The 70,564-nt window shown below is 43.0% G+C and overlaps 5 protein-coding genes across 5 annotated transcripts; 3 read left to right on the plus strand and 2 right to left on the minus strand.

Annotated features, from left to right (window-relative positions):
* Window positions 1–3,644: 3,644 nt before the first annotated feature.
* FSAF1 (40S small subunit processome assembly factor 1) lies at window positions 3,645–10,624 on the minus strand (the record flags this gene model as incomplete). The annotated part of the gene is given in 8 exon segments (XM_082480898.1): window positions 3,645–4,029; window positions 4,676–4,725; window positions 5,733–5,819; window positions 6,544–6,639; window positions 7,755–7,811; window positions 10,030–10,310; window positions 10,488–10,564; window positions 10,566–10,624. Coding segments are annotated over 8 exon segments (837 nt in total). The 3' UTR covers window positions 3,645–3,899.
* Window positions 10,611–30,973, plus strand: GNPAT (glyceronephosphate O-acyltransferase; the record flags this gene model as incomplete). The annotated part of the gene is made up of 16 exons (XM_082480897.1): window positions 10,611–10,865; window positions 13,995–14,183; window positions 16,605–16,781; window positions 17,691–17,820; window positions 19,067–19,194; window positions 19,654–19,729; window positions 20,320–20,471; window positions 20,562–20,692; window positions 21,367–21,590; window positions 24,106–24,351; window positions 25,066–25,145; window positions 27,649–27,789; window positions 28,704–28,803; window positions 28,897–28,990; window positions 30,191–30,252; window positions 30,544–30,973. The coding sequence occupies 16 exons, from the start codon at window positions 10,611–10,613 to the stop codon at window positions 30,585–30,587; spliced, it is 2,229 nt and encodes a 742-aa protein (XP_082337023.1). The 3' UTR covers window positions 30,588–30,973.
* Window positions 30,974–31,075: 102 nt separating this feature from the next.
* Window positions 31,076–36,962, plus strand: PDCD2 (programmed cell death 2; the record flags this gene model as incomplete). Its single annotated transcript, XM_082480653.1, has 6 exons — window positions 31,076–31,373; window positions 31,459–31,713; window positions 33,067–33,252; window positions 34,317–34,432; window positions 35,717–35,833; window positions 36,519–36,962. The coding sequence occupies 6 exons, from the start codon at window positions 31,076–31,078 to the stop codon at window positions 36,678–36,680; spliced, it is 1,134 nt and encodes a 377-aa protein (XP_082336779.1). The 3' UTR covers window positions 36,681–36,962.
* A 2,425-nt stretch (window positions 36,963–39,387) lies between these two features.
* TBP (TATA-box binding protein) lies at window positions 39,388–47,489 on the minus strand. Its single transcript, XM_082480656.1, has 7 exons — window positions 47,281–47,489; window positions 46,303–46,637; window positions 44,877–44,964; window positions 42,714–42,805; window positions 41,370–41,537; window positions 40,978–41,072; window positions 39,388–40,043 (listed from the first exon to the last, which is right to left on the minus strand). Exons 1-7 carry the CDS (start codon window positions 47,332–47,334, stop codon window positions 39,964–39,966), a joined length of 912 nt encoding a protein of 303 aa, XP_082336782.1. The 5' UTR covers window positions 47,335–47,489; the 3' UTR covers window positions 39,388–39,963.
* Window positions 47,490–50,188: 2,699 nt separating this feature from the next.
* PSMB1 (proteasome 20S subunit beta 1) lies at window positions 50,189–58,291 on the plus strand. Its single transcript, XM_082480320.1, has 6 exons — window positions 50,189–50,323; window positions 51,354–51,461; window positions 52,902–52,983; window positions 53,421–53,550; window positions 56,525–56,631; window positions 58,017–58,291. The coding sequence occupies exons 1-6, from the start codon at window positions 50,223–50,225 to the stop codon at window positions 58,200–58,202; spliced, it is 714 nt and encodes a 237-aa protein (XP_082336446.1). The 5' UTR covers window positions 50,189–50,222; the 3' UTR covers window positions 58,203–58,291.
* Window positions 58,292–70,564: the final 12,273 nt, after the last annotated feature.

A 70,564-nucleotide genomic window follows, 5' to 3' on the forward strand; every position in this document is an offset into this window, starting at 1 on the left:
GAGCAACCATCCATGCCTCGACTTCAGACATATCCTGGGATTCAGCAGCATGAAAGACCTTCCTCAGCACCACTCCGTTAGCTCTGGCCAATGTTGGTACCTGGGGACGTGTTATTTAGCTCCAACCCATCTTAAGACACTTTCAGCAATTTCCCAGTCTCCAGGAATTTTTGACATTGGAGTCAGCAGAGCCTGGAAATAACTGAGACACCAGTAGGATCCCATTGGAGAAGCCTTCGGGTAAGTGTAAAAGTCAGACTGGGCAGGCGGAAAGCTTGTCTGGGCAAGCAAGATAAAAGTTTGAGAGACAGTTTAAAATTACATATCATCTTGGAGTCGCACACCTCTGTCAAGCAGATGCCTTGTGGGGGACCAAGCAATGCTACAAAAAGCAGCACGCTCAGCCCCTGCAAAAAGGCACTCATTGAAGCTATGCGACTGTCCTAAATGTCTGTTAATAGAGCAGAATAAAGCACGATGACACACTAACAGCAATGCCGGGGTAAGAAACAGAAACCCGGCCAAAACAATCAGGAGTATGTACAGACAAGAGTGTGGAGACATCATCCATCATGGCCTTACTTTTTTTTCCCCTGCAAGAGACAACAACGTGGTGTCAACTCCTTCATTGCAAAGGGTTCAACTGGGAGGAAGGATAACCTCAATGGGTTTAGCATATGGGGAAATGGGAATAAAGCTAACTGTCACAGGAAAACACATGCAAGGGAGAGCAGATGAGAAATCCTTGCATTCTTTCTTTATCCCTCATTCCTCTACTCGACTGCAAGTAGAGGACAAAATAAGAGGGTCCCTGCTCTCCCTCACCCACCACCAATCAGTTATTCAGTCAACACCGGCTTTGGTGTATCAGCACATGCTCCCAGAGCAACACAGCTTGCTGCCTGAACGTACACTTACATACTCTGTTAATTAATAACTCGCGCCAGTCCAAAGAAACACTAGGTGCACAAAAGGCTCTCAACAATTTTGTTTGCCAAATGTCAGTTGTTATCGCTTTTGTTAACGCATCTAGTAACAAGATAGGACTGAGGGTAACGGGCTGAGCTGAGAACAGGCATTCTATCAAGATGTAGCACGGCCACCTCAAATCACCTTGGGGATTCGATACAAAAAAGCAACCTACCCCCATATAGCAGAAACCTTTCATAATGCATACACACCAATGTTAAACATGTAAAAAAAAGTGCAAAATTTTGAATAAGCTTCTATTTTATTTGTTTGCCTCAAGCTTTCACATTCCACTGTCAGCTTGGCATTTCAGTTTTCAGCTTTTTAATCTCAAGAACTGGATATTTTTCAACTCTTCTTTAACAGAGATTACAAGCTTGAGACCAGGACTGCAAAAATTAGACACTCCTTTCCAACTAAGTTTCACTCCTTAATAGCTTTTGGGAGCTGTGGAGGTGGAAAGTGAACCCTTTAAATTGCCAATGCTGATTAAGGACATAAACTCCCACAACACGTTATACCCAAAACCAGCTGAACAAAACTTTGTCTAGAAGCAAGCACTGAATAACCGAGCTCAAGGATTAACCAAGAATTAAAAAATACAGGTTATCCCACAACATCCAAAGCCCATCTGTTGCCTCAACAAGTCTTGATGCTCTGTACCCAATCCTGCTTAGTGATTACACCTTCACACGCAATCATGATTTGACATTTCTCTAAGTCTACATATTCAGGATTAATTCCGGTTTGAATCTGCAACCAATACTGAATAAGAAATCAAATTACGCAATTATGAAATATGATAATAGTATGTAGCAACCCAACTCTGCACACCTCTCTCCTTCCCGCATGGCACCAGAAACACTCCCTTCCGCTTCTTACCCAGCTCTCGTTCCCTCGGGGCTCTCTCCCTCCTCTTCGTTCTCTTTGAGCTGGCAGGGCACTTCTCCAGGACCTGAAAGTAGGGTGGAAGGGATGGGGGAAGAAGCATGTGAGAAAGCATCCCTTTCCGTGGTATGGCTCTCTCTACCCCAGAATACTTTCTTATCCTGAGAAGGGGCAACCTCCTGCTTGCTCAGGACTAGAAACCACCTTGTTCAGGCTCCGAGGTGGCAGCCAGAGAGCGCGCTTCCCCAGCCAGCAGGGGTATGCTGAATTTCACCAATACACCTAGAAGAGGTTTCTCCAGTAAGGGCTGTTTTCCTTCTCGTATAAACCTGCTTCGCTGCCACAGCTGTTCAAACAAGCTCCAGAGAACCTTACATCTAAAGAACACAGTGTAAACTTTTTCCTCTGTTGTTTAACAGTTAACCTTATGTTATGGTTTGAGAAACCCACAACAATTTACTGTCCTTTAGACAATTATTTTATCACCTGATGACCTTTCCTCATCCGGGAAAGGGAATCGGGGAAAAAATAAGGAAACCCGAGGGTTGAAATATAAGCAGATTTAATATAATAAGACTGGATAATCAACATTAATAACACTAAAGAACCAATATTGATCCCGATACCAATATAAAATATACAGGATTATACTCAGCCCATTATACCAGTAGGAAGCTGTGCACTCCCAGCAGTGGACAGCAAATGTGGGACATTGCGAGTGCTATGGCTTCGGGAAGAAAGGGAGGCCTCAAGAGTCCGGCACCAGGGCAAGAAGTTCTCAGGATTGCAGCCATCGTAGAAGACAAACACCTCAGTAACCTTTCTAGTTTATATTGAATTGATGTTCATGGTATGAAACAGTCCTGTTGGCCAGCTTGGGTCAAGTGCCCGGGTCTCGCTTCTCCTCATCCCTGCACCTGGAGAGCTTGAAAACACTGAGACTTTGAGACCCACATACCATAGCTGGCTAGAAATTAAATATTTTCACAAATTCAGACACTAGAGTGTTCTAAAAGTGCAGTTTTCCCAAGCATTAGAAGAGCAATTAGTCCTGTGTCGCTCAACGAGGACACCTTATTTTTGCCCCTCCCTAAAATATTCAAGTTCCTTTAGCTCGAGGTAGAACAGAGATGGCATTTTGGAAGGTTGCTAACAATTGCTGTTTCTAATGGAAACACAAACTTAAAAAAAAAAAAATATTGAGGACAAAACCATTCTTTCAGAAACACCAAATTGCTGAAATCCAAATAGCACTAAAACTTCAGTGTTGACAAAGATTTCATAGAAAAGCCTTACAAGACATGGGAACACCAATCAAAAGAAACACAAGTTAACCATGAACAACCAGTGGCTATTGCACATCTTATGCCTCATTTGGCTCAGGTCTCAAGTCTTAAATGTTTTCGGGTTTATTGTTGTTATTTTTTTAAAAAAAAACAACCAACCCACCATTTGAAAAGGTGCTTATTTGGAGATCTCTGCAGAGATACACAGGTTATATCTTACATGGGACAAAACTTTGGAACGAACATGAGATTTTCTGAAGTTGATAATTTTGAAACCTTAAGAGTTTTTTCTGGCAGCTCCACTATCAACTCATATAGATACAGAAACAGATGGATATCCGATAAGAGAATACCTACTTCAAGTTCACAGCAAGTAAGGTATTGCTTTTTCCACACTCCCTCCAAATGAAAGCAAAGAGCTATATATTTTAATCTATTAATTAATGGATTAAATTAATATTTTACTTCTAGACAATAAGATGATTCGAGGAATTGAAACGCTTTCTTTAGCACGTATTGACTAATAAAAAATAGCCTGTGTAACCTTCTTAATAAAATGTGTTATTTTTATTTATAAAATGGTAAATTCTCATATTCTTCCCAAGGCAGAATGGAAGATAGAAAATCCTGCAACAACAAATAAGGTAAAAAAAAGTTAGGACATAGCGGGGAGGGAGAGAGGCTCCACAAGTCTGTGCTAGTGGCAACGTGAATTCTATCTTATGCGCATTGTCCATTTCACTCTGTATCAGAAGTTCATTTGATAACTTTAGATGATTTAATTTTCTTTATGTCATAGCTTTGCAGTATCAAGGTCCCATCTCTGAATTTTCCAACTTGTCCTGCAGGCCAAATGCTAGGCACCGATTTCTTCCTTTTGGCCTTCCTGAAATAGGAAGGGACAAAAAAAGAATTAAGACAAACACCAGAAACTCACAAAAATGCTCAATATGGTGAAAAATGTCACCTATTTATGCAATCAGTATTTGGTATTATGGAATATCACATGACAGCAGGTAACGACCCCAGAATATTTGTTACCTGCATAACCATTCAAAATTTGCAGCACATTACAGAATGAATTACATTAAAAAAAAAAAGTTTAAAAATAAAGACTTTCAAATAGAGAAAGAAGATAGAGTACATTTCAGTGAACCTGCTACAGTATAATTAAGAACGCTGCTTCACCTTTTAAGCCTCTGTATACCATAGCTTGTGTTTTGCAGAAATGCTTTCTTAGGGCTACGCGTGAGTGGCACATCCTGGGTCCACACACTCCAGCTGCAGTCTTAGACATGACGGGGCAGAACTGACATGTTTTCAGTTAAGCTGCGTAACTAAAGACTCAAACTGCGAGACACAGATCAAAGTCACCATTTTTTAACGATGAGTTCTTCTGCAGTTGGAGAAGTTCCTTCCACTGTGATCTGCATGACTTCTGGTATAAGACTCTGCACAGTTACACAGGGGAAATACACTGGGGGAGGCTATAAAAAAGCAAGTTAATTTTGACCATGTTAAAAACAGCTCACCTCTCCTGTTCTTTCTTCTTCTTCTTCTTCAGAGAATCACCTTTATGTTCCTGTTTTTAAAGATACATATTTTAATGGAAATGGAACAGAGCATCCTGGCTAAACAGCCATCTGCACACAAAACACAGGAGGCATTTAAAGCAGGTTGTGAGACCTTCTGACAGGCCAAGTGACGCAACGCATTATGGAGGCACTGCTAGGAGTGCCCAGAGCCCTTCCTGTCATGGAAAGTACATCCCTCTCGAGATCATCATGCTGCCCCTACCACGTGAGGAGGCACCAATCCAGCCACAGGAGGAGAGAGGATTGCCTCTTGGGCGCGTGACAGATCCTTGGGTCAAAAGATGGACTTACTACCAGGCAGGTGTGCCTAGTCAAATGACTGAGCGTACCTGTCAAATGACAGGGTTCGCCCGTGTCTGGTCATGCAGTGGATGTACTTTGAGCCACACGACAGAGGAGGATAAGTAGGTCCCCTGGGAAAAGGGGTGGCAGGAAACAGGCTGATAGAGCAATTACCCGCCCCACAGCCTGCTCCCACCTACACGCGAAAGCTCCACAGGGAAGCAGGGAACAGGCTTGGAGCCAGATGGGCCGTGCTAGAGGATGCATGCAACAGAAACCTCACCCTTGCTTTAAATAGGGAGCAAGATCCTAGATGGGATTGTGCTGATACAAAACCAGCTGAAGATCCAGCTCTCCGTGATTAGACAACATGCAACAAACTTTAATTGGAAGCCCTTTTTTTTTGTCCCCTTGCCTCTTAAGGGGAAAAAAAAAAAATCCCAAACAACTGCTGGTTTTGTGTCATCAGTCTATTGGCCTCAAAGGACGAGGCAGTGAAATCCACCACAACACAAACCTAACTCTGTGCTCTTCAGACTGCACACAACCAGCTTTTACTGATGAGATTAGTCCGGCTGGAGCCAGGAATCCATTCCACAGGGAGCAGAAGGTGTCAAGCTCAGGTACTCCTCCCACGCCCAAGGCATTATCTGTCAGGCTCTTGGGCCAGCTCTTACATGATGTCTTTATATAAAGAAAGTTTCACACAAACCTTCCCCTTATCATCATCCTTTGCTGCTTTTTTCTCTTTCATTTTCTCTTGGTAAGTCTTGTAGTTCACATGTTCCTTTTTGGGGGGCTGCAATAAAGATTGGGAGGGATACCACTGATTACTTTTTCAAGTAGGTTCAAAAAATATTCACACACTTGCATGGAAAATATTTTTCAGGTGGTGGTGGTGAAACATTAGAAATGGTTTATTTCCTTTTGTGCAAGAGGAAGGGACTTAAGAGATGTAAGGTAGGCACATTGGAACCGTATCTTTCTTGGTGGAGACAGTAGAGAGGGATGTTTATGCTCTGGATCAGTCCTACAAGGTTTCCACATACACTCTGAGCTAGAAAGACCCCCCCCCCCCCCCAAAAAAAAAAAAAAAAGAGATTTATTTTTTCCTTTTACACTACTGGTGATAAATAAAACTGAGAAGTTTTTCCTCCATGTTTAACACACCAGGAGAGCAAAGCTTTAAAAAGCAAGCCACTGCCTTCAACAATTTAGTTTTGAATAGCCTGATTAGAAATAAGTAAATGTTGTTTACTACCCCAGTCGGTCGTATTTCATCTAAACAACATATCTGATAACACAATCATACTGATTTTGCAAACATCTACAGAAAACAAACCAGACAGAACAGAAAATGTAAAAATAAGGATGAGGTGGGAGAAGGATCAGAGCAGAAGGATCAGAGCAGGAGATCTTGTGTTTTAAAGAAGTAGTGCCAATGTCCCCCCCCAGTGTTTTTTACTGCTTTCCTGTACTGTAACTGCCGGGTGACCGCCCAGCACAAACCAAGTGACAATTACTTTGGCTCCCAGCATGATAGCACGCTCCTGTTCCCATACGCGTTGTTCCTGCTTCTTGTAGCCAGTGATTCCAAACTTGTGCACTTCCAAACGAGCCTAAAACATTACAGAGAATTGCAAGCATTTCATAATTTGTCCAACCTGCTGTAAAATAATGCTTGACAGACCACAACAAAGTAATACTCCCAAAGAAACCCTGGCTAATACCCGAAATCAGCATGCTATAAAATAAAACTAACTGAGTCTGGAGCTATACAGCAGAACAGTTAACCACTGTCCATCTCACCTCTGGACGGTGAGGACTGTCATGGGGAAAACTTTTGATTCTCTTTATTTCACATAAAACATCACATGTAATGGATTCCTTCTATATAAAAATGTATCATGTTGTGCCGCACAAAGAGCAACAACAAAATATGCTGCCCACAGCACCCAAAATTTACAGACCATCCTTGTTCCTCAGCTGCAGAGCACTTAACCAGTGAGAAACACGCATGGGCAGATGGTGAAGTGCTTTGACTACCTACATACTACCTACATAGTTAATGCTATACAAGAATACCCTGGCAAAAACAGTGGTGAATTTATAGTCCTTTTAAAGGCACTGGTTAAATCCTCACTGTTCCCAGCAGTACGGAGCTCCATGCAGCATCTCCAGTGAGAGATTTCACTGGATCACAACATGTCCCTGAGCAGAGATCAGGCTTATAAAACAACTCGCACAGATCTGTAAATGAACCAGTATCCAAGGCGGCCAATGCTAGTTATGCTCATATAAGAACATATGAGAACAAGAAGACAAATGGAAAAAAAGTAATCTGCTGTTTCAAAACCAGATGTTAATATGCTTTTTTCCACCCTCCCACACAAGATCAGAAATCCAAGATTAGCACCACGGGCCTGACAGAGCTATGCTGTACATTATGGGCACTCACATAGCTTGACAGAGCTAATATTCAGTGATCCTCCTCAAATTCTCCCCAAAAGATCACAAAGAAAGGCCACAGAGCTGTATCATGCAGTTGACAACTGCCAGCATGCTCCTCCTTTGGCATGGCACACAGCCAAAATTACCTATTAGGAAATCCTCACCTCCAAGAGATAACCTTTTCTACAAGTGTTTCTCATCGCTCCCACCATAGCTTTCCCAAGTATAAAAATACACACCTGTGCACTAAAATATTGAGATTTGCTAGGTCCCATCGACTCACTTTTTCGAAGTTAAATTCTTGTTCGTTCACATTTTTGTCTTTGTCCACTATTTTGGTCTATAAACAAAATAAAACATTTTTAATTAATAAAACAAGTAACACCAATTTAAATGCTGATTGCGATAGCTTTTTAGAAAGCAGTGAAATGTAAAATGAATTGTAGGGAAGAATATATAACTTTTCAGCAGTATCTTTTTCTAGCTTTATTACCTGGATTTATTAAAAGAGACAGTCTCAACAGCATTTTTAATATGTAGATATTATAGGGTCTTAGTGGAACAGTCTTGCACAATTTATAGGGTACCATTACATAACAGCGCATAGAGCTTTGTCCTGCATTTCCTTGCCTGGATCATCTGCTAACACTTACAAGGAGTTTCATAATTCAGAAAGATATTGATAGCTGCAATTAATTTTTATACCTTCAAGTATAAATTACATTTCATAAGAGAAAAACTGCCACATGTGAGCCACGCATCACGCATATTTCCATTTCCAAACCCATAACAAACTGCTAATGCAGGATAGGACATGAACTTTAAGTCAGTTTGTTTGAGACAGAGAGCGCAGTGGTAATAGCGCACGTACCAGCAGCCGGTGGCAACATGCAGGGCAAGCTTAATTCACAACTGCACGGACATATATTAGTGCTCAAATCCAGCTTAACTAATGCATGAGAAACAACTCCAAAGGAAACACTGTCAGCAAACAGCAGACCCCGCTTAACACTGTTTAAAGAAGCTATTTGCTCAAAATGAGATCAGCGAAAACTACATCTTTTCTACTCTGTGATGTACATGGAGACCTTCCATCAGCAGTTCTCAGTCTGTCCACGAGGACAGACAGTATCCTAGGAAGAAAAAGAAGCGCAAAGCCCCCAGGGAGAGCTCCACGCCTGCTTGCTACGGGGGTGTCTCACATGGGACACTTCAGAGCAGTAACACATCTCCCAGGGTTATTTTGGACTGTGTCTGACTCCTGATTTCTGGGAGGATGTGCTGAACCACCTCTCTAAGCGGATGCTCTGCTAGCTCCCAAGCGTGCAGATGCAGGTAGGCAGCACAGGCAGGGAAACTGCAATCTGTTCAAGAGAAGCATCCACTTGTCTGTTTGCTCTCAAGGGCACTATCCCCTCGGAGGAAGCAGGAGTACCACATATGTATTAAAACTGAACCTGAATGCTTTTAACACATTTCCTTGCACTCTCGGGATGTTAACTCACATCAACTCTGCATGTACCAGAGCAAAACCCAAACTTTTCTCAACTCTGCAAAAGCTTTTCTATAAAATTGTCCATTTCAACCACAAACAAACCTGGTCATTTTCAGAGCATTTTACTAACAAGCCTAACTCCAATCTTTTCTGGCAGAAAAAGTTAAGTTGTAAAAAGCATGAGAAAACAATTATCTATGGCAATTTTTGGAGTAAAACATGCTGGAAAAAGCACAAAAGTTTATGGATTCAACCAACTGCTTGGTCAGCCTCTTGAACTTCCCAATTCCAAGCAGTCAAAGATACTGGTAAGTCTCCCTGAATTCAAGACAGCCGTGCGTTGGCCCATCAGAGCTTATTTTAGAATTGGGCTTCTGATCGTTACAGCCATAAACACAACTCACAAAAAACAAGCAGAGAAGGTATAAAACCTGGAGACCAATCAGTGAGCAAGGAACCCTCTGCTCAGTGTAGAAGGCAGCCCTGCTTCCAGCCAAGCCTATCCAGGACTCTCTGTTGAAGCAACTCAGCTTTTTGGTAGCACAAGAGATTTTAGCACCCACAAAACAAACCAGAAGACTGAGATCTAATGCTGTCATGCCTTCCCCCATCCACCACACAACGCTGGTCCTCCAAGATGCACGTCAGTGATGCCAGAGGAGAGAAGGAAGGTTAGGCACCTCGCATCCACCCCTACGCACAGGAATAGAGCGGCGCATGAAACGCTGGGGCAGAGAAGTAGCCAAGAGGCTTTGCTTTCCATTTCAGTCACTTCTTGCTGCATCAGCAGCCATATCTGCAGACCAACTTATTTTGTTGGGATACAACTATTTCAAATACAGGATATTTATCCAGACATCATCTGAAATTGGGGGTGGGGGGTGTCTTCAAATCCTGCCTGCCCCTGCCAGCAGCCCGGGCTGGATACCATCGAGCTGAGCACACAGATGGGACTTACAGGCTTCTCAATTAGCAAGAAGGATGAAACTAGGCGCAGGAGGGGGGTAATGAGAGCAGGCGGCAGCACACCCCCCCCCCCCCCCCCAAACCCGCCCGGCCCTACCTGGGCACCGCCGGTGGGTGCTGCCGCGGGGCTGGGCCGCCCCTTCCTCTTCCTTCCGCGGAACACCACAACCTCCACGGCCGGCGGGGCGGCTGGGGGCGGCGGGGCGGCGGTGGCGGCGCCCAGCTCGGCACGCAGCTCCCCGAAGAAGTCGCGGGCTCCGCGCCGCCCGCCTGCCGCCCCACCAGCGCTGCTCGCCGCCGGCTGCGGTTCCCGGCTCGCCGCCGCTCCTGAGCTCGCCTCATTGTCCCCCGCGGCGCGCCGAGCGCCGGGCTCCTCACCTGCGGGCCGCAACACATGCCCCGGGTCAGCTGTGCGCGGCCGCCATCTCTCCGCTTCAGAGTGAACACGCCCGCTCCCCTCCTCCTCCCCCCCCCCGGGAAGGCCGCGGTGCCTTCGGTCGCGGCACATTCCCCACCGCCGGTAGCCCACGGCACGGTACAACCCCACTCACCCACCCAGGTCGTAGAGGGCGCCGAGCACCGCCTCCAACCGGCGACACGGCTCCCGCGACCCCATGGCTGCCGCGGGGCGGCGGGCGGAAGGACGTTTGGTCACGGGCGGCTCCCGTCGCCCCCAAGATGGCGCCGCCCATGGCGCGGTCCCCCCGCCCTCCCCCGCGCCCGCCGCAGCGCGCCGGGCAGCCGAGCCGGGGCGGCGCGGGGCCATGGGCGCCGCGGGAGGCGGCGGCGGCGGGCGTGAGGCCACCGCGACGGGGTAGGGCGGGCGAGCGGGGCGCGGGGCGGCGCGGCGGAGCTCGCAGGACCATGGCGGCAACGGCGGCGGCAGCGGCGGCCGCGCCCGGGCGGGCGCGGCGAGGGGCGCCCATGTACTCGGTAGGTGGCGGCGGGGCTGGGGGGGGGGTGACAACGGGGCGCGGTGCCGCGGGGGAAGGGGGCTGCCCGCCTCACCCCCGCGCCGCGTCGCGTGCCGTTCACTCTGAAGCGGAGTGACGGCGCTGGGCGCAACTCTGTCGGCCTCCGGGTTAGGGCCCGGGGGAAGCGGGAGGCTGCGATCTGCGGGGCTCGGGAGGGGGCGAGGCCTCTCCCGGGCCCGGAGGGACCCGGGAGAGGCCTCGCCCCCTCCCGAGCCCCAGCGGGGGCAGGTCGGGGGAGTGGCTGCAGGGGGTTTTCCCGGCTTACACGGTGGAAATGACTTGATTGACCTTGTTTTGGGTCGTGTCCCCCCTCCTTCCCCCCCTTCCCCCCGCAGCTCCTATGCCAGCCTCAGACAAGGAGATTTGGGTGCGGGGTGCTGACCCCCCCCCCCCCCCCCCCGCTTGCATTCAGAGGAGGAGGAAGGAGAGAGAGGGGAAAAGCAGCTCCCGGTTTCGGCAGAGATTCCCAAACTTCTGTGTCTCCTTGGCTGTATGCTGGTATCCCCAAGCGCATCATGAGCACCCTCGTTTTATTGCTTTCAAAGGTTACATGGAAGCAGAGGAGTTCCAGGCTCCTGCTGTTTCGCTTTTGTACTTCCCCAGCGTCGTGGTAACAGTGCGCATCGCCGGATTTTCCGATGTCAGGGCTTCCAACAGCGTATTTTCTAACCATGCTCTCTACCAGTCGGCAAGGGGAGCTGGAACAACAGCTTGGCTGTCATGTGTAAAAGCAGCAGTATTCTTCTTTAGTGGTTGGTGAAGTGTGTGTTTTGGCTGTCTCAGCGCTACTTCAGGACAGGGCGTGAAAATACCGATTGCCATGGAGAGAAATCAGTTGCACATCAAATCTGGAAACATCGAATGAGGAGCGGTGGCAGAGAAGTGACTTTTCAGTTGGCGGTGGCCTTTGCAAAACTCCGCTCACCAGAGCCGTGTTGGCGAACGGCTGTAGCAGTGCGGTGACTTGCTGATGTGGCTGATGAGACCCGCGCTGAGTGCCGGGTTTCTTTGTCTGGGTTTCGTGCAGTTGCACATTGCAGGATTTAAACTTTGGTAATTGACATAAAATGTCGCTTAGGCTTTCTGAGCAATGGCTTGTCACAAACCGATCTAAGTAGGTGTATACTTACAGCCAGCTAGTGTTTTCTGGTGCTATTCTGAGCTGTCTTTTTGCTATTACAGAGCATAAGATATTTTATTTTCTGTTTTATTTTTAATCAAGTGGGTTGATATAAGGTGTCAGATGTCTAACACAAATTATTTCCAGTCTTCTTAAGAGTTCTTAGCTCACTTGGCTCTTGGAAAGCACCAACTAGTTGAAAGCTGTGGAAGAAGAAAGATTGGAAACTGTAATGCTAAACCATACAGGAAAAAAACCCCTAAAAGTTACAAGTGAATGCGGGCCTGGGTCTAATACCTTGTATAGGATTGTCTTAAAAGTCCCTGGAGAGCTTGTTCTGCAGTTACTGTGGGACAATTCTCTGAACTACAGCGGTGGAAAGAAAAGTTAGATGATCTGCCAAATGCTACTGCAGTAGAAGGACGGTATCCAAATTTGACTGTACAGTGTGGGGAAAAGAGTATGAGAAGGTTAAACTTTATAGTAGGATTTGTGTTCTTTGATAAAATGAAATTGGCTTTCGATACAGTTGAGGCTTTGAAGGATTTTTTTGTGGTTCCTAAGTGGAGATATTCCCGATTGGAGGGTTTATTTTTGTTTTATTTTGCCAAATCATCTTGTTTTGATGAATGGGCAGGAACTAAATGTTTGCTCTCTACTTACGTTAAATGTCAACTGCTTTGATAGTGTTGCTGCCGCGGCTGTGGTCAGCTGGCAGTGAAACCTGACTCTCTCTCCCAAGGCTGAAAACCCCAGACGCCGCTCTGGGCATTTTGCTTATCTGTTCCTGGTGTTCTCCCGTGTGTTTGCTGGCCAGGCTTTCCTCTCGACACCACAAAAGGTCACTGAAAGAGCCTGTGCAACAACATGGTTTTTCCTTCATTATCAGACTGGTTCTGCAGAGGTCGTATATAGGGAGAGGAGGCAAAATGAATGAAAGGGATGCCTGTGCTACCCTTCAAGTGGTGCTGTAGAGGAAGACATAAGCATTTGTATTTTTAGTATCTTCTTCTAATATATATGCTTGATCACAACCAGTACTTTTATATTTGTGTTTCACAGAGGCTTGCTCCGGTTGCCATGCTTATCTGGTGGCTATTTGAAGTTTAGAGAAATGCTGTTTCAGTTTGGAAAGATTGATGGGTCATTCATACAAACTGTGGTGTTATAGGAGATAATAGGAGACATCTCTGTCCAGCACAGGGGGTGCCTACCGACTCAAGGGGAAGGGTTTTGTCACTGAGATTTCTGCAGCGGGATGGATCCACAATTAGTTCTTCATGAGCCATTTGTTTTCCTGCCTGGCAGTGGTGTTGGTTACTCAGAGGCTGTGCTCTCTTTTTACCTGCTTGTGCACCATATTGCATTGTGATCTTCACGTGGCTGATAATGGGTTGGTTTGTTTGTTTGTTCCTGCCTAGCAGTGTTTTATGTACCTTATGTCCAAGCTTGGCACAAATGACCAAGGTCCTAGATGCAACTTAAAGTAGCAGGGATTATTTTTTGTGTTGATGACTGTGTTTTTATAATGTCATTCATGGCATTGTCTTCATGCAGCTGTGAGACTTGGAATCAAAGGTGTTTTAGTTAATACCTATTAATTGTGGAGAGCCTGGAGGCAAGGCACTTCAGCTTAAAAGCCCAGGTGTTCTCTCAACTTCTTCCTCTTGGGCAGAATTAAGTAACATGTGGCATAGGGTGATTTGGGGATCTTTGCAGTTGGAAAGGGTTAGGGTTTTTTGTTGTTTTGTTTTTTTTTTCTTTTTGGTTTCTTTCTGCAGCGTTGTTCCAAGCAGATAATATTTGTTCCTGCAGTCAGAGTGTGGAATGCAGACACTATAGAAAGCTAAAAAGAAACCCCAAACGCTGCAAAAGTATTGCTTGCTATTACTACAGTACTGTAGCCAAGCAGACCACACTGAATGGCTCGAGACAGTGTCTCATTCTTTATTTGTATGTTCCCAGCAGAAAGAGCTCACATCAAAGAAGAGAGATGAGTTTGAAGATATCTTGGAGGAAAGACGATTGTCCAGCGACTTGAGATACGCGATGAAATGTTATACTCCTGTGATCTACAAAGGACTTTCACCTTGCAAGCCAAACTCTATTAAAAGTGCAGTTCTCCAGTCAGAGCAAGTTCAATATGTTATCAAGCAGGTGAGTCTGGACAGTGAACTGTAAGATGAGGTAGACTGAACACAGCCAAGCTTTGTGTGGCAGCAGGGGAAAAAGAGGATTATTGCTGACCGTGTCAAACCCGATAGCTGTATTTTGAAAGGCGGTCCAATAAATCAGTAACTTGAGAGCCGTACTCTTTTGGCAAGAAAAGCAAATACTGATTTACCATGGAGTTGCCACTAAAGCTGTTAGATAGCTCATTCATGAAATAGTGTTTTGACTTTGCATATACGACACTTCATCATCTAACTTATCCAATGTGCTTGACTTTTTTTTCCTCCTCCTCCTCCTCCACAGAGCAGCATTGTGAAAGACACAAGCACTCTCCTTAGTAAACATTTTTGTTCTTTGAGGATGTCTTGTAGGAATTTTATGGGCTAGTGATATATTTATGAATCAGTCATAAATGCTACTTTCCCTAAAATGGGAGTTAAATTTCACAGAGAATTCTTTGAATTAGAAACACTGTCTAAGATGTAACCATATTTTTGGTTTACGATGAAGGGCAGCTACTGCCTTGTAATGAATAAAATATTTTATAGTCAATCTGGCTCATATTTTTCATTGTGTTGAAATGAGTGAAATAAGAATGTGTGTTAGTTAGCAGAGCAACTATTTTCAGTATTCATGAAAAAGAATTCCAGGCCAGTAGAAGTATATAAGATGTTTTGGTTAGTCCCAAGTGAATGGCTACCATAACATTTTTCTGTTTATTTTTTTTAATGGTCAATGTTACCTATGATATATCAAAACCTGTTATGATGTGACAAACTAAACCACGTCCTACAAAGTAGTCCTGTTGCCATCATGAATTGCTAAGTAGTATAAAGTAAAAAAAAAATAATAAAAGAATCTACTGAAAGAAAATATTTCACAGAGGATTTGACAGAAAGGCATTTGTGTGATGCTTTCTTCTGAAGTGCTGTTTTTTTGATGGATATTTTCCTGGCTAGTGTCAAGTGGTTGAAGGGGGTTAACAGACCTACCATTGCAACTGAGCTTTGAACTAGAGATTACTGAAAGTATCTAACGGAGGCTACCTTGGGCAGTATGCCCAACTGTCTACAATTAGTGTGCCTCCTGTCTGGGGAGAGTTTACTCAGCTTTGCACAGGCATACTAGAATTTGTTCTTGTGACAAATTGCCAAGGTTACTAATGTTCAGTATATGAAATTAAGTGCATTTGTTTGTTTTAGCTTGCTATATGTGATATGTCTGTTTTTTTGGTTCCTGATTTTGGAGAGTAAGTGCTTAGCTCTATAGCGGATGTGCACTTAATTCACACAGGATCGACTGTGTGGTAAACCTTACTGGTGAATGAGAACAGTATCTCTTCCCGTAGCAAATAACGACAATAGTTTTTTGGCTTCCTAAGAGAGATTGATTTTTCTTAGGCTCAAATGGAAGCAGTTTTTGGCTTCTTTAAGTTGTTAAAAGATCAGTTATAGCTACATGTGGAAATATGCAGGCTGAAGGACAATGCATTTATTAAAACACAATTGAACCAGTAGATATGATAGTAAGGTGGTATATGGAGGTAGATTGGAGGAGATGGATTTTCTCATATGTCACAAAATAGAAATAATAGGTAAGCAGTGTTGGCCTCTAAACAGAGCCGTGCTGTTTTGGAGGCTTTTTCTTCTGCCATTCCTTGTCTTTGCTCCTCTGTGTTCAGTAAAAGGCATGCTCCTCTTTCCATAACAATAAAAGACTAACTTTTCAATTAAATATTTCTAGATTCAAAGTATCAAATAGGAGGGACGACCATTATTTAAGTCTGTTTTAAGAAACCTCAAAAGGGAATGTGCATAGCCACAGAAAAAAGATCATTGATATGCAAAGTTGGTAGAGACAGTGCTTTGTATGCCTTTCAGCTAGCCATTGCCAAAGTAATACATTACAAAGAAATTCAAGCATGATAGTGCTGAGGTTCTTCAGCCAAGTCTTAAAATCTAACCCAAATACACTTCAGAAATTTATGTTGTGACTCCCTCTGCAAACATAGGTTTCATTTTATTAGTCAAAGAAAATTGCACACAGCCTTCTTCAGACCAATAATATAGGAAATGTTCGAACTTGAATCTTCTCTGAAGATGCTACAGGTTAAAACATTCAGATGGTGTGTTTGAGGGAGGAGAAATTGTTGCACACCACCCCCTCCACCTTTGACATCTAAGCTCATTCTTGATTTTGAACAGCTTTAACTTGGCTTTCTCTTGTTGGCTGTCACAGAACAAATTCTGTATGATTAGATGCATGCCTATCACATAAAATAAAATCTTGCTGACTGTTGCAGTCGTTCTGCCGTAATTGTTGTGGCAGGCACATAGAATGGTATGCATGGGCAAGGAGAAGGGAACAACATCTGACTGCTGTTTTGTTTTTGTTGTTTCTCTTTAGTTAGCAAAAGAGATGGGAGAATCACCTGATATTATTCAAGAAGAAGCCACGGAAATCCTGGATGAGATGGGCCACAGTATGCAATTAGGAGCTGTCAGATTTTTTGCCTTTACTTTGAGCAAAATATTTAAACGGCTTTTCCAGAGAGTTTGTGTGAATGAAGAAGGAATGCAGAGAGTGAGTACTGGTGGGGGGGAAAAAAAGGTACAATAGGGTATAACCCTTCACTGAAAGGGTTGTCAAGCATTGGAACAGGCTTCCTGGGGAAGTGGTTGAGTCTCCATCCCTGGAGGTATTTAAAAGATGTGAAGATGTGGCGCTTAGGGACATGGTTTAGTAGTGGACTTGACAGTGGTAGGTTAACGGTTGCACTCGATGATCTTAAAGGTCTTTTCCAACCAAAACGATTCTATGATTCCATATTTTCATTCCAGTCACTTGGACAAAGACTCTAATCTTCATTCCAAGTAACAAATAGAAAAAACACCCTTTGAAAAAAGTGCACTTGTGTTTATTACTGTGTTTCTCAATAAGGGGGAAAAATACAGATGATATGTAAGTATTTTAGAGTCAGTCTGCAGGACTTTTATGTGGCTGAACGGGTTGGCTGTTCTGTAAAACTTTCATACAGCGAAGAGGGGTGAAACATTGTGCACCTCTGAGGCAGACGTTTTAAGTTTGTCCCGGTTCCCTGGGGAGCTGTTTTCCCCCTGTTTCATTGCAGGATGCTGCTGTTCTGGAGGATGCAGTGCATTCCCTGGAAGACAGCAATGTCAGTCCCTACAGCCCCTATTGGGTTTCTGTTCTACACCAAAAGGAATTTGAATTAGAGTATCACATAATGAGGTGGCCCTGGCCTTTGAGTCCGATGATGCTTCTGAACCACAGGTTGCTAGTCTGGAAACTACTGCTTCAAATTTCCTATGGTTCCGTGCTGCAAAGGGTATAGAGTATGTGGACAGTGAAACCACCCTCAGACAAATCAGCCTCTGTTTGCCTTAAGCCCTGTGAAGGTCTGTATTTGCAAATTCCAACAGTCAGTCTGTAAATATTGGAACAATATTGTGTGTGCTGTTTTTCTTGCAGTTGCAACATGCCATTCAGGAGCATCCAGTTGTACTGCTGCCCAGTCACCGAAGCTATGTAGACTTTTTGATGCTGTCCTATTTGCTATATACATATGACTTGGCTTTGCCTGTCATTGCTGCAGGAATAGGCAAGTATGTTCTTTTAACAATGTTTTCAGGATTCAGAGAATCAGTAGCAAGGGGTCTGGTAGCTGCTACTATAAGTACTTGTGTTTAACTTTTGTTCCAAATATGTCTTGTTAAAACCTCCTTGGGTGAGATGTTTAAAGCATCTGAAAGCTTCTCGTCGGTGCTGAGTCCAATCAAGGGTGATTTTTTGCATAGCAAATTCACTCAGAAGTACCCCATCTGTAGACCCAAGGCTGGGGCAAAGATAGGTATTGTGAAGAAGACTTCTATATTGCTTTTTTGGCCTGGGAACAGGCACAAACTTGCCCAAGAGCTACTGTGTATGTAGAAACTTTTGTGATGCCTTATAAAATTTTAAGTGCAGTCACAGTAGCTAGATAGGAAGTGCCAGCCACCTTGTGCTTGTTGCTGATGCAACTGATTCCCTTGAAGCATTGGCAGAACTCTGTTATGTTAAGTCCTGAGAGCAGAGCTGGCTGGCAAAGGAAATTTCACATCAGAGGTCAAGATTTTGGACATACTTAATTCTAAAGCAGATTAAGCCAGTATATTTGTGGGAAACAATTCTTGAAGACTTTAACGGTAAATATGTTCTGAGTTAATGTGCTTTTTGAAAATCCAGACTCTGGCAGCACTTAACTGAGAAACCTGATTTTGGAAGTCTTTGGTATCAACCAGGTCTTCTAAACAGGCAAACAACCACCTCAGGTCTGGTGCAGCGCTGTAATGCATGCAGGCAAGCTACCAAAGAACTGCAAACATACTACTCTACTGTAGTCTACTTTTTCAGTTAAGAGGTTAGGAAGACCAGTAGCAAATCAGCAGAAGTTTGGAGAATGTGCTTGCTAGGGAAGACAAGATTCTGATGGTCTTTGAGTTTGTGGTATCTTGCCTTTGGGTGATGCAGGTTAGATTCTGGTGAGTTCAGAAATTGATGTCTCATAGCTGCCTTGGTCAAGGTGTTGCAGCTGCTTACCTGTCGCATATTGTTCAGAATCTGCTCACATGCCGTCATAGGTATCGTTGTAATCCTTTGTTTACTTTTGGATTAGAGTCTTTTTGAGTTTTAGGATTCAAAACAGTATCTTGAGATGCTATTAGTTTAGCTTAGAGGGATTTTTTTAGTGATTAACATTTTTTGAAGAGTTTTGGGGTCAAAGTTCTTCAGAATTAGGGGCTTGCAGCTTTATTACACTACTGCATGTGTGTATTGTTTTCAGTTGGTTTTGTTTGATTGTTTTTCAGATTTCCTAGGAATGAAAATAGTTGGTGAGCTGCTACGAAGAGCAGGTGCCTTTTTTATGCGACGTTCCTTTGGTGGGAACAGACTCTACTGGGCAGTGTTTGCTGAATATGTAAAAACAATGTTAAGGGTAAATAAATTACTGAAGTCTCAAAATGCATGCTTAAGAAATACTCTGTTGGAACGATTAATGTGAAATATGCATGGTGTTTTATCTAGATGATCGAAAGTCTTCACTGTGATCTGATTAAATGCATTTTACCTCAGAATTGCTGTAGGTGAACAGCATGTATGCGCTCTCTTGTTATTATAGTTCAGCAGTAGGTGGTAAAGAAATTGCTGCTCATCACTTGCTTTGGATCATATGCCCATATCTCCTGACGCACACAATATTTTGTTAATTTAACTACGTGGTGTGGCAAATAGAATGGATGAATATAGTTAGTCTTGGAGATAATTTAAGTTAGACGTGCATGGGTTGCACTAAAAAAACTTATTTACATTTTTAAGTGCTTAAAACTATTTGTGGGCAGTAAAGAAGTGTTTTTATTTTTCTGACCAACTTTTTTTTTTTGTTTTACTTTTGAAGAGTGGCTATGCTCCAATTGAATTTTTTCTTGAAGGAACTAGAAGCCGCACCGCCAAGACTCTGACTCCAAAGTTTGGTAGGTTTGTTGAAAACTTGGACCTTTTTATAATTATTGTTGTTTTCATTAGTGGCTATGTGCTTCATAAGTTCTTCAGACAGCAAGGGATGTTAAAGTGGTGGGAAATTGGTGAGGTCTGTCAGACTACTGGAAAACACTATGGTTGGAGTTCCAAGGTGATAAAAGAACAGCAATACATGTCTCTTGCACTGTACTGCTTTCTCTTCCTTTGCCCTATGGTTTACTTAATTGCATAACTCTTCACCCTTTTCTTTCTAGAAAACAGGCATCCCCTGACCAGCAGAGAAATATTGTAAGCTAACTGTGAAAGTAGTGGGGAATCTTTAGAAGGAAGATGTTGTGCGAGCATGGAGCAGTGCTGCTGAAAAGAGCACAGATAGCTGTCCAAATGCATTGCTTACACTTACCTTCTGTTTTAAAGCTTGGGCAATGCTTTGTGCTTCTGCTTGCTTGAAGAGAGAACAGGCACAGTGCACACGCATTAGCAGTTTCTAAAACTTGACATCTTTTTCAAAGTTAAATTGCGGTTGCTTTTCCCTCCTCAAAAAAGACAAGTTATTCACTTTTCTTTTTTTTTCAATTTGCAGGTCTTCTCAGCATTGTGATGGAACCATTTTTTAAACGTGAAGTCTTTGACACGTACCTTGTTCCCATCAGCATCAGCTACGAGAGGATATTAGAAGAATCTCTCTATGCATATGAACTTCTAGGAGTCCCAAAGCCCAAAGAATCTACATCTGTATGTAAATTCCTTAAGAACAGAACATAGGTGGATGTATACACACCCTGTGGCACCAAAATTTGAGTTTTGCTCTTCCTGTTTTCCTAGGGGTTGTTAAAAGCCAGAAGAATCCTCAGTGACAATTTTGGTACTATACATATCTACGTTGGCCAACCGGTATCGCTTAGAACCTTGGCATCTGGGAGAATCAATCGATGCCCATACAATTTGGTTCCCAGGTACCACATCTTTCCATGGTGCATGAACGGGAAAAGTATTTCTTTAGTCCTCACCTATGTAAAATAATTAAGAAGTTCTCTTGTACTTTGTTTTCAATTTCTCTCACCTCTTCTCCATCTGACAATTCAGACCACTGAACCTGTTTTGTCTGAGCAGAGGCTTATCATGCTTGTAATTGGGTGTTTCTGAAACAGGTTGTTACTTGCGTAGCTTTGTACTGTGTTGAGAAGATGCCATTTTAAAATTTAATGATGATGTGTGAGCCAGGCAGAGCTTTTTCTTCTGAGAATTTGGTGTTTTTCCTCAGAGTTGTAAACTCTCTCCCTTCTGGCTTCATTACTGCAGACTGTTATGTGATCATGTGCTAGGGAGCTGTAGCTATGACTGGATTGGGTGGCTTTTGCAATTTGTTATATAAAACATAATGCTTTTGAATTTATTTTTTTTAAGATAGCAAGCGTACAGAGATCCGTGCTTCAAATACTGTCATGAAGCTACTGATGTTTTGCTCTGTACTTCTGTTCTCCATATCACATAGACAGAATCACCCTCCAGATGTCAGGTGCTGTAAAGTAGTTATGGATCTGGGAGCAATACAGAAGAAATAAGGAAGAGTGTGATTTATATTCTGGTTTTTGGAGCTCTTTACCTTGAACTCCATTATTCTTTTCAGGCACCTTCCCCAAAAGCCATCTGAGGATATCCAAGAATTTGTCAGTGACGTAGCTTATAAAATGGAGCTCCTGCAAATAGAAAACATGGTTTTGACCCCATGGGTGCTGGTTGCTGCTGTCCTGCTCCAGAATTTGCCAGCCATGGATTTTGAACTTCTACTAGAAAAGACCCTGTGGCTTAAAGGCTTAACACAGACTTTTGGAGGATTCGTTGAATGGCCTGGTATGCAGAGAAAGTTATTTCTATTCCTTTTGTTACTTATGAAGGGTAATTTATATTTCTGTGGAAGCAGTGTATGGTGACAACTTTACAGAATGTTTTCCTCAGAGTTGTAAATGGATTTTAGGATACGCTAAAAATGATGCTAAAACCTGACAGGTTATGATTTAGCCTGTATTAGATAATACTTTGAAAAACAGTTAGGTGGAAGCAGAACAGATATTTTACTGTTATATTCTGAAGTGTGCAACAAAGGGGAAATTATAAGGTAGTTGTATTAGTGTACTGAGATTTGCTTAGTGTCTATCTTTCTGCACCCTATGTAAGTCACAGGCAATTACCTGATCTGCAGCAGTTAACTTGGTGTAATGCTATGTTTATTGCTTGCTATTGACTGCAGTATAAGTTGTTACTGTCACAAAGAACTAGGGAAAACAAACGGGTGAGAGACAATCAAAATTAGAAGTTGTCTATTTATTTTTAAATTTCACTTTATCCCCAGAAACAGTGATGAATTTGGGGGAGAAGGATTCTTTGGTGGTTTTATTTATATATTTACATACACACTCTCTTTTTTATATATACAATGTGTATGTGTGTGTGTGTGTATAGGCTGCTGAAAAGTTGATTCTCCTTCCAAACTTTCTGAACAATTGTTTTAAACTTCTCTCTGTGAGCTAAGGTGACACAGGTAACTAGTTTTAGAGCCTCAGGACATAAGTGGTAAAGCTAGCAAAGAAAAATAGTTTAATGCAATACATTTACCTTTTCACTGTAGGTAGACTTAAACCATGGATCTTTGCTTTTGTAGTCATGTGTATAATCAAGGATCCCTCTCAGAACTGCAATAAAGAAATAGGAGCAGGCTACAGTTCTAACAGAACTCGGTCATCTCTGGAAGAAAACCACTTCTCCTTTCAGGGGTCTGCAGCGCAGTGAATGCAGACAAGGTCTGCTCCTGCCAGACTGGTAAAAGGAAGAATTTCATGGCAATATTTAAACATCATTTAGAATCTTACTACACAGTAAACTGAAAAACATACCGCATTTGGGTTTGCTTATTTATTTTGTTTATTTTCTTAGCAACAAAGGATGAGCTTTTGCTTTAGTAGAGTTGTGGTGTAGTCAGAAAGCAGCAAATAGGCATGGTAATGGAATAGAGGAATGACAACAACTGAGCAGATTTTGTTGGAGTGTGCTGTCCCCGCTCTAGGCATCAGTTGCATAGAAACAGGGTTTGTTGTTTAGTTTTGGATTGTCAATAATTTGAAATAATAAATATATTTTAAAGGCTAATTTGGAGACATTACCAAGTCAGCAACTATATGTACCCTGTCCATTCTTCTGTCTCCAAGCAGCTACTTGTTTCTGCCTTTGCCATGCTGGTTGGTTGTTACAGGCAGAACATCTGCTTGGCTGTTAGAAATTTTGTATTAAAAACAGGAACTGCAAAATGACTTGGTCAGACTTCTGCTTCTGCATTGAGGAACTTGGGAGCTTTATCAAAGCTAGAACAAAGTAGGCTGAAGGAGCAAGTAAGATGCGACGAGATTCTATGTGAACTCTGTTAAGAGGAAGGAACATTATTTTTTTTTCTGTCAGAGACTATATTGATTTGATATGCTTGTGGTGCTGTGAACATGTAAAGCGTATTTTAGTGTTCAATAAGAAGTTTTTATTGCCTCTTTCCTTTCTTGCCAAAGAGTTCACATTTGATGCAGGGAATGTTTTGGTGGTGTTTAAAATGAAAGTTATTCTAAAAAGGTGAGTGTATTTTCAACACTTGGGATGCTGCTCTTTATCTGAATAAAGTTTGCAGTCTGTCACACTGACAAAAAAGCTTGACCAAAGCTCACAGGTTTGTGAAACTCATGCCTGCCTTTGAAGAACTTTGTTGTTAAAAAAAACGGAACACCAAAACCACACACTTCCTTGCTTAAAGCTTTTTAAAAGATTGTCTTACAAAACAAGAGATTTGGGTTTAAGTACAGTCTGTTTTCTCTTTGAGCAGGTATATTATGTAATGATACATACATTAGGATTTCTTTAAACTTAATTTGGGATGAGGCCTTCCTTGTATATGAGGGTTGAGGAAAAACATGATGAAGACTTGTACATCTGATTCAAAACTTGGACTTGTCAGAAATGCCAAAGCAAAAGTACAGTCCCCATTTCCTTACTGATGAACGTATCCATCAAACAGATCTATCCTCTTTTATTTGGAGGCTCAGAATACTTGTTCCAGAGACAAAGGAAATATTTGTCATTGTTAGGAAGCGGGAGAATTTGAAGTGCTTTAAGTACAGAAATGTCTGAAATTTGTTCTCTCCCATCTTATACTATGCTTAGGCTGCCAATTCCTGGTATGGATTATTTTAGAACATCTCTCTAACTGAATGTTTGGTGTAATAATTGGCCTTCAGTGATAAAAGTTAATTAAATACTGGTGCATTTTAGGCTGGTTCAACAGAGTTATGTTCCCTTTTCCATCTTCGTGAGTGTTGTGTTTTCCTGCTAGATAACCTGTGTGCCAAAAAAGCAGTCACGTCTGGCCTCACCCTGCATTCCAACATTGCTTGCCTTGTTGATGGCCACGTGGTCCTAAATGACAAAGGAGTGGAAGATGGAGCTGTAGGGGAAATTGTCTTTAAGCATGCTCTGGCCATCCTCATGTGTGCCACCTACAGAAACCAACTCCTCAACGTGTTTGTGCGTCCATCTCTGGTGGCGGTTGCCTTGCAGATGACACGCAGCTTCAGAAAAGGTATGTTTGGGTAGCTCTGAGAGTCCGCTGGCTTTGCTCCTTGTGCAGTCAGCTGTGAGAGGAGCACGATGTTCCTGCGACTGCTAGTGGGAGCTATCTGAGACTGTTATACTCTGGATAAGGTCCTACAGCATAAGGTGGATGTGTTGGGAGGGGACGGAGGTATTTTGCTTGCCTTTTTTGTTTGTCTACCCTTTGATACTTCTGAAAATAGGTATGTTCTGCTGAGAGGGCAGGGCTAAGATAAGCAGGTCCCAGTTCCTAAGTGTCCTATTTTGTTGGTGTTTGGCAGACCAGCTTTTTATGTTACAAATTACACACAGCTCACGCTTGCACACAGTGCAGCCAGTTCTCAGTCTGTCTTCTCTTTGCACTACTGTTTCCTGAAGTATTTCAGTGTTTTCCAATACTTCGCTCTTAAAGAAACTTTTCAGAACACATGCCTTAGATTTGTGCAGCATCTGATTACATGGTATTTAATGCATGTTCTGAAAAGCTCTTTCCTTTCCCCTGCTCTTTCCTTTTGGTAACAATTGAATCAAGTGCTTTGAGTACTTGCTGTTCTGTTGTGGTGGTTTCTGCTGTATATGTATGCTTTTAATGTCAAGTCCAAATGTTGACATAGGTACTCTCTCTAAGGAGTAAATGGCTCTTCGCTTGCATGTTTTAAATTATGTTTCTAAACAACAGTTCTTCTACAATTTTTTTTTTCAGAGGAAGTCTATAGCTGCTTCAACTTCTTGAGAGATGTTTTTTCTGATGAGTTCATCTTCTTTCCTGGCATTTCATTGAAGGTAAAAACATCCTTTATACAAAAATACTCATAGTCAGTAACGCAGCCAACTAAAGTAGCATCTGATTTCAGGCTCTGCTGAATAAGTGCTTTATGATAAACATGTACAGTGATATCAACTTGATCTGTAAGTGGGAGGGAGAACTTAAAAGGGGGTCAGTGCGAAGGTAGTCATTTGGCTAGTTGCAAAACATTGAATCCACAAGGTTGCGTATGCAATCTTTTTTTTTTTTTTTCCATCCAGTAAAAAATGGCCCAATTCTGAACCATTAAAATGAACTGTAGCGGAAGTTTGCCTTTTTTGCATAAAGCTACCAGTCTTCCAGCACAGATACAAAAACATATGTAAAGCAGTCTTTTAAGTGAAGTGTAAATACTGTCCTTTTCCTCTGCAGTTATGAAAGAGACTTTCGGCTGTGAAGAAAAAAGTGTTAAAGTAGATTTAATTGAATTCTGTTATTACAGAGTGGGTGTGTTGTCAGCACAGAAACAAAACAGGAATTCTCATTGAGAATACACCAGGATAATTTTTCCTGAAAGCTCTTGCAGACTGTGTAGCGGAGGGGCACTGCTGCTCTTTCAGAAAGTTAAGCTATAGGTATCATACCAACTAATGATCGACCATTGTATGCCCTTGTTATCTTTGACAAATAGAGTTTGCAATTCTAAATTTATGTACCTATTGTCCTCTGGTTGATTATACTCCTCCTAGTGCAGCTGTGATCAGGTTTTTTGTGCAGCTCCATGTGTGTGGTCTGTGATGGCAGAACTACCAGAGGGCTCTGCCAACACCCAGTGTATGCCTCTGTACCCACCCCTCCTTGATGGCACAGCATGGCAGTAACTACTCTGTAGCGTTCAGAGGCTGATGTTCCTCTTATACCTTGAACTCTGAAGGTTTTGATGTTCCTGTGCATAAGTAAGCATTTTTTAATATTTTGATGGTTCATGGTGAGCCCCTTTTCGCTTTTTGTTATTAGTGTTTATCTTGTGTAGATTCAGACAATACATTGCAAGCACTATGAGGGAAGTGCTTATCGTAAAGTCTGATTTAAACTTCTGCAGCCAGAATCTTCTACAGTGTTGAGGCGATGCAGCCTGTGAAGGTTTTTGAAGTGAGAAATTTCCTAATGGCGTAACAGAGTTGCTCACATAGTCTCAGGGAAGCTTTAGTTGCATCCTATTTGCTTGAAAAGAGTTTCACCACGTTTCCCTCCCTGCCCCATACAGCCATTACTCAGACAAAGCCACTATTGTTCCTGCATACTGCCTGATTACAGGGCTCTGTATGTCTGGGTGCTCTCCTAACACAGCTGGACGCAGGCAAGCTGTGAAAACTGCGGGCAGCACTTTGCTTTCTGCAGGGCTTGCTGTGTCAGCCTGTACGCATCCCGCTGGGTTGGAGCTGGCTGTAGTCCAGCCAGCTTGAAATGCAGGTGAGCACAAGTTTATTTGTAAAAAAAAAAAAAAAAAAATAAAAAAAAAAAATTCAATGTCACGCCCAATATAAACTGGTAAGTCCACGTGTAGTTTTTATTTGAATTTAAAAATCAGTGCTAAGGCCAAATATCTGATGGTGATATTTGTGATCTTTCCTGTATTAAAAAATGTGATAAGTATAATTTTCATAAGAATATTCAAGGTTTGTGACTTTATTAAAATCTCATATATTTTTATATAGAAGAGAATTGGGCCTTTTTTTAAGGGCTGATTGGCACCTTTATGTTTAGTTTTCATTGTTAGCAATTGTTGCCTCTTGCAGCTTTTTTTAAGTACCAAAACCAAGCAGGGAATGGGAAGATGACTGGCTATGGCTGCCTTTACTGAAGTCAAATGAAAGAGTTGCTATATAATGTTAAGGGAGATCTTAGCAACCCACCCCTCTGGTCGTATGAGTGTCTGTCATGTCTGTGTCCTATCCCGGTGTGTCCTGTGTTTCATCCCTGTGTCCGTGTCCCCCTGCCCCTCTGTCGTCCCGCCCCCACACCAATATTTGCAGTAAAATGGTTTTGTCATTGACGTTTCCGTAATTTGTAACTTTTGGCCACTGTGTTGTCTCTTTTGTAGAGGGCAGGTCAGTGAAGTACATTATCATTTATAGCAAACAGTGGACATGAGAGAAAGCAAACCCTGACTTCAAATAAATAAATAAATAAATAAATAAAAACCACCCACAGAAAAACCCCTAAACCAGACAACCTGACTGTATTCTGAGAAAATCCTGAGGGAGCTTAGGCTGGCTGTTACAATAGCAGCCACAGCCGCTTTCTTTGCTCCTAGGCCTCTTGTGCATCTAGGTACTGCTGTGTTTAAGAATACGTTCCCACTGCCTTTTCATAAGGGTATTTCTGGTATATAGGAAAACTTTGGTTCGAGTCTCTTGAGAACTGAGATCAGAAATGCGAGTGGCATGCTGTTGTATGGGCTTTGGTGTTGATTTTGTGGGGAAAGGTAGCTGCACTTATCGTAGATGTTAAAATTTCAATTGTGCTTCTCTCTCCCAGGATTTTGAGGAAGGATGTTTTCTACTCACAAAATGTGATGCCATTCAAACAACTCAACAGGAAATCTACCCTACTGACAAAGGAAGTGTTATAGTATCTTTCTTGTCAGCTATGTTCAGACCTTTTGTAGAAGGTTATCAGGTATGTTGTTCTTTGGAAAATGATCTCTTTTCTCCCACGTTTTATAGGGAAACTAGGAGAGCTGTGACACTTCTGCGGTATAAATAGTGACTGTTTTCATGGCTGGGGAGTGCAAGAGTTGAGAAATAGTAGTAACAAATATCTTAAACATCACACTCCCACCAGGATCCTGATTTCAGCTTTTGGCTCAGAGTTTTCCAATTGACTAAAGCAGTAACTACCTTGCAATGTGATGGCCAATTGTGGGTTTATAAGCTTCATGGGTAGTGTGCTGCTGCCAGGCTCATTGTTCTGCCTTACGAGGAACTCATGGTTAATTTTATGTGGGCTGTCCTGCCAGGTGCGGAAATGAGTTTGCATGTCATATCTGATAACTTTTTCTTTGGAGTCATTAATTCAATCTGTATCTCTTTAAATTATTTGTTTATCCAAGTTTTTAATAAGACTAAACACTTAATGCTCCTGTAATAAGCAATGTATACAAAAATAGGAGGCTAAAATCTTTGGTATGTCAGTGTAACATTGGTGGGAATGCAGACCTTTGAACCTAGTGGAATCTGTTAATGATCTGATGTACAACTTGGGCTGAACTGTACTGATTTGCCCAGTTTTTCCCATCTGTAAAACAGGTATTGCTTTAAAAAAATATACTGGGTTTGATTGTGAGAACAGGAATATTACATTGATATCTAAGGTAGCTATTAGTAATACTGAATCTTACTTTAATATTAGGGTTCTCGTGCCTGTTGAACAGTAATAAAATTTTCAGTTGCTCTATGTAGTGATACCTTTTGAGTTCTTCTCCTACACTTTTCATAGTGCAATGATGTTGCTTCCTTGTGAGGGCATGTTTCTAATTAATAATGAATTGACAATCAAAAGAAAATAAATGCTAATTTTTTTGTAAATGTTAGTTAATTTTCAGATACCTCTCAAAGGAAACAAAAGAAGCCTTCACTGAGAAGCAATTTATACCTGCAGTCCGCAACTTTGTTTTTCAACTTCTCGAGAAGGGTGTGTACAGCCATTATGCAATTGGATTTTACAGGTATAGCCTGTCAATGTATAGTGATAAAACTTTTAATTGTGTTTCTGCTTTCTCTGTAGGGAATACACAGTGTTACGAAGCACTGTCTTCTGACATGCAGAAAAATGCCTTAGCAGCTCTTGTGCAACTAGGTGCAGTGAAGAAGAAGAAAATGTAAGTAACATTGGCTTTTTGGTGTATAGAGGTCAGTGTGTGGTCTTACTGGCAATTCTTAATGACTGACCTATTAGTACGAAGCAAACTGCAGAACCCTAACTGCCCAAGCACCAGTCAACTGAAGGTTGATTGGATTTGAAGACAGTTCCTTTCTGTACATGTTGTAGAAGCAGAATGGCACCACCCCCTCATAGTGAAAACACTCCTGTAGGACCCAGCAAAAAAATTCATTAACTCACTAGTAGGCTGCTTATGACTCCCTTTACTTTTTTGTTTTCAAATTTTCTGCCAAAGCTTTAATAAGAAAATAGAAGAGTCCTGCTTATTTTTAATAGAAGGGTTACTCTGTGTGTTACAATAAGCCTCATCAGGCAACGTAAGCAATAAGCAGGAATACTGCTAATTTTGGGGGGTTTCAGCACTGACATCTCAAAGCAATTTAACTGAAAGCTTAGTCATTGAAGTCTTTTAACGCAGTTCATATAGGCCTAAGATTAAAAAAACAGCGATTGTTATACACATACGCTGACGTGCATTTCCTGTTATCAAATTAATTTGTGTTATGGTGCTGCTTACTGTGTTTAAACGTATAACTGTGGAAGTCCCTGATACAACAAGTCTCCACATTGTCTTGAGTGTTTTGCAGAACACAGTTGGCAGCTGATGGCTCTGAGCTATTTTCTTATGCTTCTGTTCAGAAAATGAATTGGTTGAGGTTTGTAGTGCTCTTGGAAAGTGCACAAAGTACTGTTGTTGTTATGTCCCCTGCCATGTCACTGTCCTAAATAGATGTCTATAGCTAATATTCCGCTTTCATGTAAAAGGAGTAAATCAATTGAGGGCAACAGAATTTGACATCAGCTCAAGATTTGGTTGAGTTTCAGAGAGATGATAGTTTTGAAAATCACATGACTGAAAACAAAGAAACGTTCTCTCCTACAGTTCTCACTAATAAAAATCAGGGGAAGAGAGAGACATGGGGACTGTGAACGAGAGGAAGGATAAAGAAACCGTAACTGTCCTTGAGTACAATCTGCTTAGAAGTCTGCTATGTCCTTAAAATTAATGTGTATGCTGCTAGCATGGATGAAAAATATGATGTAATGATGCAAGTGTTTAATTCAGATTATTTGAATAGGAATGACTGGAATAAGAAATATTCATTGAAGAAACAAGTTTTTTTTCTTTTAACTGTAGGTCCAATGGATTAATTTACAATGTAAATCAAGAGGCTGTTAATAAAATCCTGGACATGTTTGGTAAGCATTCTCTAATTAATTTGAAGAGAGCTTCTCAAGTTATAAATTACTTTGGACAGCGCACGTAAGTTCAATGTAGTGTTTTTTTCCTTAGTAGTTCCTTAGGTTTATCCATATAAAAATCCTAATAGTATTTTTTTCACAGTGCTTTTTATGGTGTCATTGACTGCAGCTTTGAATCTCCCTTCAGGCAACCCAATGCCTAAGGAAAATAAAGAAAAAAAGTAGTTTAAATGGAGTGGTACTTACAGCGTTTTTATGGCTTTTTTTTTTCTTTTTTTTTTTGTTAAGACGCCAGGATACCTGTACAGAAGCCCGTGGCTGCACGACTCTAAGTGGTTCCTGATGCTGTGACTGGATGTGACCGACCACCACCCAGCCGGAGTGGGGACAGGAGAGGCCATGTCCCCCTCTTGCCCCAACAGCCTGCGACTGTGACAGGCCCAGAGGTGTTCTTCAGCTCTCCATTACCACTTAGAAACTGTATTTCTATCCTCACTGTGCTGTTTTGTTGTTGTTTTTTTTTTTTAAACAGATTAAACATTGTCTTTTTTTTTGTTTTTGGATAATTTAAAGAGGAGCGCACAGTAACGGCTACTTAAAAGTGCGTTTTTCTAGACTTGTGTAAAGAGGAATGTGATCGGGCTCGAATACGTCACGGACGTGAAAATGTAACGGGGAATTAAAAGACTTACTATTAAAATTAATATTTAGAAAAAGACGTTGCTGCCTGGCTACAAGCGGGGGGGGGAAAGGGTGGGCCCCGCCTCACGCTCCAACGCGGTTACGGCGCGAGGCCGACCCGGCCCCTTCCGGCGACAACATGGCGGCCGGCGTGGAGCTGGGCTTCGCGGCGGCGGTGGGACCGGCCGGCGCCTGGCGGCTGCGCAGCCCCTATTTCCCCAGCAAGGTCGGGGGGCGGCCGGCGTGGCTGGGGGAGATCGGGTTGCCGAGCTCGGCCGCTCTGCGCTGCGGCCGCTGCCAGCAGCCCCGCGCTTTCCTGCTCCAGCTGTACGCGCCCCTGCCCGAGCGCCCCGACGCTTTCCACCGCACCCTCTTCGTCTTCGCCTGCCGCGGCGCCGCCTGCTACCGCCTGGCCGGCCCGCGGGGGCCCCTCTGCGGTGAGGCGAGGCGGGGGTGGGGTGAGGAGAAGGAGGGGGGTGGGCGAGGGACGCGGCCCCGCTGACCGCCGCCTCTCGCCTGCAGTGTTCCGGAACCAGCTGCCGCGGCGGAACGACACCTACCCCGAGGAGCCGCCCCCCGAAGAGCCGCCGCCGGACCCCGCCGCCGCCGCCCTCCCCAGCCGGCTCCGCGGCGGCGCCGCTCTCTGCCGTGTCTGCGGTTGCCTGGGGCCCCGCGCCTGCGGGCGCTGCCGCCGCGCCGCCTACTGCGGGCCCGAGCACCAGGCGCTGGACTGGCGGCGGGGGCACCGGCGGTCCTGCGGGCAGCACGCCGCCGGAGGTGGGTCGGGAGCGGGGGAGACCGGGGGGAGACGCGTTGCCGGGTTGGCTGCCCTTGGCTCCGTCGCAGCTGAGGTGCGGTGGCACCCGCTTGGTGCTCGCCGAGAAACGCTGCCGTTGCAGAGGCGGCGGTCCTTTCGGCGTGCCCAGCTCGCTTGTTAGCGGGGTGAGGGCCTGCATAGGAGAGAAGAAGGAAGCTCCTGTCTTTTGCGGTGTTCTGTGTAATCCATCAGTACCATCAGTAATCCTTTCAGGTGCTTTTCTTAGGTGTTTTTTATTTCATGTGACATAAGAACGTGGGATCGTTGTTGTTCTGGAAGGCTAATAAATTTAAGGCCTCCTAATTTGGTCTCTTTCAAAGACCTCTTTCTGTCCGCCGTATATCATAAAAAGCTGAAAGGACGTAGACCAGTTTTTTCCCTTTGTAGGCTACTTTTAAGATGGCTTATTCATAAAATGTAAAGTCACATAAAATAGTGATGCCTTCACAGGATGTTGTCATGGCCAGTAGATGACAAGAGTGCTTTCCGTGAGTGTGCTATTTTAGAGATGCTTTTCTTCATCCGTCCCCTCTCTTGCTCTCTTGTCTCATTCATATGCTTGTTTGTTTGTTGGTTGTTAAAAGTGAAAAGTACAGATTATTTAAAGTATTTTTTTAGTATTTATTATTTAAAGTATTTTTTCTGTCTTCAGAAGTATCCTATTAATAATGGTGTGATGAAACTCAGTGTGTGTGATGTATCTCCCATCGTACATTGTAGGATGCTAGTCCCAAAAACTTTGACTGTAGGAAGTGGAAATAAGCAGAATGTTAAAAGTTGATTTGTGCAAATTGAGTTGTGGTCAGACATCTGAAATGTTTAATTGAAACAGTGAAAACCTGAAACACACTAGCATGTAGTTAATACCGTCATTACAGAAGGTATACTTGATCCGTTTGTGGAAACTTCGCCTACTCACAATATGCAAAGGAAAAATAAGAAAGAATGGTATGGCCTAAGGGCACCTGATGCACGCTTGACTTGTGTGTGTATGCTAGTCAGAATGAGATATGCACAGAGTTGTCAAACTGCAGGTTTTGGTTTTTAAAATGCAGGGGCTAGTGCTATTTAGTCTGTTTTCTATGTCTCGTATTTACAAAGATTCAGAGCAATGCATCACCTTTCATAGTTTTCTACTGTCTTTAATATAAATACCTCTTATATAAATCAGGTCTAGCAGCGATGGAAATTGCTCTTGCTTGTGCAATGTTTATGCCTTATTTTTGCTACGTAGTTTGCTGTGTAGCTTTTAGGGAGAAGGATGTGTAATACAAGATGACATTGTGAAACAGTATCTGTTTTCTTTTTTGTAGATGACTCGGCAGATACAATTCCAGAGCATAATGAATTCCTTTTTCCGGAATATGAAATTTTGATAGAACCTGAGGAACCAGAATTTCCTGCTGACAGCGGTGTAGGTCCCGATGATGAAGAAGGAGCTATAGATACATCAAAGGACTCAACAGAACAAGAGGAACTCAGAGCTACCAGCAGTGCAGGTAAGAAATAAGATGCTGTTTGTAATTCTTCCTAATGAAGCCCGTGTTACACCTTTAAAATATAAAATGCTGTGATTTTTAAGTGTTCGTTGTTAACTAGTGGTGACAAAAGGCTAAATCTGCAGTCATTTGTGCTTCAAGTTTTTTGTAGACGTCCCAAAATATAAATTGCTTTTAGGGGAGAGACTTATTAAGCCTCAGCCCCAGGAGCTGTTGAAGCAGATGTTGCTGCAGTGAGTGTAGGAGTTACACTGTGTACGTGTGTACTCCCCATAGGTAAGGAACAACTCCAGTGAGAAAAACGGGATCCTCAGCACCTGCTGCTGGATGCTGGTGGCATTGGGAGATTGAGTTAGATGGTCCTGGCTCAACTTGGTTCAATTTGTCTTAATTTACAGAAAATATGTAACAAATCTCCTTGTCTGTGCTAGAAGAAAATTGTTCTGAGGCTAATTTTAATTGACCTTGAATTAAGCAGTTGAAGTGCAGGTCATATCCTTCACCCCCCTCCCCCATTCACAATGTGTTTGCAGCTCACCATACCAGCTTTGCACATGCCCAGGGTAGACAGCTTGTGACAGGGGAAGGCTGTTGGCTTCCCAGCTGTGCCTTACTATGGTCTAAAACCGTCTCAAGACTGCTCAGTGCCCCATGTTCATGTGAACGTGGGAGTGTAACAGATGCACTCTTCAGTGCTAGAAACTGAAGTCAGGCATGTGCAGGGGTGGCCTTTTCCATGTCACATTCTGAAGGTTCAGCAGCCCCAGTGATCCCTGCTGGGAGCCACAGATTTTGGTAGATTAACTCCTTCCCTTTCCAGCATTCCACTATTGACACCTATGTTTAAAATGCAACAACTAAAACTAAATGGATCTGTCTGTGACTGAATCTTAATATGTCACAAAAAGAAGAAAAAAAAAGTCTTGGTGACTTATGCTGGGAATGATACTTGAGAGTAAAATGCACTTACAGGTGCAATACTGGTTTTAAATTTTGGCTGTCTTGCATTTGTCTGTAACCACAGTGTTTTTTTTGTTGTTTTTTTTTTTTTCCTCCTTGCTTAGGTGAAGCATTAGCATCCTTAGATGAAGAGACATTGGAAGCGATGGCAAAACATGAGACTGAAGAAGACAAGATCTTCCAAACATTTAAAGAGCGAGTAGCTGTCGAACCAGAGCAGGTCAGAAGATGGGGCAGCCTTAGAACTTACAGGTTCTGGCACAGCATTCTGCTGCGCCTGCAAAATATTTCACTGCCTTTTGTACCTACAGTTAGAAATGGGGATGCCTCCTCCTCCTCCACACACCTTAATCAACATACCCTAATCTTCCTTATGTGCAGAACTTGATTCATGCTGAAGTAAGAATTTAGCACTTGCTAACCTATCTTAAACACAAAATGGTAAGGATAGGAAGGCACAAGAGTGCTGAAGCTGAAGGGGGAGGACCTGCCATCCTGTGAAGTGGTTCTAACCAAAGGAAGTGGTGAACCATCGCTCTCTTCCCCAGCCTTTGGCCCTGGTGGCTTTCCTTCTCAGTGGAACCAAAACTGCAGAGAGGAGCTCTGTCACTGTCACCAGCTGCCTAGGGGGGGTGTGTTGGTTTGGGTTTTTTTAAGGCTGAAGAAATTAGTGATGACTTAAATATTTCAACTGTTTAAAACAGAAATCCCCCCCCCCCCATTTTCTGCTAACACAAGAGGATGAAAAAAGCCATGTTGTCAAACAAGAACATACTTCCTGGTTGTAGGATGGTTCAGAGGAAATCCATGAAAGTGGTGGAGGAAGAAGAAATTCTCTCCATGTTTTACCTGGTAGCTGAGGGGTTAAGGTGCACACCCAGAAAGGAGGAGACTTTTGAAAGTCTGTGCCCTCCTGTGCTTAGGGTAGGTGTGTCACCTCCCTCTCTGGCCACCACCACTGATCTGCCTAAGTGTCCTCCTGTTGATAGTGCCTGATGTGCTATATAAATATTTAGATAGTAACAGAACAACAAAGGATATAAATGTCTGAAAATACCTCCTTCTGGGATGTTAGGACAGTTCCCTTGCATTTAGATGCGGAACTGAAAACAGAAGGAGCTGGGTTGCATTCCTGACTTTTCTGTATACTTCTATGTGCTAATTATCAATCCAAGCTCTTCTTCCATCTCAAGACTATAAAATACATGACCTAGCATTTCTGGGTCCCTTAATTAGAGAAATACAAATCACTGCCGTTTATCTGTGGATCACTGAAAAAATGCTGTATGAATACTTGCATGATTGAAATAGTTAAGAAAACTTGTATAAAGAACCTCTTATTTAGAATACCGCATTTGCAACTGTTAGACTTTGCCATGGGTATTACTTAAAGGCACTGACCTTTTTCTGCACCATCTTACAGCTTTGTCTATGTCAGTAAATGCCACTTTTAGATCAAGTTGAAAAGACAGTCTTGAGAACTTAAACTTCTGCTCTATTTCAGATTATTAGATACTGCAGAGGAGGAGAAGGCCCAATCTGGGTATCAGGTGAAAATATTCCTGAAGAAAAAGATATCCCAGATTGTTCATGTGGTGCCAAAAGGATTTTTGAATTCCAGGTATGTAAATTCATCTAAAGATAATATAGGTAATGTAGCTCAGACTTAACAGGATCTAATATAGGTGTTGGCTTGTACTTAGAGCAAGGTAGTTAAAGTTGCTTCAAACTAACTATGCCAAATTGTAGAAAGCCCTTATTTACTATTGTAACTGCTTTTTCCTATAAGACTTCCACATACAGAAAACAGGTTCCCATCTGATAATTTGCACCATCCATAAAATGGTGCAGTTGTGAAAATGCAACCATCTCTTAAGTAATAGGAGTCTGGTATTGTGTATTTTTAAAAAAAAGTCTTCACTATGTGAATTGGAAATATGTGTAGCTGGCAGTATTCAGCCTTTGAATGCCAGAAGCATATGTATGGTGAATGCACTTAATGTCAGCAAAGGCAAAACAGTTATGAAGGTAATTTCAAATGGAACGAGGCTTACAAATCAGGCAATGCTTAGTCAGTAAAACTTCTATACATAAAGGAAGTGGGGCCATGCCTTTCATTCCCTGTGCATCTACTACACTGTTTCAGGAATTCCAGATTTATTTTACTTGAGCTGCTGTTTTACTTAGTAGCTATGACTGGGATTTTGGTGTAAGAGAACATAAATGAAGGCAGGACCCTTCTTTGGGGAGAGATGTGGGGAGAGGGTAGACAGCTGTGGCCTCTAAACCTTTGTTTTTCCTTGAAGATTATGCCACAGCTCCTGAACCACCTTCAGGTTGACAGCCTTGGAGAGAGCATTGACTGGGGGACACTGGTGGTGTACACTTGTGCTGACAACTGCGGTGAGGGAAATGAATATCCTGAAGAGTTCATATGGAAACAAGACTTCTCTGCAGGCTCTATTTAACTTCCGTCAAGTTCCTAAGTTGAGTCATCTAAATAGAACACTTGCTTTGTTTCAGTGCATTTCTGCACTTTGCAAACAGATAATTGAACTGAAGTCACTGATAACTGTATATTGTAACAGCAATAGGACCACTAAAAGTAGACCTTGACAGCCTCTCTCTTGTGCTGCACAGGAGCTTTTACTTCAACCTGGTAATGAAGCCAGATGCATTTGTTCAGTGAATTTAACTTCAAATCTCAGTTCTGAATGTTTAAATAAAGATGAAATATTTTTGGATTGGTGAAAGTATCTTTTGTGGGTGATGGAAGTTCAAGAACTTAAGATTGTTGTCTGTCAGGATTTTCTTTGCTACTCAAAAGTTAACATTAATTCACAGAGAAAAGCGGAGTACTGTAAGGTCAGAGGAGAGCCACAAGGATGATCCGAGGGCTGGAGCACCTCTCTTTTGAGGAGAGGCTGAAAGAGTTGCGGCTGTTCAGCCTGGAGAAGAGAAGGCTCCGAGGAGACCTTATTGCAGCCTTCCAGTACCTAAAGGGGGCCTACAGGAGAGCTGGGGAAGGACTTTTTACTAGGGCATGTAGCAAGAGGACGAGGGGGAATGGCTTTAAACTGGAAGAGGGCAGGTTCAGATTAAACATTAGGAAGAAGTTTTTCACTTTGAGGGTGGTAAGGCACTGGAACAGGTTGCCCAGAGAAGTTGGTGAGGCCCCATCCCTGGAGGTGTTTCAGGCCAGGCTGGACGGGGCTTTGAGCAACCTGGTCTAGTGGGAGGTGTCCCTGCCTATGGGAGGGGGGTTGGAACTCTGTGATCTTCAAGGTCTTTTCCAACCTAAACCATTCTATGATTCTATGATCACTTGTGTGCCATGCTCAGGAGGTGTACAGAAGTCATAGCTAAGACAAAGTTGCGTAGCCTTTCGCTGTGGAACTTAAATTCCTTTCTTTCTCAAAAGGTATATTGAATCTAACTTGGCCGCTGTTACATGTTCTGATTGAGTGGTTATTCAGGATCAAATGCACAAAAATTGTTTCATGTGACTTAAAACTATTAACTGAGTTAAACTATTTCTGCATGGGCCTGTTTGGTGCAGAAGCAGTGTAAACAAAGCCAGCCATACCTGAACGTGTTTGTCCTGTTACTGCCTGTAGCAGAAGATTTTTCAAGCTGAGTTGTACCTTCAGTCTGCCGTCTCTGGTGAGGTTTAAAAATAAGTGCCCTCTGCAGGGATTGTTCTGCTATTTGACTACCATATAGCTGAAGCAAGAGAAAAGTGAAGCCATAATGCTGAATTTACTGTGGTAGTTGCCTAACTTCTGCAAACATAGCTATAGCCACAGGAGTAAAAGATAAGGCGCTTTTTTGGTGTGTGTGTCTCAGTATAGAATTTACTTGTTACATATTCCCTTATCCTGCTCAAACCATTCATGTCTCCTTACCAGTGATGCCGAAAGTGATTTTATGAAAACCCTAGGCCCACTGTTGTGGTTTTTGGTATTAATTTAGATGTTGGAAGTATTCAAATGAGCAGGCAGGGAATGCTTTACGCATAAGCTATTTGGTCACCACAGAACTTAATTTCTAAAAGGGGAGTTTTAAGCACTGGTATACGTCATGGAACAGCAAACAGTATCTTAAGTCACTATAATACAGCTTGGCTGATTTTACTGAAAACCATCCCAGAGTTACTTAAGGCTCCAAGTTTTCCTGCAGAGTTAAGTTTTGCAGGTAAGTTGGTAATAGCTCAGGGTCCTGCAAAAACACAGGCAGTCATACAGTTATATTCAAGAGCACTCAGGAACATTCATTAGCTCACAGCACAGAGTGGTGTGGCACTGAAGGTGATGGAGTATTTGGGCATCTTGAACTTACCCTAGCAAAGTTATATTATTTAATAGCAGCTTTCTGATAAAATCCATTAAAGCACCTGGAGAAACACCAGTGAACGCCACTATGAGGGGAGTAGAGAAGACCAAGGATTATAAGGTCACTCAGGATTTGGAAACAGAGCGGTAGCAAAGCCAGCCAGAACTTCATTTTGTCTGGAATGAAACACTACCTTAATAAATAAAGAGACCAGGGTTACATTTGGGTTAGATAAAAGCTATTTGAAAGAATGTGCAAGTCATAGAAAGGAGGTTACTATTACTGGAAATTTACTGGAAGGAAAAAAAGTTTATTTTTAGTTCTCAGCCCATTAAGCTTCAAGCACAGTTTCAGAGGGAAGACTATGTACATACTGACTCTAGTCGGAAGGGCTTTGACATTTTACAGGAACACTACTATAGTGAGACTGTCATAGTTGGCAAAATACAAAAAGTAGTAATTTGAAGAAATTTTAGAAGCTAAGCAGGGATCTTTTGTTCCAATTCAATCAAGTGTAGCTATTTAAGATGCATAAGTCCCATCTGTTGAACATAAGGCAACACATACTTGAACACAAACTTCTTTAACCAGTCATCTCTTTTGCTTTAACATACTAGAAATACTCAAGCTAGATGTTGCCAAGGATATGACTGCTGGTAAGCAAACCAGAGCATTGTTAAGATTCTGCCAAAATGACAAGTCACTTACAGTAGTGCATGTGCTATTGAAAAATCCAGATTAAATTTAAAATTAAAAAAAAAAGTTTTCAATGTATTTCACTCTACCAGCTGGGTAATTTTATAATTCATTAAGACAGTTCCTGTAATTGTATAAACAGGGTTTATTGTACATGTGGAGCTGAGGGAGGAAAGAGAAGGAAGGTATATATTATATATATATATGTACAGTGAGCCATTTTCATTAATAAATTTATTCTGTCTTGCTTAATACTGGAAAGAGGGAATGTGTCTGGCACCAAAGAAATTTAAAATTGAAAAAATTTAAAAGCTCATGTTCTGAAAATTATAAAAACCGTGGTCTTATGGAAGGAAGTTAAAACATATATACATGGCAATTTAAGTGGTTTATACACTGAGTGACACAGTTGCATTTGTCTTTTAAACCAATTTATGGATTTTCTATTAAAAGAACTGGCATTAAAACTATTTAAAAGCTAGAATATAAATAAAACTTGGAGGGACTGCTCCAGGAACAGCCCAGTAAAGCAACTCACAGTAACTCAGTAGACATAATCAAGAATACAATTCCCCTTGAGCATCAGGGAAGTAGGCACTAACTGGGAAATAGTCCAAGTCCTGTTGGTGCAGTTTCACTGGAAGTCCATCTCTTGTTACTGCTGTGCCATACACAATACCTTTTAAAATATACCCCTGATTTCTCTGAAAGCTGTAGACACTGTTACGTTGTCTTTCTGAATCCCTTTAAAATAGGATAGATGTTTTCAAATGCTTCATAGATTTCTGCTCGTACTTTAGCACCTAGAAAAAGGGAGGGAATTAAGTTAGTTTGTACCTTTCACCAAATACTTAATTTTAGCTTTTAGAATGTTTATTTGAATGCGACTCTATATAAAACCTATGCATAGCCATAAATCCCTATTTTTACCATCTCTTTTTCTTTTTTTAATACACCTTTCATACAGAGCATATGTTACCAACCTTCTCACTGTTTATTCTGATAACTGGTAAAACTTTCATTAGCATTTTCATGCTTATGGTATACTTCAAATGGGATTTTTCTATACATAATTTCTGCAGGAGTCCCAACTACAAAGCACGGCCTGCAGGATGTTTCTGCAGAAAGGCCTAACTGGTGGAGTTTCTTCTGAGAGCATGAACATCTAGGGAGCAAGGTCTGCCAATGGAGACCGCTGCAGGGGCCCACCACTTGCCACACTGCAGGAACATGCTCCTTCTTTTGTCTGTGACTCTTGTGGTTTTTTTTCTCCATAGTAAGACTCAGCATGAGGGTAAAAGGCAAGGGTTCAGGTGGAGTGCCTGAGGTTGAGGAGGTCCTAGAGCTCAGGTATCTCCCCTTCTTTGGCTGCTGTATCAAAGGAGAATGGCAGCAGCCTCCAGCCAAGCTGCCAAAGAACAGTTAGCTCAGTCACACATACCCAGCACACAGAAACAGACCTTCGGACCTTGACAGAAACATTACCTGTGCTCTTACGGCTTTTTGGGCACCTGCATACTTGATTAGCATTCATGATCATTGCTTAGATGGATTTAACCAAATACATGGTTTGCTTTGTGTGTTCTCATCCCCAGAAGACTGTACTATCTGTTCTTTCTCAGTACTGCCTTCGCTAAAGGAAAGTATGTCGCAGATTACATACGTCTGGTCTCATTGTGTGTTCTCTGTAACGCAGTCTAAATCTAACATATGGAATAAGATACTGTCTTCACTTACCAGTTAAAACCACTTTTCCAGAAACAAAAATAAGCAGAACAATTCTTGGCTTGATCATTCTGTAGATTAAGCCAGGAAACAACTCTGGCTCGTAGCTGCAAGAGAAGAGAGTGACAGTGTTTAAACACGCTTGCAGACCCACGTTCCAGTCCTTCGTCTGCAGGACAGCAGCAATGGGCAGAGCAGATGTTTCTTCACTGAAACTTGGAGAGAGTAGCAGGGAAGATCACTTTGATGGGTTCAAATTAGGCAACCTCAGCTACACCCGAGGCAGAGCAGCGATGGGAACAAAGATGCAGGTTTCCCTCTGGTGCAAGGGAATAATCTAAACAAATGTAACTCTCTAAGCTAGTCAATATGCAGGAAGAATGAAACATAAGCCTTTTTTTTACCTGCTGAACTGCTGGTGTGTGAGTACCAATCCTTCTAATCTGATGGGAAATTTCACATCACAGCTGCCCACCATGTTCTGAATTTTAAAATCCAAAAATTTTGCAGGAAAACCCAGTTTCTGAACAACTCTTGCATACTTTCTTGCTGCCAGTCTGGATTGCTCCTCACTGAAGTGAGAAAAGGATATCCATATTATTTCCTCAGTTAAGTATTACTCAAAGCAAATAGCACTAAACCACAAATTTTAAGTGGCAAAAAAATGTCTGTGTTGAGGGGGAGGGAAAGATCACACAAAATTTTTACATCCAAAATTAACAACTAGCACTGGTTTTCATGCTATTTTTTGTACTAGGATTCTGAACACCATTAAAGTTGTACTCAGTGTTCATGAGGCAGGAAACAGTACATTATAACTCCATGTATTTCACACTCTTAAAATATCAACCCGAGTCCCTCTAATGAGACATGAAAACTATTTCTTAAGTTTTCAGTGTAGAACTTTGAACTATTACTGCTAGAAAAATGCATATTTCTATGAAAATTTGCACACTGCCAAAATCCTCTGCTTGATTCAGCTCAGGCATTCAAACCTAGGTTTAACACAACTGCACAGCCTTACACACTGCTGCAGAACTCAGTTTGCTTCAGTTCTGTAAACAGCTAAGGTCGTGGTTGCTCCTAGCGCAGAGTAAGACAAATTGAACTGCAAGCATCACCAGGCAGAAAAAGCAGTCCCTGTACAGCTCTATTCATTCATCTCTGCTCTTTATCTTATTCCTTCTGGATTCCTAACGGACTTCTTCAGAGCAGAATTTCTCTCCTGCCCACTGGAGTTAAGCTTTAGTTTTTGATTCTTATGCTTCAATTATGATGTTAAGAACAGATCAGACTACAGGGACCAAAGACTTGGAGCTCTTGACCTATGATGAATGAAATTATTCAACTATAAAAGCACTCTTCCTCTGCCACCACCCCACAGTTTAAGCAGTTCCAGTCCATAGTCATTGAAATTTTTTCATTATTAGAAAAAAATAGATAACTGCAAAACCAAAAAAGTGAATATAGTAACCTCTGCAAACCAGTTTATCAGACTGTATGAAAGAGCTTCAGAAACAGAACTACCATTTCCTCTTTTGTAGGGAAGTCCTTTCAGTCATGAAAGGACATTTTGTGTAGAAGCGTATATTAGTCTATTAGAAATCATCGGGAAGCAAGCTTAGTTGTACCTGTACAACTTTGTTGTATATATACAAATACTGTATACAAATAATAGCACTTCTAAAGCATCATGGTACAAGAGAAAAGACAGCCTAAATTAGTTTGCTTGTAATGCGCAAACATACCTTTTTGCTCCCGTGCACACCATTTTTCCAGAGCTGAATATAAGCGCGGTAGTACGTGGTTCTCTTATTCTCATAATAACAGCAGCAAAACGCTAAAATGTGAACATTGAGACTATTAGCGATATCTTGCTGTAATCAATACATTAAAACCAAATTTGCATAATCTAAGGAGCAATTTACACTGTACTGCAAAGAAATACTAAGTTCAAACATACGTATGTGATCACTCAAAATTTACTTGAAATGCTTAAATCATTAGTAGCTTCAAACACACTGAAAGGTAGTCAGGCAGACAGGATATTTCCCATCACGTTCCGATTTTACTAAGCTCATCTCTCATTGCTGTATATGCAACATATAAATAATGCTAACATTTGTAACAGAGCATCTTAAAAATAAATTAAAAAAAAAATTTCCTCCATGTCTTGAAATTTAATCTCTTTTAAGCAGGATGGAAGACTATCTATCTGCAAATATGTTATCACCTGTTTTGTTTCTGTGTCTTAAAAAATTGGACTGTGTTAGAATATCAGCAAACAGAACAGCTGGAGATCAAAGTTCTGTGTAAACAGAAGTCACCTCAACTACCATTGTAGAACACAGCAGCCTGCTTAGCTCTAGCTTTTTATTCTACGTACTGTAACATCTCTGCCTTCATTTCCAAATATTCATAAACTCTTTGAAGCAAGAGATACTGGAAACTGATGTAGGCATACACCCCCCCCCCCCCCCCCCCCCCCCACACACACACACAAACCCCTGTTTGCCCGTTATATTTAACTTGGACCAGCTCTCCATGCAGTCCCATAAACTGTTCTGCTGACATAACCAAGGCAGTAGCATGGGTTACCTAACAGCACATTTCTCAAACTGTGGCTTCAATAATACAACACCTTTCTTTGATAGATGAATGCACTGACTAAAAGTCAGGAGTGTGTTACATAACCCTTTTTCTCTCCACTGGGGAAATTGTTTGCTTGTAATTTTGTATTGATTTTTCTAGCCTACAAGTTTTACACAGCCACCTACCCCTACCTTAAGAGTTACCATGGCATGCTCAAATTTTTGCTGCACTAATATCTTACTCACATGCAATTATGTAACAGCATCACTGATATAAACTTACAGTAACACTTATTTATCACATATACCTGTGTATGTACTTTAATCTTTGAAAGCCAAGTTCAGGTAAACTGCAGCAAAATCCCAAATACTAAAACAAACAAAAAACTCCACACCCCAGGAAAACTGAAGCCTTTCCAAGGCAAGTCAATTCAACTACACAACATCTAAACTTTTGTTAGAAATAGCGTCCAACTACTGTGGTTGCAAAGATAACATTTTGAAGAAGAGCCACCCGAAAGAAAAATGAAGCGACACAATTTTCTTGATTCAGTGCTCCAGGTCCTCTGCTGTTGTTCAAAGTTTCCCGAGCTAAAAAAGTCCCCTGGTTTAACAGACTGCTATTTAGAAGCAGCGGGCAACTTAGAAGTCAACATGCAAAAAAATCAATTTCATCTTGCTGTTCCACCAAACCTAGCTGTCGGGAGCAAGGAGATGGCAGGAGCACTGAGAGACAACATGAAGGAGCAGAGCTCAGAGGGGAAAGCAAGACTGTAAAAAAATGAGTGACAGTACTGCAACCACAAGAATTCCAGGGGAGCAGCCAGGTGGAGGAAGCCACGGCGTATACAGAACAACTGTGGCTCTGGCAGGAGCCCAGGAGTTGAATTATTCCTTCCCTTCTCCTTGTTGGAAGACAGGGAACAAGACTTCATCATCAGACATTTCACAGTAATATGTAAAAGGAACTTTCTGAGCACTACCAACAAACACACGTATATAAGTAGTAGCAGAGGCCAGCTCCACAACAAAAATCTTGGCCAGTGTATTACACCGTTGGTTAGATTCTTCCTAAATATGCCATGTTCTTTCTGAATCTACCAAATTACAACCTAGTGTAAAACAAAGCTACATCAGTATAAAAATGCTTTTTACTAATTTGACAGAATGTTCTGAGTTTATTAAAGATTTCTTTTTTAATAACAGGATAAAACTGCATCTATAGCAGGAAGGTTTTCCATCTATTGCAGCAAACTCCACCCACAACCTGTACCTTTGACATATCTGTTATAGGATGAACTCTTAATACATTTCTCTTACCTTGGGATTATATTCAGCATTTCGGGCACGAAGCGCAATAGTTTTTAGGTCAAGTTTGCAACCAAGATTCACCGTGGACACAATATTCCTGAAGACAGTTCAGAGAAATACATTAAAAAGACAATTCATGTGTCTTCGTCATTTTTAACCAAGCTTGATTAATTTTTTTTTTTAATTTGTTCCTCCAAGTGAGTTTGAATGACATCTTTCCTCCTGACAGGAGCACTGAGCAGTGTTTTGGCTCAGGAACCTCCTTTTGTAGCGCAGTAGCTCCTAAGGCCTGATTGCTGATTCCACCTTATCTGCCAGCTATTATGAAAAGTGTCTCATGAGAAGAATATCTATTTCAGTTTGGCAGGAGAAATTATTGATGCTGAGAGCCCCCACCGCAACCAGGGAAGCTCCTGGAAACAGGAGAAAATGAAGTAGCAATAGTAGCATCTGAAATTTTAATTGGCATGCCCTTCAAGGAGGAAGAAGAGGTGCAGGACTAAGTGGTAATGACCCAAGAGGTAAACTCACTGCCAGGCAATAGGACAGCAGGTCCCTAGAAAATTTAAGAGAAGTTCCTAGATGCAAAATTTCCTTAGAAACTTGCTTTCTGGGAAAACCCTGAAATCTAAAGGTCCTCAATGGGGAAAAAAAAGAAATATGAGGAGCTACTCCTTCAGTCCAAAATTCATGTTATCAACAATTTCTCTTTGAGCCTTCCATAAAGTGCTGTAAAAGTCTCTTTAAAACTAAAGTTCAGTGAAAATACCTTCATATCTAAAACTAGAACTAGTTCTATTTTTTTTCCCTTATTACAAACTCGGCTGTAGCCATGAGCTAGAAAAGGGAACATGGACTATTAAATATAACCCAGCTCTAGCTCCTAGACTAGCAACTAGTTTCTTCCCCTCTACCCTTCTAATTCCTTTTCAGCTGTGATAGTTCCTGTATTCTGCTTTAGTATCTTACTGACAAAGTTAGGTCCACAGTGAAGTGGAGCTATTTGCTTTTCTGTGAACAAGTCACAAGTATTCAGTAAATTATGAATGAGAGTGTGTTTCCAGGTATACACATTTTGAAATACCACATTATCAACCCAGACTACTTCATAGCTAAAGCATGAACTCCCAAAATGCAGAGAGTTAATAATTACAATGGTGCTAAATGAAGATATATATAACATTCTCCAGTGGTATGCTTAAAAGATATATGGTTGACGTATCACTAAGAAACTGTTTGTATTACTAAACCATTTAGTAATGAAGCTAAGCTAAAAATAAAAGCAAAAATTACTCATATTGCTAGGGGAAACCCATAAATCATGGCCTCCCTTCCCACCAAAATGCAGTACCCAATTCCTGATGCAGCTTCGGTCCTAAGTCTTTAAAGGGCTACCTGAGAAAGGACATGCTGCACTAACACACAGAACACTCACTGCAGCTGTGGCACTATGCCAGAGCTCTCGGATGCCGGTGTTGCAGGTGTTATCGGAGTCATGGGAGTCATTGGAGAGGGGTACAGAGGTGTGGTTCCCGGTAAAGGGGCTGTGGTAAAAGTCTGTAAGTGGAAGAGCTGGGGAGTTTGACCAGATGTTCCCTGTGTCGCTTGCTGTGATGTAGATTGCTGTGCTGCTTGTTGCTGCTGCTGCTGCTGCCGCTGCTGTTCCTCTAGGATAGACAGACTGTTGGTGCTCTGGACAGGCTGTGGTGTCAGTCCTGTGCCATATGGCATCATCGGGCTAAAAATTGGAATTCCTGGAGTCATTGCACCCTACAGAAGAAAGCATGAAACAGAAATCACAGATCCTGTTGACTCCGTTTTATTTATAAGACAAACAAAGTTTTCAGGAGGAGTCTAAAAATAAATCAAAGTAAGTTTATCATATCAAACCTGAGGCACATAGCAGTAACTTGCTAAAAACAGAAAGCCCTTGGAAATGCAGTTCTTCTATAGAATAAAATATTACCTCTAGGGATCTGTCAGTTCTAGCATTGTTCATCTCCAGCCAGTGATGCTGACACACTTCTCACACTACCTTGCCAGCATGTCTTAACTTTGACCCACAATTTAACTTGCAATTGGACAAAGACTGTGCCCATCGTACCAAATGCATTCACAGCAGTGACAGTCCACTATGTATGTTAGTTTAAAGGGCAACCACCAAAATTAATTTAATATTTCCAGCTTGTCAGTCATGCTTCAACTTAAAGGAACCCCATATACCTGCATGTTTCTTATACCTCTGGATATACAAATTGATGGTTTTAAAATTCTGCTTTATATTAGTATTATTCTATAGCTAGCAGAATTTTTCTGATCTGCAAACAAAAACTTGAAGTTACACACAAGAAACAGAAAAAACTTTCACAAAGAAATTCAGATCACAATTGCATATTAAATTACTTAGTTTTACCTGGGGGGAGGCTAAGCCTTGAGCATAGGGTGGCAAGCTGTTGTTCTGATCCATGATTCCAGTTATTTCTTTGGTGAGGCGAGAAGTATTTCCTTCAATTTATTTAAATTAACTTCAAATCCTAGAGGGTTTTTAACCCTTTAAAACATTCCAGCAAAGTAGCTTTTTAAGCCAAGCTGAAAGCGTTAGGAAGACATCAGCTCCAGAGAAATGTGTGTTATAAGTCTAAAATATTAATCAAAGCCTGAAAAGAGAAAACGTATTATCTTGAGAATAATATCTAAACACAAAACCAAAAGCAAACCTATCAGCTGCTGAGTCAGATAAGAGACACCCACGTACAAATACATACAAGAATATTCACACACACATGCACAATCCATAAAAATAACCTCTTTCAGGCACGCTTTATAGAACCTCTGCAATGTGCTTCTGCTGAAGTCCCTGGCAGGTAACCTGACTCACACGAGCAGGCCTCCATCTAACCAAACCCTCCTGCACATATAACTCAAGCTGTTAATGCTCATTCTATTCCAAGCTTTGCTTTAGCTGGAAAAACACCGATTTTTTTTTTAGAATTGAATTCCACTGACTACTAACTGACAAGCTTACCAACACATTGCTTAAAAGTCTCTTTCTAGCAATTTTAAGGCTTGGGCTTCCAAAACTATTTTTTCTTCTATGGGAAAAAAAAAAGCATTGCTGGTCAAATCAGTACTAAGAAACACCCTTCCATCCATCTCCATAAAATAAAGCACTAACACATTTCAAACAGCAATGACAGGCACTTTATGAGAAAAAAAAGAAACACATGAAAGCCAATTTCACGAGCACAAGTGAAATGTATGCATGATTATTTTTTTTTTTGTAACCATACCTCTTTTGCTGTGTTGTTTATTTCCATAACACAAGTGGAGAATTTAAACATTACATCTTGATATCCAATATTTTTCCATTAAATTATAGCTTTCTTAAGTAGATACCTATTGCCCAGAAACACTCAAGGTCATTTTTAGGCCAGAGGGAGACCACCTCAAAATTTGAAGAAAGCCTATTCAGCCTTTTTTTTCAGCCTTTTTTTTTTTTTTTTTTGTTAAGGTATGAGAACATTAATATTTACACTGCAGCTGAAAAGGCATGCTTTTTCCCTCTGTGACCATAAGATAATATCTTTACCCTCACCGAAGGTATCAAACTGGATGCAACCTGGAGATGGGGATACATTAGAAGCCCAACCATTACCCCAGAAGAAACAAATTCAACTCCTGGACAGCCCAGCTGGTTAGTAAGAAGTCTAGATACCGGGTGTGCCAGAACCTGAAGTTCGGACACCACCTACGCAGAGGTCCATCTTGCAACCATCTAACCGTGGCTTGCTCCTACCTCCACTACAAACGTCGGGCAACGTTTTTGTCGGGGGAAGAGAGGCAAGAGACACCCCGGAGAAGGCCCCGACCCCCCTTTCAGGATCTCTCCCCGAACACGCCGCAGCCCTTCGCAAAGAGCCAGTTTGGGCATGAGGCAGACCGCCCCCCTCCCCGAAGGAAGGCCGGCCCCAGCAGGGCGCAGCCGCCGCCACCGCTGCGCCCCCCGCCCCCCCTCCCCCCGCCCTCACACGGGGAAGGCAGCGGCCGCCGCAGTCACGCCGCAGCCCGCGGCCATCCCGCCGCCGGCACCGGCGGCCGCCGCTCGCCCCCGAGACGCGCCGGAGCCCCACGGGTCGGAGGTGGGGGGGGCGGCCGCCACCTCCCCGCGGCTCAGGCCGGCCCAGCGGGGAGGTGCGGAGCAAACCCGGTCCCGCGCACCACCCCCGCCCTCCAGGCCCGGCCTGGCCCGCGCCATCGCGGCCCCGCTGGCGCTGGTACCCGTCGTGTTCGTCCGTGACCCTCTCCCCCTCCCACCGGCTAGCGGGGCGTGCGGCGGCCCCGGGGAGGAGGGCGGGGGGGGAGAGAGGGGGTGAAAGGTGGGCGCGGCGCGGCCGGTACCTGCCGCTCCCGGCGCCGCCCGCCGCCGCCGCACAGTGTCCGCTGGAGCCAAGCTGCGCCCCGCACCGCCGGCGCGTACTGAGGGCGTCACTTCCGCCGCGCGCCCGTACCGCCTTCCTCGCCGCCATCTTGAGTGAGGGCGAGGGGAAGGCAAGTGCTGGGGTGGCTGCGGGCCCGGCCGGTGTCTAGCCTTGCTGGGCAGGGGCCGCTGCTCCCCAGCAGTGCTCCGCGTTGGCACGCGTAGCTCCTCCGCCGGGCTGGCCGCTGGCTCCTGGCGCTGTAAGGCTGTTCCCCATTTTTGAGCTGTAGAAAGCGCCGTTGCCGCAAGAGAGTCGCCCGCCCGGCGGTGCTACCGCCGGGGGGTTCTCGCCGCTGTCCCTGCACAGCCCCTGCGGGCACCTCGGCAACAGCGGGACACGCTTCTCCGCTAGAGCATCCCGCGCGTCCCCTGCATCTCCCTGCGCCCTTGGCACCACTTCGCGCCTCTGCCCCAGCCCTTCCCGCTTGTCTGCACTCGTGCCGTGGTGCCCGGCACCGCCTCCCGGGAACCCTGTGTGCTTCCCGACCCTTACTCCTCACAGAGTTTCTCAAGGCGCTTCCCCCTTTTCCCAGAGCAGGAGCCGCCTTGCTCCCCGCCTGCTCAAACGCAAGGGGGGTCTCTGACCACCTCACCACAGCTGCTATCAACCCGCTGGCTTCCACGACTCGGAAGATGGGGCTGACAGGGGTTTGGACCGGGCAAGAGCCGGTGCTGGTGCTGGGCGCTGTGCCCGGGGCGAGGGGGGGCTGCGGGGCCAGGCACACGCAAGGCCAGCAGCCCAGGGCGGCTCCCCCCGCCTGGCGTCCTCCAGAGCAGACGAGAGGAGGCCGCCACTGCCCTCCTAGAGCGGCGGATCGCCACTTCCGGTTCCGGTGCTGCCATTTTGCCGTGAGACAGCATAGAGCTGAGACGCCGGGATGTTGTCCACTGCTGGTTTCGTGGAGTCCAGGCCTGGGATGGGCTACGAGCTCGGCGCGCCCGTGCAGGCCCGCTTCTCGCCCTACACCTTTAACGGAGGGTGAGGAGTCGGAGGCAGGGGGTGGAGCGGGCTGGGTCACCCTCGTCCCGGCGGAGGGGGCCCTGAGGAGAGCGGCGGTGGGGCTGGGTCGTCCTCGTCTTACTCTTGCCTCCCCCCGGCACTCTGTTGAGGGTTTGTCTCCCCGTGCGAGCGCCTCTTTGTAGAGAAAGGGGTGCAGCACGGGGGAGAGCTGGGCTCGGCCTTGCCCTGGGCTGAGTGTCTCGTGGGTCCTTGCAGCTCTTCGGGGGTGTTCTTGCATGTCCGTGTAGCTTCTGGCACACTCGGGCTCCCTGAAATTTTACGGGTCACAATAAGCACTTTCCATTCCCCGCAGGGTTGTTTCTTTATAGTGGCTCAGGAAACTCATGTAATGGTCATATTGCTAGCTTCTGAACCTGTAACTGGGTTGAAAGCTATCTTGTCATAACTGTTAAAGGTAGGTGATGTTCTTCAGACACTTGTTCTGAGTTGATGACAGGATCTGGTCAGGAGAGTGTTACTTAGATTTTTTTTTTATAATGCCAAACTGCTTTTTAAAGGATATCTCTTTGTTACTTAATGGTAGCACACATGTGGTGATCACAAAACTAGTTACATGGAAGTAAATAACATAGGATAACATCAGATTAAAAAAGTGATGATAATGATACTGATGCTTAGTAGTTGGCTGGAGTGTTTTTTGCATGGAGAGTCAAACTGTTTTAGAAGGGTGACTCATTAGCAGGCAACTAAAATTGCTAGTCCTTTGAGATTCTTGCATTGTATAGAAACTCTGTTTTACCAAGTTTCCGTACGTTTTTTTGTCCAAGTAGAGAATCATGGACATATATTTTCTTCATTGTGTCTAGTATCTTCTTCCTCCAATCTTGAGTCACATGTAGGGACGTGCATAGTGCGAAACATAGCAAGGAATATAAGATGCTTAACAAAACTCGAGTCTGGATGTAGAATTACTATCTAGTCTGTTCCTCTGTTGCCTAAGAAGATATTTGTGCTAAAAGTCATGATTGTGTGAATACTCTTCTTTAAGGACTGTGTTGGCGATTGCTGGAGAAGACTTTTCTATTGTTGCATCTGACACACGACTGAGTGAAGGTTATGCAATTCACTGCCGGGACAGTCCAAAATGCTACAAACTGTAAGTCCAGGTCTTGTAAGAATTGATACAGATGAAAGATCTTTTGTATTGATGAGTGTGTCACCTGCCCAGAATGATCTATCACTTTCTTTAAGCAGAATTCTCAGAAAAAAAAGGACAGTAACAAAGTCGATTTTGGAGTCACGGTGACTCTTGCTGTAATGCAGGATGTGATGTAAATACAGCCAAATTTCCTGTTGCATGCTCTTGAAGTTAGCTGATAACAGAATGCTTTTAGCATGATACAAGGCTCAATGTAAGCCTGGTGTTTTTTTGGCTGGATAATCAGAAGAACTTCTGTCTTAACTGTAGCAAAACCTAATCCTGTGGTAACTTGTTTTGCTTTGTCAGGACACCTGGTATTGGTGTGCAAGTGTGTCCACTGCTGCCAGTTCTACTGTGTCACTGTAGTCAAACGTTTGTCACTTTGAAGGGGTATTTGTTTTAGGAGGGGTAAACTTGTCAGTAGTTCCACTATTGAACTTTTTATGTTGATTTTATGCTTATCTTGATTCACCTAGATAGCATCCCCTTGGTTTAAAAATACATATCGTTTACATTCTTTCGACTGTAGCAGGTGCTTACCTAGTAGGCTGCTAGCAGCTATGTAAGCAATTTTTTGGGGGGGTTATGTTTTGTTTTTTTTTTATTTTTATTGATGACACAAGATCATATCAACTTCTGTTTCTCTTGGCTAACTCCTTACTATGCTTTTGACTCTAATGTTGTCCAAATGGAAATTACTGTGGTACATTCTGCATGCTGCACATGATGGCTTTGTGTTATTCTAGTGACAGGCTGAGAGAAGATTTCCATTTAAATTCTTTTTTGAATGACTGCTTTGTGGTAATCTGTAAGTAAGTGTAAATGTTTGTAGACTCTCACCAATTTACTAGAATTTAAATTTAAAACGTGTGTTCCTGTAGTTAATTTTCATGAAATGTTTTGAAACTGAGCAAAGAGCTAACTTTCTTCAATGCAGCCAGGCAACTTCTGTTGTGCTGGCACAGGAAAGCACCTATAGCATGAATGTTACACAGCCATTGTACAATCTTAATGCAATCCTCTGCCCACATGGGGTTGAGGATATGATGCAGCAGGCTCCCCATCTCAGAAATCCTCTAGCAAGACTGAATGGTAATAGCAAGAGTTAAAGGTGCATGAAGAAATGGAGAATTTCTTTTTGTCAGTCTTGCTGTGGAAGTCAATGGACTGAAGAAAGACATTTGTGTGCTCCTGCACTTAATAAGTCCTCTCCAACATGTAGGCTGCAGTTACCTTTTATACACAAAGTACCTGTTACTACATTTTAGACAACTGTTTCTGATACCCTTAGAGAAACTGAAAATATATTTTGTGTTCTTGTAATAATCTACTGTCTAAGAAAGTGGTATAGTTCATACTAAATCTAAAATCACAACAAAAGTTTGCATTTTACAGGACAGAACAAACGGTCATTGGATGCAGCGGTTTCCATGGTGACTGCCTTACCCTTACTAAAATTATTGAAGCAAGATTAAAGGTAGCTAACTGTCTTATTGTATTTAGAAACTTATATTCTTAGTATCACTTTTGAGACCAATAATATGATATGTTTTAAATACAATTTTTGCTGTTTTTTTTCAAGTGTTTGTATCATAACTGTATTGCTAGTGAAAGGTCAGGCAGGGGAAATTGATGCTGTGTTCTTACTAAGTGTAACATCACAAATTTAAAGAATGGAAGAGATGGAGAGGATAACATTAATTAACCTATTCTTTGCAAAATTTTGGAGAAATGGTAATTTTTGGCTTGTAAGAAGGCTTTACTTTTAGACCAGTGAGTTTTCAGTAATCATTCTACTTAATAATCTTACTTAGCGTCAGATTTTTCTGTAGTGAGGTAACAGAAAATGTAATTCTGATGGAGTGTAAAATTTAGTGTCTGACTTTCTTCTTGGACATGTGGTACCACTTACAGATGTACAAGCATTCCAATAACAAGACCATGACTACTGGGGCTATTGCAGCGATGCTGTCTACAATTCTGTATTCTCGGCGTTTCTTTCCTTACTATGTTTACAACATCATTGGTGGACTTGATGAAGAAGGTAAGACTTTAAACAATAATGAAGAAAAGAGAGGCTAAATTTCTGTAGGTGAATAGCTGTTCTTTTACATCTCAGGTGTACTGATGGAATAACAAAGTTTGCGCTCCTATTCTGGACCCTGCCTTTAGGCATTGTGGTGATTACACAGGTCAAATGCATATTATGCGTCTGACTTGTTCCCTAGTGTCTGCTACTAACTTCATCTTCCATTTCTTAAGGTATTAAAGTCTAAAAACTATGTTATAATTTTTTGATTACAACTGAAATCTGCTGACGTTGCTTACCTCTCATACTTTAGACTGGAACACTTCATAGCAGCTGTGCTGGAATTCTTAGTTGTGTCTTTAAAGGAGACGTTAGCAGTAAAATTGCATATATTTTACTCCGTCCTGTCAGTGTGAGAGAGGTTATTAAATCTGAAGGTTTACTGCAGAGACAGGTTTCTACAAAGAGATTTTTAAATGTTAACTAACCTCTAATGAAAATCATGATTTCTATGTGGAAGCTGTAGTTTAATGTACAGCCCTTTCAGGACTTCCTGGGGTCTTGTTGAATGATTTTGGTTGGGTTGCTGAAATACTGTGTTCTCTGACTTTGAGCAGGAGCTCAGAGGTGGTCTTATTTGAATAATTTCAACCATTCCCCACAGTCTGTTATTACCATTAAGTTATACTGCTTTCCCAGTCTTGCTAAGACATGTCTATGTTATGTGGAGTCTGGAAAGGGATTAATCTGCTCTGCATAATGGTAAATCTCGGATTATGAGGGGGCTGTAGCCGTTGGTAAGAATAAGAGTGCAGGTGTGCGTACATGGGCTTAATTTGGGTGCAGCAGGATTGATTCGTTCTGATTTAGTGTTTAACCGTGTGGAACTCTGCTAGCTTTCTCAGGGCTGCTCAGCTACCTGTGTGTCCTGGTTTGAGGTAAAACAGGACCAATTCTGTTCAGTAACTTTACTTTTTAGCTGGGCTTCTTCTAACTACTGAAATTAACAGCATATTGTGCAGACACTGTTTGCTCTCAGAGTGATAAGACCTATGTTTATAGTTTATGCCAAGGCATGGTATGCAGAGAGGCTCTTGTTTATACTTACTGCTATAACACCCAAGGCCAGCAAACTTTGTCCCGTTGGAGGGTGGGAAACAGAAAAGTATAGAGGGCTTACACCTGCAGGTAGGAGCAGACAGGGCAGGTGACCCAAAACTGACCAGCAGGGTATTCCATCCCATCTGCCTCACACTCAGCATAAAAGCTGAGGGATCAAAGGGTCAGCCCTCTTTCTTCAATGGCTGGTGTCCGGGAAGGACTCTGTTTGTTCCTCTGCCTTTGATCCTGATCCTGAATCCAGTTCCCGTCCATCACTGAGTCCAGTCTGGGACTTTCCCAGTGCCAGCCAGTGACATGATTGTCTTCTTGGGAACTTGATATGGTTTTGTATATATTTCATTATTTTCTTTTGATTTTGTTATTAATATTTCATTAAAGTAGTTTAGTTCCTTCTAAACTCATGAATCTATCTCTCTCCTCCCTCTCTCTTTGAAGAGAAGTAGGGGGGAGCATCTGTTGGTCACCCAGAGGGTGGTTCGGCCCAAACCACGACACATTTGTTGGCTGCCTAGTGCACTGGTGTTATGGTTTGAAGAACCCACAACAATTTATTGTCATTTAGACAATTACCCTGTCACATGATGACCCCTCCCCACCCAGGAAGGGGAATCGGGGAAAAAACAAGGAAACCCGAGGGTTGAAATATAAACAGATTTAATAGAATAAGACTAAGTAATTAGCATTAACAATACTAAAGAACCAATATTGATCCCGATACCAATATAAAATACACAGGATTATACTCAGCCAATTCCATCAGTAGGTAGCTATGTAATCGCAGCAGTGGGAGGAAGGGAAGGCCTCAGGAGTCCAGCACCAGGGCAAGAAGTTCTCAGGATCGCAGCCGTTGTAGAAGAGAGAAACACCTCAGCAAACTTTCTAATTTATATTGAATTGATGTTCATGGTATGAAACAGTCCTGTTGGCCAGCTTGGGTCAAGTGCCGGGGTCTCGCTCCTCCTCATCCCTGCACCTGGCTAGCTTGAAAACACTGAGACCTTGAAACCCACGCACCATAGCTGGCTATAAAGTAAATATTTTCACAAATTCAGACACTAGAGTGTTCTAAAAGTGCAGTTTTCCCAAGCATTAGAAGAGACCTTACTGAAAAGTAAAATTACTGAAAGAGAAATTAATCCTGTGTTACTCAAACCAGGACAACTGGACAGTTTATTAAATCAGTTGCAGCCTGTCTGAACAGAAAGGATGAGCATGGCCAAGTTCTGCGTTTGACTAGTATGTCCTCACCAAATGCTGATTCTTCAGAGGTACAGCATGTCTGCATCTCTGATGTCGACGCAAGCTAATAAGCTTTGCACAACCTGGCCTGACTCCGGAGGGAAGTGCATAAGAGGCCAGAGCATCATCCATGGTTCTGGGAAGGCAATGCAGAGGCATCCAAGCACGGTCTGTGGAGGAAGTTCAAGAACTGTAATGTTCAAGAACGACGGCTGGCTGTGTCTTTGTGCTAGCTTTAGAACCGGAGGAACTCTTTGTGCAGCACGGCGCTCGAGCGCGTTCTCCTGCTTTGATTATCCTGCATCAGCACTTTTTCTGTGGCAAGTACCGTAGAAAATGTCTGTTAGAGCATAGTTACAACCTAAATATTGAAGATAACCTTGCATATGGTATCAGGCCACAACCATAGTGACCCTACTGTACAAAGCATTGTCTGAACATACTGTGGTATTATTTGGTAAAGGTTTGCTGGGGTCTGTTGTACTTCAGAGACTGCTTATAGAGAGTTAGTTTCTGATGTAAATGCTATTGAGAATGTAAATGTAAATGCTACTGTAAATGTAAATGTATTGAGATCTTTCTGGATTGTGATTCCATCCTTTTTTTTTTTTTTTTTCCTTTCCCCTAGGGAAGGGAGCAGTATATAGCTTTGATCCAGTAGGCTCCTACCAGAGAGATTCTTTCAAAGCAGGTGGATCAGCAAGTGCCATGCTGCAGCCCTTGCTTGATAACCAGGTAAAATAGTTTTCTTTTTTTCTCTCTTTTTTTTTTTTTTTTAATGATCTCAGTAAACATTTGTGACAAATTAATATAGCTTTACTTTTGGGGAATATTACTTTTGAGAGAAATTTTAAATGTATTGCAGGTAGGACTGTTAGTCCATAAATCTATAAATTGTGTGGCTTTTCCTTCTTGGGAGAAATCAGAAAGTTTTGCTTTAGAATCTGTTCAAGTTTTAATATGCTACAAACAGTGGTCTGCCTGTTCAAAATGCAGGTAAATGTTTTAATTGGAGAATTACGTTTCCTAAGGAAGCTGATTTATCCCCCCCCCAGCTGATAACATAACCATGTCTGTTACTTAGCATGAAATAACACTAAATTAAGCTAGAATTAGTAGGTATATATAGTACATTTTATCACTTAACATGCACTTTTTTAAAAGTCTTAAGTTTTGTACAACTCAGACACCATTTTCTAAGAATATGCTTACATAAAACTGCTGGAAACTTATTCAATTAAATTTGTCTAAAAATACTTGAAGAATATTTTCATATTTAATTGAGGCTGTTAATTGTTGAGTGAGAGAAACACCAAAGCACATTTTACTCATTTTATTCTCAGATATTGGTGGTGTTATTGTTTAGTCAGTTGAGCCTGATTTCAACACAACTTTGTGCTTAAAAAGCAATAAGCACTCTTAGTTCTTACCAGCTGAGAAAGGAATAGAATCTTTCTTTTTTTAAACAACTCTAATTTCTCAGCTTTGACTTAGATTTGAACCTCATTAACTGCAGAAAATAAAATATCTTCTGCAGAAATAAAGTTGTGATAAGTTGCTTTTTATTGCTTCTGAGTTTGAGGTACAGTCCCCCTCCTTTTTCAGTTCTGATGCTTAAGTGGACACACAAGTTTATAAGCTAAAATATGGTATTTAATAGGACTGGTGTGCTCCAATATAGACTATTATTTTTTAATTCTAGGTATGTTTAGGAATATTTGCTTTTAAGAAATGTTCCTAACTACAGAATGGCTAAAGAAAAGGCTTGTGTGCAGTTCTGGTACTGCTAACCCAGGAGAAATTTCTGAAAAATTGGATCAGTTAAGAACTGAATGTTCATTGCGATCTTGTATACGCCGAATGGGTAGGAGCAGCTACGCTTGATTTAACTGGATCTGCTTCTAGTTACTTTTGTGAGAGGATCAGCACTGGCAAAATTCTGATCATGCAGCTGTAAATTGTGTGGAGGAATACCTTTGCCAGCTTTCGGTTTCTAAGCGAAACCAACCATTTCTTCTTTTTAAGTTGTGTAAATCTGTTGATTCTTGTGCAGAGACTGAAACAGCTTTCATGCTAGGGGGAACATACTTGCTTTGAAATGCATTTTCATCTTTCCTTAGATTGGCTTCAAGAACATGCAAAATGTGGAACATGTACCTCTGACCCTGGAAAAGGCTTTGCAGCTGGTTAAAGATGTCTTTATTTCTGCTGCTGAGAGAGACGTGTACACTGGGGATGCACTTAAGATTTGCATTGTCACAAAAGATGGAATTAAAGAGGAAACCGTCCAATTACGAAAAGACTAACTCAGTTCACTTATCAACATGTAATGTATGATGTACAATTTACCTGTATTAACAAGACATTTGTCTTATTAAATTTTTTTCAATAAGTTCGACTACTGTAAAGCTGAATATTTTCTATCTTTGTTGGAAGTGATAGTGCTTCTTAGAAAACTCTCTGTATTAGAGCAGTTTATGGTAAGGATGAAGCTAAGCGTTTACAGTCGATTTGGTTTGTCTCATCTTAATCTATTGATTAATCCAATTTCAATGTCAATTTAATCCCCTTTTTGCAATCCCTTACGCTATGCCATGGAGGAGTGTAAAGTTATTAAAATGTAGGTTCACAGACTTTCCTGATAATACTTTCAGTTCAGCCTTGGTTTTGTGAGAAAAGCATTTGTTGTGTTCATGCTGCCTTCTCTGCACTTCATAGCTTGCTTTTCCTATCTTCTCCTTTCTGTTTCTGACTTTGGCGTGTGACCTTCCTGTACCAATTTCTCTGTGTAAGAGGGAACAATGTTAAATGGCATCTTCCAGAGTTTAGTCCCGGACGCTGCATCTGGGCTCACCTCTGTGTTTCTGTTCAGTTAACATCCAAAATCTGAAGCAGCATCTTTTTCTGCTGATGATCGAAAATAACTTAGTATGGAGATTCCTGGATGCTTATTAATGCCTGGAGGGTTTGTTAGCCCTACTAGTGCATTTGATTATTGGGAAATTGTGTCAGGTGTAGACTGTTTGTCTGATGTGTTGTATCACACTCCTGGAAATTGGCTTGAGTACTAGGACCTTCAGAAAGCAGAGCTGCATCATCAAGGGGAAAATAATGTCTTGCCCAAGAATCTTTTCACAGCCTGTAGCTAGCTGGATAGGGATGTGTAGAATCATAGAATCATTTAGGTTGGAAAAGACCTTCAATATCACCAAGTCCAACCGTTAATCTAGCACTGCCAAGTCCACCACTAAACCATGTCCCTAAGCGCCAGATCTACCAGTCTTTTAAATACCTGCAGGGATGGTGACTCAACCACTTCCCTGGGCAGCCTGTTCCACTGCTTGACAACCCTTTTAGTGAAGTAATTTTTCCTAATGTCCAATCTAAACCTCCCCTGGAGTAACTTGAGTCTGTTTCCTCTTGTCCTATCACTTGTTACTTGGGAGAAGAGACTGACCCCCACCTCGTACAACCTCCTTTCAGGTAGCTGTAGAGAGTGATAAGGTCTCCCCTTAGCCTTTTCTCCAGGCTAAACCACCCCAGTTCCCTCAGCTGCTCCTCATAAGACTTGTGCTTCAGACCCCTCACCAGCTTTGTTGCTCTTCTTTGGATGTGCTCCAGCACCTCAATGATGTAAATTATATAAAATATCCTGTTGCTTGAGGTGGCATACCTGTTTTTTATAAGAACAATTTTGTTGATGTGTTTGACTACAGTAACCTTGTCTTCTGTGTGGGGGTGACTGACTGCCTTCTATGCAGCGTTTCAGGTGCCACGCATTTTTCCTAGCTCTGGCTGGTCCTCAGCAGCGCTGGTAGTCTCGGGTTTTCTGGAGAGTTTAAACAGTGGGTAACTTTTTGAACCTCAGTAGTCAAACAGCTAGTGCATTTAAACTGGCTGTAGCTGTGTTTGGGAAATCCATTGAGTGGGGAACTTGAACGGCAGCTGTTTCCCAAAGTGTTCATGAAAAGGGTTGACCGCTGGGTGCCACTGTTGGGCCACCTAAGGAGGGAATACCTCCTCTCTGAGGAGTTAAGTGATGAGGAAAGAGCACAACATCCTAGTCCGGGGCTGAATTCACTTGGTCACACAAGTCGGAACTTTGAGGCACTTTATGTATTTTAACGGGATGTTTTACCATTATCAGCGAAAGCCATCTTAAATGGGCAAGGTTAGTTGTATGAATGATGGTGTAGCTATATGCTGTTCTGTTCTGAGCAAACTGAACACGGTGCAGTAATTCCAAGAACAGAAAGCTTGTGTCGATTTAAAGTACAAATCAGCAATACCAAATTAAATACATGCTCTGTTATTTCTATAAAATTAAATTAAAGCACTATAAGCTTGGCTATCTTTGATACCAGATTTATGTTGAATTGCTCGTGTGTTTCACACTAGATTGTTACAGCTTTATGCAAAGTTGGTGAACTCAAATACTATCCAGTTTCACTAGAGTTGCAGTGAAAAGCAGCTGAGGGTAACAAGTGGACATGCCTGCCTTTGGGACAGGTCTGTTTGCAATATGCAAGATCTAAACAGTGAAGGGAAGGGGAATTATCTAATTTGTACCCAAATGAATTTAGTGTTCTTACAGGATACCAAATGTGCAGGAGAGTTCAACTGATTCTTTTTTTTTTTTAATTTTAATATTAAGTTTGGATGCTTTTATATTTAAGGGTAAAGTTTATATCCAAAATAAGTGAGTGTCCAACAGATTTTAGGAATTGTTTGTTTTAGTTTGAGCTGTCTAGACCTGTCTGTGTAAGTTCTTTGAGGAGAAATATAAGATGTTTAGAGCTTTCAGGTCTCACTTGCAATCTCAGAATACAATAGCAGGTACTGGGGATGTAAGGTAAGTTTTCCTGCCACCATGCGTCAGTGCCATCCTGTTGGGGCACTTGAGCAGATGAGATGGCCATTTTGTGCCCTTTTCAGTTTTCCATTTCCCTGCAGAGTACATCTGTCTGAAGAACCAGCAGGGGATGGAAGCTTTTTTGCAGACCCGTTGGACTGAAAATACCAAATTTCTTTGACAGAAGAAGGTAGCGCTGCATTCACTCCCTGTGTGGATGGGTTTGGAACTAGTGACATGGGAGGTTTGTTCCCAAATGGGTTTTAACTTCCAGGTTATGCTCTGCCCTGATGTCATCACGGCTCATGCTCAGAGTCAGGAATTGCAGGAGTGACAGAAGATGTGTGAGTAGAAAAACGTTCACAGGCTGCTCAGCTAGAAGTTGCTTGCTTGCTTATTAGTATTAAAACACACTCAAAAATTACAGATGTCAGATACGTCTTACAGATAAAAGTTTTTTTCTCAGTCCAGCAAGTTTCTTAGCTTTGTTTGCAAAGATGATCATCACCTCAGGTTGTAAGGTGGGCATGCCCTGACTGTGTGCAACTCTCCTTAGTTCTGTGCCTGTACTCCTATGTATAAATCAGGTCAGTAGTCATCTCGCACCATGTCTACAAGGTAAATGAATAGTTTATGAAGCCTTTTGAGCACTATCTGGTTACAGAACTGTCTTGGCAGGTAGACTATAGAGGTACAGCTGGGCAAAACAAACACAACAATACCACTTACAGCTGCTAGAAGCAGAGGTCTGGGTTTGGCAGATCGACTTGGCCAGGGATTAGATAGCTTTAATACAATTTTATGTAAGAGAAAGGAGGGGAGAAGGAAAATGTTTATCTTGCAATATTTTTTCTTAATATTGAAGGAATTAGGTGTGTATTTCAAAAGAGAGCTGTACTGCGGGATTTGACTAATCTTGGAGCGACCGCTTCTAACCATCTTGTTGAAGAGCTTGCAGGTGCCGGGGTGTATGACAAGGGTAGCGCAAGGTAGCAGCAACAGCTCGCTCGGCTTCAGCTGCAGCAATACTAAGGACCACCTTAAGATGGCAATAGTTAGTTGCTATCACAGGCTTCAACGCAATTACACACCGTGTGGGTAAAAATAGTCATGCGTAACTTTACCAGTTTCCCACTATAATGTGCTTCGCAGCACGGTTTATTGAGGAGATGGGAGACTTTATTTTGACCTCAGCCAAATAGCAGCATATTGTTGCTTATATAAGGGACTGTACAAGGTCAGAATCGGCCTTAAAAACTAGGTTTGTAATACAGTAGACCTCACTTTAGATTTGGATCTGTTTTCAGCAATATTGTTTGTCTGTCAAATCCATTTTGTGTACAGAGGACAGGGCTCGTTACTATGGAAAGTGAAAGTGCTTGAGAGGACATACATTGCACATATGCTTCTAAAAGTTTAGTTCACTATATTGTTCACTACATCAGTCAAGGATCAGTTTAATTTTCCTTTAACTGGAACCAAGACTTTCTTAAGGCTGAATCATAAAATGTTGTTTTATTAACCAAATACTGATCTTTCTCAGTCTAGGATGACATTTTTCCTTTTCCAGTGAGATACACCTGTAACGCTACATATGCTTCAGTGTGCTGGGAGTCAGGAGCGGGCTGCTTCTATTTTATCGCCAGTTCCTAGAGAAAATAATTTAAATGGAAAATATAAAATGCTATTTGAAGTACAGCAGTTTGAAGTGGTCCTACTGCAACTTAATCTCTATTTATTTACTTGGGGGACAAAGTTGTAATTTCCTACGCTTGAAAAACTTTTTTTTGATACCCCAGAATCATCTATCCTGGAAAGCAAGAGAAAGCTGCCTTGGTGATTGATCTCAATTCAGCGATTCAGGATTTTACAAACCTAAGCTTGGGGAGAAGTGGCAGGAGCAAGTGGGGAACGATTAAAGCCGCATTCATGTGAATCTGGACGAAATAAAGTAGTCCTGTTTCTCCCTAATCTCGTAGAAGGTAGTTCTAGGAGCAAAAAGGAATCACTGTCTTGTTCAGGGTTTCTGATCCAGAGTCAGGGACCAACTTTTAAGTAGAAGGGATTTGGAAATGACAGCTTTCCAGTTCCTCCTTTTCTTTCTTTCAGCCATTGCTTTTGTTTAGTGTGAATGTCCTTTGCTTTTAGGCCATTTGGGGCAGTCGTAAACCAGACAATATGGCACATGGGCCTGAAGTTAACTAAGATTTGTCTCCAGATCTGCCTTCTCAAGCCAAATTCCTTTTGAGAAGGGGTTTTGTCTGTGTGAGTGCAACAGAGGGAGACAAGCCTTATATTCTTTCAACTCTAATATGTAGCTAGTTTAATTGTATGGACCATTTTATGTGCACTTCCTTTTCTAAGCAATTTCAACAAAGTATTCATAATTACAAAAACATGGTTTAGCAGAAAAACAAACAAAAAATCCTCAGTATCTTTCCTGTTAGGCTGTTCTTGGCCCCTTTCCTAACAGTTGCTGGCAAAGTTCAACTACACTGTTCATTTCAGAGGCTGGACTCGGGGCAGGGATGGACTTACTGTAGCCTACAATAATTAATATTCTTTGGCACAGGACACACACATTCAAAGGGTACTGGCAAGAGAGTAGTCACAGAACCAAAAATTCAACCAGTCCTCTGCACTTAAGATTGAAGAACCATACAAGGAAAGTTAAAATCCAGGATTCCCATTTTTGCTGAGGAAGAGGAACAAGATGTGGAAGGTTGCAAGTTGTACTGTAGTGTTATAGTACTGCATGATTGGCGTAAAGTGCTCTTGGCTGACCTGAGATCTGACTTCTCTGAAATTTAGATATTTCCATTGTTTGGCTTGCTCCAGCCACACAAGTTTGGTGATCTCCTTGGTGGTTCTACAAGAAATCACTGATATACTGATCTACCTAGGTGCCCAGCTAGGTATGGGTACGTGACATCCGCAGTGCCTGGCCCACTAAGGTGGCTTAGCTGAATGGGATTACAGCCCTGCTGGACCAACGCGCTGTTTAACCAGGCTTTGTGAAAACTGGCTGTAATCAGCTTGGCAGTCGGGCCCGGTGGATGATCAAGCTGTTTATTGGTTTCTTGATGCTATACTCTCATACTGCAGACCTTGGGTGGCTCAGCTAAGTGCCTCTGCTCTTCTTCTCCACAACCAACCTGGGCTACTGATGGAGCCGTACCCAACTGGGGGTACCTGGGAGGTGAGAGGTGCTGTAGGGAGCCGCAGGAGTCTGTCCCCCACTGGGAGCCCATCCTCAAACATACCAGGAGAAAACATATTTCCATTTGTGGCTTGCTTATGCAGCCTTTGCAAAGAACTTCATGCACTGAGAGAGCAGAAAGTTAAGAGGCCTGGGAGGGGGGTGGGGAGAGCAGGGGGAGGCTTTTTCTCAGGTTTTATATAAGCGACCATTTTGGAGAAAGCTGCATTCCAGTGTCACTGCCTTATGCTTGATCTGAACTTTTCTTGACATGTACCCTTGAATGCAGAACAGTTAACACAATCTCCATTAAGTCCCATGGCAAACAAACATTTTGGTGCGGCTGGTATTTGTTTGCTAGTTGCAGACAAGTCGATCTCATTAGAACTGCATTTACAACTTTTGCCAAGCATTTTGAAACTGGTTGACACGCGCAACAGCTGCCTGAGCCGGAATGGCATTCCATTCCCCGCCTCCATCTTATTAGCACAGGGGATGGCTTGATTAATGACAATTAGATGGGATTTTTAAAAATGAAAGATAATTTGTCTTCGGAAGAGCCGTGCAGCATGGTTTCATTTTCTGATTTAAAATAAGCCACAAAGTCTGGGGTTTTATGGCTTTTCACAAAAGCCAGGAGAAGTGCTCATCCTGAGCTAACCCACAAAATTTGAAGTAAAAACATTTTAAAGGGTGATGCAAAGTGTTTTCAGCTGGTACTTAGTGAGGCTTTTACATTGATCTGCTCTTTAAAAAACACAACCAAACAAGAAGATTTCAGTGGTGACACTTAGATTTTTCTCATACAACACCAACATGGGGCTCACCGTGCGAGGTAGGTGAAGGAAAACTTTGCTGTCCGCACCCCGTAGCATGTTAAGTGGTGCCGAGCAGAATTCACACAAGCTCATGTGAAGAGCAGTGTGATGCGTGGCTCAGCCTGGGCTACACATTTGTTAGACTGATACGTACAAAGTTTATCAATGCTCCTTAACTCTCTAAAGATGTCAGCTGGGCGGCCAGTGTCTCCTGGCTACCCATCCTGTTTCAGCCAGACCATGCGCTTGGTGACAGCCGAAAGTGTTGTCTCAGGAATACAATTCCCCCTCATTTCTCCAGGCCCTCGGTGCAGCGCTTACAGCCTCAAACAGGCAGGCTCTTGACTCAGTGTGGGCTATTACATCTAAACCATCGCATGTAGGCTCCACAGCCTTTAAAGTCAGTATCTGTGGTGTCCCTCACCTCTGTTAAGATGCTGCTCTGTCAAAGGGATACTCTCCATCAAATTCAATGCAGCACCAAACAGCCAAGATGCTCTTCTCCGAGCATCTGGGGAGTCACAGTGGCCAAAGCAGCATCTATATGCAGGTGTTCATATGCCTAATTTAACTCATAAAACTCCTACACAAACATTTAAGAGTGGTTTCTGACAGTTTAGTTTAAAGCCCATGTTTAGTTTAAGCCTGGTGTTGGTAGGAAAGCTGCCCTTATTTTCACTCTTGTGCTCAGACCTGGAGCTTAGAGCTCCAATTCATGTACCCAGTTAAATTCAACTATGGTGCTAGAAGTCATCATCATTGCAGTTAAAACAAAAAAGAACAGTGAATCGGGCTCCTGAAGTAAGTCAGGTCCTTTTGCCTAGTTAGCTCAGATTTTTAAAAAAAGAAAGAAAAAAAAAAAAAAAAAGGACTGCTTGTAGAATCATAGAATGGTTTGGGTTGGAAGGGACCTTAAAGATCATCTAGTTCCAACCCCCCTGCCATGGGCAGGGCCACCTTCCCCTAGACCAGGTTGCTTAAAGCCCCATCCAGCCTTCTCATAAGAGAATGCAGTTACAGTGGTTTAACTAATATTTGACCTGCACAGGTAGAGGGTTTTTTCATAAACTGTTTCCATTCAAAGCCAAAATGCATTTTGGAGCTACTCCAAGAATTTAATTTCTATTAAAGACTACACAAATCTTCCCTTTTCTTGCACCATTTCCTCCTCACACTCTTGCTAAAAAGAATCATCAAGGCCAAACTGCCCAGCAGGGACTAGTGGATGGTCTTTGAGTGTCCAGTTTGAGATCCCAGAAGTAGGCTTGACTCTGAACTGGAGACTAAAAGCCACCTATTTGTTGATTTTAGCTGAATTGCTCTGGTTAGTCTCATTGCAGAGAAGGTAAAGTCAGAGGTGGTCTAATATATTCAAGCTTCATCTTGGAAGATGTGGGATGAGTTCACAGAGACGCAGGTTCCCCTCGACCTCTGCATCCACGTCCCAACCCACGTGCAGGCGCTTGGTCAGCCAGTGTAGCTCTAGCTACAGTGTTGGACTACAGGATCGCTGCCTTGTAAGCGCTGATTGTAAGTTTTAATGAGACAACCCAATTAGATGGCTTGACAGACCATCACAACAGTGACGCAACTGCGCTCAAACCCCATTACAGAAGCAGCAGAATTTCAAAGAACTGCTTTGAAAGAAAAGTCACAGAATAGCTCGCACACAGCCCTGCAAACAACAACATCACCCACAGGCTGTGCAGGGCAAGGGGAAGGGCTGTGAGAGTAAGGGCAGAAACAAGATAAGTCAAAGGAATTAATCCAAATGCTGATTTTCCCTTTCTAACGCTCAGCACGGGCGCAGCCTGGGTTTCAGGTACCACCTATGGAATATAACTGCTTTACATAACTCCCACCGCATTGGTTTAACAGTGCCTACAAAGAGTTATAACATGGCCTTTGCAAAAATACGAGTGCATCAAATCACTTGTGCCAGGCGGTGCATTACGTTGTCCTGCAGATACTGACTGATGCACGGGGCTGTTTTCACTGATCCTCCCACACCCACAAGGCATTTCCTACCCGAAAGCCAGAGGAAGTTTCTATCACCCCCACCCCCTGACTTCAGAGGATCAATAGATGTGGATTTTGGAAATTTTTCTCCCCCTCATCCTCCAGTCAGGAATCATTCATACATCACCTGCGGTCCTTCTTGGCTTGAACTGGGATGCTGAGCAACCCCCCAGCCTGCTGCAGGCAAGCTCTGTGAATGCCTAGACCCAAACCACTTGTTTGTAGCAGATTGAGTCCAACATCTTAAATGTCACCAAGCCACCAGCCAGCTAACAGAGTGGTTGGGTGACACTCCCCGGACAAAACTCCCTTTACGTTGAGCGATTCTCAGCAGCTAGTCTTCTGTTGAACAAAAGAGGCCAAATGCGAAGTCCAGCAGGCTCAGTAGGGCCCTGCTTGTCAAACCAGAGAGCATTCTACAAAGCTCTTCTCCTTTCTAAATGAGCACCTTTCCCTCATTTTTACATGTGTCAAGGGAGATCCAAGACTAACAAAGAGGGTAATGAAAGTTGCTGGCTATTGCTGCTGCTGTGCCTTGTCCATGTTAGTCTCCCTAAATTAAAGACCCATACACACACCCCTGCTTGAACTGCATGGCGTGCATCAGAGAAGGAAATCTCAAGACCCGACCTGATGGTGAGAGGACTGGTTATTTGCCTTACCCACAAGGGTGAAGGCAACCCTTACGGTGCTACCATAGTACCCTGCGAGAGATGCAGGCAGCAGCTGTGTGGAACATCTGCTCTGCCCTACAGATGCTGTCCAAGTGTCTCCTCCTGGCCTACTACTAGACGCTATTCAAAGAAATATTACACAGAGACATCCCTTTCGCCATCAGCTCTGACTGAGCCTTGTCCCAGTAAACTATCAATGGGAAGCATCCACTGAGGACTGGGAGGCACCATATTGTGGTTTCAGTCTCAGATCCAGTAACCGTAACGCAGCTGGAGCTGCAATGCAGGCTGCCACAGGCTGCAAACTCAGTTTCCCTCCCTGCTTTTCATGTTAGTATAAATCACTTGACACCACGTGAAGTATCGCTGCCAGCTCTGACAGCCTCTTGGGAAGATCCAACAGACTACTACATGTCAGTGGGAGTTTTGCCTTAACAAGTCCAAACCGAGCTACCCCAACCTTGCAAGCAAAGAGGAACATTTCAGGAGGAGAACAGATGAACTCTGTGGCACTACAAACGTGTCTGTATTTGTTTCTGTGGGGTAAAACATCCTGTCAAGCCACAGGTCATTAACACATAGCTAGCAAAGTTTTCAATAAGCTGGTGCCCAACTACTGTGGTGTTAAATGACAACCCAGTGCCTAATAGCATCAGTGAAATCAAAGGCTGTCCCTCTCCCAGCCACCGCACAGTCATCGCTCTGGAGGCTCTGACACGCACAGCGATACGCGATACACTTTAGGGAGAGGGGAGGTAAGGCAGGGCAACGTGACAGGGAGCAGAGGAGCTGGTCTGCAGACACAGACCTCATTGGAGGTGCAAGGCATGTGAGGGGCTGGCAGGGCAGCAGATACGCACCCCAGAGCTGACCTTAGAGCCCTTATCCCGGCCCCAGAGAACGGGATGCACCTTGAGAGTGTATCTGCTCTGCACGTGCATTACGGTCACTGGTGAAGAGCCGCCATCACAGGGACATGGTGGGCAGTGTGCACAGTGACTGCTTTCTGGGTGGACGGGCTGATGGAGGGGAGACAGCTGGGTGCGGCGAAACAAATGCCTTGTTTTCCACGCTCCATCCAGAGCACTAAAACCAGTGGTGGGTCAGACCTCTGCAGACATATGTTGGGAGACAAAAAAAAAAACAGCCAAACTGCAAACAACAGCAAAGCGAGCCTGAAACTGTATGCTAAAATGTGGATGCAGGTCTACAGCTTGCCTCCCTCACTGAGCACCCTGACACCTTTCTGCTGACAGAGTCTTCACACCACTATCATAGAATCATTGCAGAATCATAGAGTGGTTTAGGTTGGAAGGGACCTTAAAGATCATTGAGTTCCAACCCCCGCTGCCATAGGCAGGGAGATCTCCCACTAGACCAGGTGGCTCAAAGCCCCATCCAGCCTGGTCTTGAACACTTCCAGGGATGAGGCCTCCACAACTTCTCTGGGCAACCTGTTCCAGTGTCTCACCACCCTCACAGTAAAGAAGTTCTTCCTAATATCTAATATCTAATGTAAATCTACCCTCTTTCAGTTTAAAACCGTTATCCCTCGTCCTATCACTACACTCCCTAATAAAGAGTGGTGTCCCCCCCCCCCCCCATCTTTTCTGTAGGTTCCCTTTAGGTACTGGAAGGCTGCTATGAGGTCTCCACAGAGCCTTCTCTTCTCCAGGCTGAACAACGCCAACTTTCTTGGCCTGTCTTCATAGGAGAGGTGCTCCAGCCCTCGGATCATCTTTGTGGTCCTCCTCTGGACCTGCTCCAACAGGTTCATGTTCTTCTTATGTTGGGGGGCTCCAGAGTTGGATGCAGTACTCCAGGTGGGGTCTCACAAGAGTGGATTAGAGGGAGTGAATCACCTCCCTCGATCTGCTGGATGCACTCCTTTTGATGCAGCCCAGGATGCCATTGACTTTCTGGGCTGCAAGTGCACATTGCTGGGTCACGTTGAGCTTCTCATCCACTGACACCCCCAAGTCCTTCTCCTCAGGGCTGCTCTCAATCTGTTCTCCACCCAGCCACCCTGACCCACGCGCAGGAGGCAGAAAATCAAGCCAAAACTAAAAAAGCAAGATAAAAGAAAAGCATTACAAGTGGCTTACAAGGCCATTAACTGCAAGATGAAAGTCTCCTCGGATGTAGTGCCTGCGTGGTTTGGGCAGTCAGGGAAACTTGGGCGGCAATGCCATGGAGGAGGAGCCGGGCCGTAGCAAGTAGTGAGGTTTGCAGGGCTTTCCACAGCGACAGCTTTGATCCCTATGTCCATCAGCCAAGCGACTGAAATATGAACTTGAGATAACACACAGGCAGAGTGCAAGGCTCCAAGGCCTTTCTGCCCACAGCATCCTCCTTCCCCTTTTCTCGGGCACCCACGCCATAGCGTGTCACGACGTGCCAGAACGCAGCATCACAATTCAGTGCTTGACGTGCATCTCCCCTCTGCCCCCCAAAACCCACCCGTGTTTGCCCCAATAGCTCAAGAGGGAGCCAGGCCGGCTCTCCCTCCTCCTCCTCCTCTGCCAGCCCCCTCACAATGGAGGATGGCCCTATTTGTGTGCAAAGGAGAGGGGCTGCCGCCCCGGCCGCGGCCCTCGCATCTGTAAGGGCTGGAGACAAGCCGCACAGATAGGCAGAAATCAATAAGCTGGCGGATCAGAGGGCCCGGTGGAGGAGCCGCTCCCTGCACACGCACAGGGGCCGAACATCTGTCAGGCAAACAAAAAGCAACCCAAGCGGAACAAAAGAGAGGATTATTTTCACTCAAGTTCTTCTTCAGTCTCAGCAGGCAACGTTCAAGCCGTCCTCGTATTCAGACACTGAGGCCTTATGGAGTACGGGCTGTCCGGGAAATGCCAAACGCTGTTACCAGAAGACAAAAGAGGGGGGAAAGAAAAAAAAAAAAAAAGTAGATATGGAAAATTCAGACTGTCTTGTTGAGTGCGATCGAGCAGGGGGAAGGTGGAGGGGGCACCGATAAGGGGGTGGAGGGCAGGGGAGGAGGACGGCAAGACGACGCGACAAAGAAGTTGTTGACAAATCTCTCCAGCAGAACTTGCAAAACAAAGCTGATCGTATCAGAGGTGCCACAGAAGCACAAAATATG

Source organism: Vanellus vanellus (assembly GCF_965231255.1).
Source record: "Vanellus vanellus genome assembly, chromosome: 3".
Taxonomy (NCBI): Eukaryota; Metazoa; Chordata; class Aves; order Charadriiformes; family Charadriidae; genus Vanellus; species Vanellus vanellus.

Excerpts from the sequence above, each read along its gene's own strand:
- TBP (XM_082480656.1), bottom strand. The coding sequence starts at position 47,334 with ATGGATCAGAACAACAGCTTGCCACCCTATGCTCAAGGCTTAGCCTCC. Across the intron at positions 46,638-47,280 it reads AAGGCTTAGCCTCCCCCCAG|GGTGCAATGACTCCAGGAAT; the intron begins GTAAAACTAAGT and ends TTTCTTCTGTAG. Across the intron at positions 40,044-40,977 it reads TGGAAAAGTGGTTTTAACTG|GTGCTAAAGTACGAGCAGAA; the intron begins GTAAGTGAAGAC and ends CCCTTTTTCTAG.
- PSMB1 (XM_082480320.1), top strand. The coding sequence starts at position 50,223 with ATGTTGTCCACTGCTGGTTTCGTGGAGTCCAGGCCTGGGATGGGCTAC. Across the intron at positions 50,324-51,353 it reads CCCTACACCTTTAACGGAGG|GACTGTGTTGGCGATTGCTG; the intron begins GTGAGGAGTCGG and ends CTCTTCTTTAAG. Across the intron at positions 53,551-56,524 it reads TGGTGGACTTGATGAAGAAG|GGAAGGGAGCAGTATATAGC; the intron begins GTAAGACTTTAA and ends CCTTTCCCCTAG.